General features: G+C 52.5%; 5 protein-coding genes across 13 annotated transcripts; 1 reads left to right on the plus strand and 4 right to left on the minus strand.

Moving 5' to 3' along the window:
• Window positions 1-2701: 2701 nt before the first annotated feature.
• On the minus strand, window positions 2702-11904 carry GPAT4 (glycerol-3-phosphate acyltransferase 4). 4 transcript variants are annotated; one of them, XM_058859155.1, is made up of 13 exons: window positions 11767-11904; window positions 9421-10399; window positions 6899-6968; window positions 6277-6574; window positions 6119-6193; window positions 5585-5674; window positions 5377-5470; window positions 4811-4926; window positions 4528-4583; window positions 4118-4203; window positions 3786-3914; window positions 3629-3708; window positions 2702-3085 (listed from the first exon to the last, which is right to left on the minus strand). In XM_058859155.1, exons 2-13 carry the CDS (start codon window positions 9583-9585, stop codon window positions 2977-2979), a joined length of 1368 nt encoding a protein of 455 aa, XP_058715138.1. In that variant the 5' UTR covers window positions 9586-10399; window positions 11767-11904; the 3' UTR covers window positions 2702-2976. The 4 variants fall into 4 exon arrangements, with proteins under 4 accessions (XP_058715138.1, XP_058715135.1, XP_058715136.1 ...); XM_058859152.1 differs by having other exon boundaries at window positions 4787-4926; XM_058859153.1 differs by having other exon boundaries at window positions 4787-4926; window positions 9421-10586; window positions 11767-11834.
• Window positions 11905-11968: 64 nt separating this feature from the next.
• LOC131589559 (protein phosphatase 1 regulatory subunit 3C-B-like) lies at window positions 11969-13501 on the minus strand. Its single transcript, XM_058859156.1, has 2 exons — window positions 13426-13501; window positions 11969-13347 (listed from the first exon to the last, which is right to left on the minus strand). Exons 1-2 carry the CDS (start codon window positions 13437-13439, stop codon window positions 12438-12440), a joined length of 924 nt encoding a protein of 307 aa, XP_058715139.1. The 5' UTR covers window positions 13440-13501; the 3' UTR covers window positions 11969-12437.
• GINS4 (GINS complex subunit 4) lies at window positions 13210-18606 on the minus strand. Of its 4 annotated transcripts, none has more exons than XM_058859158.1 (8): window positions 18456-18606; window positions 18194-18280; window positions 17780-17893; window positions 17248-17345; window positions 16836-16924; window positions 16396-16486; window positions 16202-16306; window positions 13210-13347 (listed from the first exon to the last, which is right to left on the minus strand). In XM_058859158.1, the coding sequence occupies exons 1-7, from the start codon at window positions 18582-18584 to the stop codon at window positions 16210-16212; spliced, it is 705 nt and encodes a 234-aa protein (XP_058715141.1). In that variant the 5' UTR covers window positions 18585-18606; the 3' UTR covers window positions 13210-13347; window positions 16202-16209. The 4 variants fall into 4 exon arrangements, with proteins under 4 accessions (XP_058715141.1, XP_058715142.1, XP_058715144.1 ...); XM_058859159.1 differs by lacking the exon at window positions 13210-13347 and adding an exon at window positions 14293-14669; XM_058859161.1 differs by lacking the exon at window positions 13210-13347 and adding an exon at window positions 14702-14954.
• Window positions 18607-19677: 1071 nt separating this feature from the next.
• GOLGA7 (golgin A7) lies at window positions 19678-26066 on the minus strand. Of its 3 annotated transcripts, XM_058859370.1 has the most exons (6): window positions 24404-24947; window positions 23646-23723; window positions 23366-23518; window positions 22995-23096; window positions 21836-21899; window positions 19678-20925 (listed from the first exon to the last, which is right to left on the minus strand). In XM_058859370.1, exons 1-5 carry the CDS (start codon window positions 24512-24514, stop codon window positions 21852-21854), a joined length of 492 nt encoding a protein of 163 aa, XP_058715353.1. In that variant the 5' UTR covers window positions 24515-24947; the 3' UTR covers window positions 19678-20925; window positions 21836-21851. The 3 variants fall into 3 exon arrangements, 2 of the variants coding, with proteins under 2 accessions (XP_058715353.1, XP_058715355.1); XM_058859372.1 differs by lacking the exon at window positions 23646-23723 and having other exon boundaries at window positions 24404-24899; XR_009279818.1 differs by lacking the exons at window positions 19678-20925; window positions 21836-21899; window positions 22995-23096 and having other exon boundaries at window positions 23501-23518; window positions 23646-23746; window positions 24737-26066.
• An 8758-nt stretch (window positions 26067-34824) lies between these two features.
• Window positions 34825-48701, plus strand: SFRP1 (secreted frizzled related protein 1). The gene is made up of 3 exons (XM_058859403.1): window positions 34825-35559; window positions 40559-40636; window positions 46570-48701. Exons 1-3 carry the CDS (start codon window positions 35028-35030, stop codon window positions 46890-46892), a joined length of 933 nt encoding a protein of 310 aa, XP_058715386.1. The 5' UTR covers window positions 34825-35027; the 3' UTR covers window positions 46893-48701.
• Window positions 48702-54085: the final 5384 nt, after the last annotated feature.

Genomic DNA, 54085 nt, shown 5'->3' on the forward strand with positions numbered 1-54085 from the left:
TCCAGCCCCTGTAGTGAGCATGGGGCTTGTAATACTCCCTCCTCAGCCATGCAACCCTTCCACTGCCTCCATGGGACAGATGCTGGGCCAGGACAGAGCTAATGGACCCTTTGCAAGGATGTGGGATGGCAGATCCCATGGGAGCAGGGTGCTCAGGGCTGGTGGCAGGGCTGGAGGAGACATCACTGTCTGTGGACAGAGCCAGTGCTCAGCAGGAGCAGGTTCCACATGGTGGGAGAAGTGAGGGGCTGTTGGTGGGATATTTTTTTAACATTTTCTAAGCTGCCCAGCTTGGCTGACAATTTTTAATGTACTAACTGCCTGGTCCAGTGAGCTGATTAATTGGTGCTGTGGAGATCAATACAAAACAGAAAATTAAAACAATTTTAAAGTGATTAAGTAGTTTAACACCTGTCTGATGCCACGTCAGGGCTGGGAGACAAATAAAGCAGGTGGCAAAGGGCCTGCTGTAGCCAGGGATAGTGACAAATGGCTGCTGCAGCCTGGCTGCCCCATGCATCCCCACATTGAGACAGGGCCCCAGACAGTGCTGATCCATGCAGGGCCCCGGCCCCGCAGCCAGGACTGACCCCCACTCCTGCTGATGCTGCCCACTGTAGCTCCCACTTTCCCACTTGCTGATGCATGGAAGTGGTGCCCTGTCAGTGCTGGGGGTCTCAACAGGAGCACAAGCTCTGCCCACCCTGTGCCTGGTGCCAGGCAGGCTCAGGCTGTGTGGGCAGAGGCAGGAGCCAGCTGTGCCGGGGGTGTGAGCACAGGCAGGCCAGCCTGGCAGGCAGATGGATAGCAGCTCTGCTTCAATTCTGCATCCCTTTTCTCCCAGACAAACCCTGTCGGATTTTCATAAATCAAAGCGCCACACTGTTTAATAAAAATTTATTGACTTACAAGTGATTATTTATCAAAAGGCCATTAATAGCAGCTCCGGGAATGATGTGCTACTGGGTGGTGCGTGGAGACTAATAGCAAATCAATGCCAGCATTCAGGCAGAATGCATATGAGGGCTCCTGGCCCCAGTGGGGTGCATGGCTGCTGCAGCCAGAGCCAGCAGCCCCTACCCCGTGGGCCGCCCAGTGCTCCCCCCCTGGTTATTTATCGCTTACAAATGAAATGATCGATACTTTTAATCTAGAGCTAAATTTATTAACTTTCTCATCGGAGAGAGACATATTGACTGGGGGCATGGAGTGGGAGAGCCAAGGAAAGATGGATGCGTGCCTCCTAACCTGTCCAGCCAGCTCCTTGCCTGCTGTGGGGTGTCCTGAACGCTGCTGGGGATGGTCCCCAAGCACAGCAGGGCAGCTGCATGTCCCGCAGAGCTGATGAGGGTTCAGCACATCACCATGGCATCAGGGACAGGGGAGCCAGCTGCAGGCAGGAGACTTGTGGGCACCTGCAGCTGGGTCCAAGCACCTGAGGACATGGCAAGGGGGTGGGAGAGGCCTGTGGCCTTCAGCAGTGCCTGAAGGAAATGTGTGTGCCAGCCCTAGAGAGGAGAGCTCTGGGGGCACAGCCCCTGATGGTGCAGGAGTGGCTGCTGAACAGGAGAAGTGAAGGAGAGCCTGGAGACCCAGGGATTGGCAGTCAGCGATGTCCATGTCTACTAGTTGTGTCCCCAGCTGCAGCTCTGCACAGGGGGAAGGGCCATCCACAGTACCCAGCGAGCATGGCACTGCCTCGGCAGCCCATGGCTCACTGTGGCTCCCTCCAGGGCTTGCCAGACCACAGTACAGTGCAGGGGTCTTCATCCAAATGGCCCCTGAGCTTGCAGCCAGAGCAGCAAAGTTCCATCAGGGAAATAAAAAGTGCAGGAAAATTCAGATTTAAGGCCACTTACACAGCACAGCTGTCCTCACATGGCATAGCAGATGTCCTCCCCAACAAATACTTGAGGTACAAAGGAGGCATTTAGGTAACTGGCTTCTCCAGAGTGCTAGAAAATGCAAGCAGACTTCAGCAGGCAGCAGTGAAACAGCTCTTGCTTGTAAGAGCAGAGAACCCAGTGTAAGTGCTCAAGTTTGTAGGCATGTAAGGAAAACGGGAAAGGTCATGGGACAAATGCTCAAATGCAAGTTGTTTTGCTGAGTAATTTACTTGCAGAGCAGAAAGGGGCACCACCTCCAGCACCAGATTTGTTTTCTTGCAACAAGTTGATACTATCCGTGTGTGCATGACAAGGTCAAATGCCACTGTTTCCCTCAGGAAACATTTGAAAAGGGATTTGCTGCCCTAGCCATGAAGTCTTGGGCTCTCCTACAAACCCTAGGCTCCCACTATAGCACAGATTCCTCAGGAACCCCACCTGCCACCCCAGTGACACCTGGCACCCTGCAGCCCCAGGGGACAGGAGGTTTCCAGGGACTATGATCCTTACTGCATCAGCAGCAGCAAAGAGGCTATGCACTGTAGAAGCAATAGTCTGGGTCAAGCTGACAGGAAGATGGCAAAAGAGAAAGATTTGTTCTGGAAGTGGATCTGGAAATGGCCTGAGGCCACATTCTGCTCCTAAGGGGTTTATGCCTCACACACAAGGGGCACAGGCTCATGAGGATTCCCTTGGTTGTCAAAGCTGGCAGTTTCAGCACAGCTCACCGTCTTCTGTGCTGCTTTTGTGACTGACACATATGCACATCACACCTGTCCTTCCCTGGGGCTGGACACACCAGTTGGAAGCACATGACACCATAAGAGTTTCATTTAATACTGCCCCTGCAAGGAGCTTCACTGTAACAGTAACAAGAAGGCATCTTTGCCAAAGCTGCCAAAGGCCTAAAGACTCCAGGCAGCAATAGTGCCTCTGGGAAAAAACAGCCAGAGAATCAAAGAGCGAGTCCTAGCAGCTCTGGAGTAGCCCAAGTCCAAAGATTCAGAGTTGCTCCAGACAAGTCCTGGTTGGTGCTGGAGGCAGGGGGCTTTGGCTTTGGCCAGCCCCAGTTGGTGCTGGAGGCAGCAACTCAGGAGCGGCTCCGGTCTTCATGGCTGCCTACAATCATTTTGCTGTAGAGTTTCTGTTGCTCCTCCTTGAACGCGTCTTTCACCTTCTCCCTTTTCAGTCCTCCGTCCCTGGGGAAAGAGTCATATCAGAGAGGCTGCAGGCAGGCACCATCTTCATCTGGGACTGTTCAGGGCAAGTCAGAATTCCAGAGTGCTGACAGCTGCCCCTCTACCACGTGCTGCAAGGGCACACTGCAGACCACCTGTCCCCAGAGGGCACCACTTTCTTACCTGGTTCTGCCAGGAGCTGCCCCATGACCCCGCACTGTGCTCAAAATAGCAACTCTGCCAGAAACATGAGCTACTCTAGTACCACTACAGGAGACTGACTGCTCTGAGACCTCAGTGCCTTGGAAAGCAAGTTCCCGAGCTGAACACACCTTGCTGAGTCTAACCCAGGGCATCCCAATGAAACCTACACTCACAGAATGAAGCCCTGATACCCAACATACAGACGAAGCAAAGACTTTGGTTCTTATAGAAGAACATTCCTCCAGAGGCCTGCTATACCCTAAGCAAGAAACAAATGGATCTCTACAGCCCATGAGCAGATGCCAGGACCCAGAAAAAGGAACTCTGTCACCCCGAAGAGAAAAGCCTGCTTGGACTCACCAGAGCAGATCCACAAGGCCCCCCTGCCTGGCAATGGCTGACTTCACTCGATTGGCAAACTGCACTGCATCCTCTTCAGGCTGTGGCAAAATAAGACTGTTCAGCAGGAGCAAAGGGCCAACCAGGAAAGTGATCAGATAGGTGGGGTTCACCTCACCTGCCTGGTCATTGGGGGCAAGTACCAGACACTGCAGACAATGGCCCAGCTGGTCATCATTCTGAGGAGGTAGGTCACCATGCCATACTTGCTGCTGTTCCAAAAAGCGTCTCCAAACTGTGGGTCATACTACAAAGGCAGAAGAGTTCATGGAAGTCAGGCAGTGGCTCCAACTTCCACCCCCAAACTAAGCTACAGGTCAGCTCTCCCAGTGCACTACATGGAGCGACCTCAGCTTTCCTGTGCTCTCAGACCAGACTAGACTGGGCTGCCAAGACAGAGATACAGAGGGACAGACAGACTTGTGCCCTAAGAACGTTGCCTTGTCATACCTTGATGGCTACAGGGTAAACTGTGGCTCCAATTTCAAAGCTCCCCTTTTTGAACATCATCACAGATGTGTTGTTGATGCATGTTCCTGTAAGAGGCAAGCACAATCTTGACTTTCCTCTGGAAGTCAGTTCAGAAGTCTAAGCTACAGGCTTAAGGGCAGGGCCACAGGAACCCAGCAACTCCCCGCTCTCAGTCCAAGCCCTGTTCTCTGTGTGCACAGAATGGGTCACTGGGACATCATGTGTGACTCCTGCATTCTGGGCTCACTCAGCTCTAAAGAGCTTTTGTCCCTTTTGTCTCAGGGGAGGGTCTCAAGCCCTTGGCTGTGTAAGAAGGAAAGGAACAGAGATGTGGTGCTATCTCAAGGCGCCTTCTCCACCTGGTGCTTTTCTGGCCTTGTTGCACTCACCTTCTGGAAAAATAAGAATGGGCAGTTTGCTTTTGTCCTGGACATGTTCTGTGAGCCTAAACAGAAGAATGTCAAAAATTAGAAGGGACGGATGCTCTCAGTAGCAATCCACACAGCATACAGTCCTTAGCCTGCAGTCACCAGGGAGCATCAGGCTGCCAACAACAGGGGCACAATCTCCCAGCCCTTATGAGGCCATGCAGTGTCCTCATCCAAGGGAGATGAGCAGGCCTCTACCTCCCCCAACCTTCAGACCCACCCCTGCAGCCAGCGACTGTCACACCTTCTGGCGACGAGATGACGATCTTTGACTTCAGAACGTTCAAACCAGACATGGGGACAAGCTTTCACCATGGCTCTCTGTATCACACCCATGAGCCCTCCATGGATCTGACCCACCTGATCAGGGCAAGAAGACACAAGTTACAAGACCTGGACACACATGAAAGTCAAGTTCCCAGTTTCACAGCCAAACTGAGGTTCATCTTCCTCCCCCTACCCTAGAAAGGCTAAGAGGAAGAGTCCCAGGTGCTGACTTGAAAGACACATACAGCAAACCCCAAGTGCTTTCCCCATGGCAGGAGGTCCAGCTGGGGAAGTGCTTTGCTTTTCCAGCAACAGCAAAGCCTAGAGCTCTTCTTGCAAAGCTGCACCCACTCAAAACTGGTGCTTTGAGTTCCAGGCCGAGTTTGCACAAATGCCACACACGACAGAATCTGACAGTGCCCTGCCATGTCATGCAGGGAAAAGTAGTTCTATGGGCTCAAAGGACTCTTGCTGCCCCAAAACAAGCTTGCTGCTCCCTCCCTGCAGGTGGCCAGGCCTGGGCAGACAGAGCCAGTACCTTACCATTGCATAGTAGCCATCACTGGCCAGGACGATCACATCAATGGGGGAGGTGTGATTGGCCACACAGATGCCTCCATTCCGAGGTCTGTTTTCTCTACATGCAAAACAAAGGTAGAGGTGAAGACAGAGGAAGGAAGCATGAGACCTGCATAACGCCCAGTGTTGAGCACCTCCTGGGCAGGGACAGACTGGAGCAGACAGGCCTTACCGGTCATGGTAGGTGATGATGGCTGTGAGGGCACGCACGCAGATCCGGTAACACATCAGGTGGACGTGTTTGCTCAGGAAATCTTTACACCTGCAGCCCAGGACAGAGACCATCACTCCCCAGTCCTACAATATCCCCTGTAACAGTGCCACTCAGCCCAGCTATCCCAGGCTGTGAAATCCAGCCAAGCCTTCACATCTCTGCTACAGAAACACAGCATGTTCTGAGCTTTGCCATCAGCTTATGATCTTATGATTCTTAACTCATGAGAATAAAATTTTGGTCTTTCCTCTTTTCTGTTATTTCTCCTTTCAGAGGTCAGGGCTGAGTGCTCTGTCACCACCTCAGTGCTTACATCTAGGCCCTTTGTTGAAAATTACCGGGTGTCCATTCCTGAGAGACCACAGCTGCCAGGACCACCTGCTGTGTCTGCAGGTGGTAGAACAGAAAGCTTTGCAGGGAAATTTCCCGAGTATCAGGTCTCATGCTACATGGAGTGCTCCCCATCTGCTCCTCCCTCGAAGATGAACTCACCTTCCATTTGGCAAATATCCCACCACTGTGGTACCAGTCACCAACAAGCTGATGCCAGTAAATGCCAGGGCTATCCTGCAGAAAGAGGGAAACTACATGCTAGCAAAAGCAGGCCAGCAGTACCTCCTTGGCAGGTAGGTCCCTGCACCAGCATTCACCTGAGGGGCAGAAGGAAGCAGTAGCGGATGAGCACACCAAGTCCCCAGAGCACAGTGAGGCGCAGGCTGATATACTGGAAGTTGTAGTTGGTCCTGCTGAGCAAATTCCAGGACTCCAGCTCTTCAGCTGAGAACCTCTTGGTCACTTCATCATCCATGATGGTCTCGATGCCTTTGCGGCAGAAATAGAAGATATCTGAGAGCTCAAACTCAGGGGTGTCCAGGGCTTTGCCACTGCCACTCCGGCGGATCTCCTTGATCTCCTCCTCCAGTGATGTTGGCTCCTTTGCAATGATACCTGCAACACACCATAGGCAGCTCTGGGCAAAGTGTGACTTGCCTGCTCAAAGAGAGACAAAAGCTGAGGCCCTTCCTCGCCACCTTCCTCATGGTCCCCTTCCTTTCTCCAGTCCAGACAGGCATAAACCAGTCCTCCCCACTATCTAGAAATTAAGCACTCCTGGGTGCTTCCCTGCCCCTCTTCATGAAACAGAGCTCTCTAGAACTCCCTCCTACATGAACAGACTTCCCAGCAGACCTCAGCTGCTCAGAGGCACCACATTTACCCCACCTCCCCAAAAGAATTTTGAATTCCGTGTACCCATGCAGGGCAGGATCTCACCATTGACGTAGGGTTTGTACAACAGATGGTTCTTCTCCTTGGCACCACGCTCTATTCTCAGTGTTGCCCACTGCAAGACAGACAGGACAACCAAGATTTGCAAGGCCTATAGCGCCACACTACTGCCCATTTTAGAGCTGACTTTCAGGAAGGACCACAGTTCAGGGGAGAAGATGGGGCTAAAGCAGAAGGCTTTACAGAACTGAAAGAGTGAGTGATGAACCCAACTGAACTGAGGTGGAGGCAGAGACTGGCCTGAGAAACAGGGAGTGCCAGAGGGAAGAAGAGTGCTCAGCAGTGAGATTGCACAGCAAGGTTTTCTGCAGTTTCTGTGACCTCTCAGCTCTGCTGCCCCTTGCACGTGGTTGCCACTGTACAGTTTCTGCCTGAGCTGTGCATCCTGCTGGGGTGTCTGCACTACAGTGTAGGAAGCTGGTCAGGACCAGTGCTATTTTTCAACCCTTGTTTCTTCCAAATTCAAAGTGGAAACTGTGTTTTCAGGTTGCTGCTGAAAACACCAGGCTGATGATGGGATGGGATCCTTTCCCCTCTGATTCAGCTAATGGCTGCTGCAGCTTCTCAGCTCAGCAATCTGCCCAAAACAGCAGCAGCAAGCACCCTCAGACAGCTGGTTGCCAAATCCTGTGCCAGGACTACTTGTTCTCTCAGCTAATTTTCAAGGACACCAGCACAAACTGCACGCTGTATTTCTGTGCAGTTTTCCTGCCCGCCCTCCAAATAACCTTCACAGCCTGTAATTCATATAGGTCTGGAAGGACAAACTTCTGAAGGAGCAGGACTTAGGCACAACATGCTTATCTGTGAAGAGGGGAAGTTGCTGGGAACTCTGACATCTCAGTCTCAGCCCATACCAGCAGCAGATCAGGAGGCAGCAATGAAGGAATGCTAATTGCATATGAAGTGTCCCGCTCACCTTGCAGCTCTGCCAGCAGCTAGAACTCCAGGATTGCAGAAGATTGCCTAGATACAGCTATCTCAGAGGCAGGAGAGGAACTCTGACCTTGCAGGAACTAAGCAGCCTATGGAGAAGGCACTGCTGGCAAGCCCAGCACATCTCCATCCTGACCTACCAACACGGGTGTGCCGCTGCCAGCCAGGCCTCGCAGCTCGGGCTGTGTCCCACAAGCTTCCACACTGCCATACTCACACAGGCTGCCCTTTGGGTTCCCAACATCACCCTCGAGCACTGGGAAAATATTCTGAGTGAGTAATAGCCCTCCAGCATACAGTTCTGAATGACCAAACTTAATGAGTGAATTTTCCACCAAATCAGTGACCAGCTGTGCATGAGTACTCCTCTATCCCACCACTAAGATTCTTTAATAAAAGCTGAAATAGACTTCTCAGTCTTTTCAGAAAAAATAGTTTCAAACGCCAATATAGGTGTTGAGAGTAAATGATCCTGAATTGAAGGAAGTGGGAAAAAAAAGAAAACATTGTGAAAAGTTCCATTTAAAACCCTTTTTTCTGCCCAATTCAGTCAGTAAATTTGTAGTCAAGTCTTCGGGTATCTGTGTTAATGAAGGCCCTCACAAAGCCCAGGGTCTTCCCACTAATACCTCAGGCTTTTGGGAGGACTCAAGAGTTTAAAGAGCTGAACACTGTGAGCTCCACGGCTGTCTTCCCAACCCAGCCAGTAGAGGGATACTCTGGGGAAAAGTCAGCTCTGTTCAAACAGCAGTAGCTATACTGTACATCCTTTAGCAGCATGAACTCCATATTTAAGAGCTTAAAACCTCTCTAGCAAACACTTTGCCTTTCACCTGGGCTGCCAGGGTAGGGTGGTATAGGCTTTACCTACTACTCTTAGTAAATAAAAAATTCTGGCCTGGAAGTTGCTTCAAGAGGTGCTGGCTCAGAGACAGCCCATAAAATTAGTCCACCAAAGGCAGGCAAGGGAACAGCATGACAACAAGCTGGAAAATTCCACTTGGCCTCTGTGCCAAGAGGGTCGGTGAGGGCTGCTGGGTGTCGTCCAAGGTGGCAGGTCCAGACACAGCTCAGTAGGAGCTCCAGGACAGAAGTATGTTGTTCTGGCCACAGACCACTCAGGGCTTGCAGCACAAAAAAAGATCTGCCTTACCTCCTCTGCTTTTCCTTTGTGCAAATATGTCCTGGAGAGGAGCAACCAACTGGATGCAGCCTAGTCCCACCACACCTGACATCAAGCTGTAGCAGCACTCTGCCTTGCCTGGGACACGAACCCCTCCAAGCTACCCCTCAGATCCTGCTACACCCTGCCAACTGCCAAGCCTTGCTTTACTTGAAGCCTTGCTAGATTAATTACAGGAAAAAAACAGCCCACAGACAGAGGTCCTGTAAACTGCATTTGAGTGAGATGAGCCAAAGAAGTCAATTTGCAACAGTGTGACAGCCACAGCCTAACCTTCCACTCCAGTCACCCACAATGCCCTCCTGAGCAAAAGCCTCACTTCCTATCATGACCATCCTTGGACAAACCTCTGCAAACACTCAGAGAACATTCTGAAAACATGACTTACCTGAAATATCTTTAATAAAGTTTTCATGTAAACCTTGCGGATGCCAAAGGAGACTCCAAAAATTGCTGGTACAATGATGAAAACCAGAAGAAGAGTGAAGAGGACAGTTATGGAAATCCCCAAAAGATTAACCACTAGGCTGTCAAAGGGGAGCAGGATGAACATGGTGAAGGGCCCAGGCAAGGCTGGTGCCCTGCAGCCAGACAGAAGGGCTGCTCGCAGCAATGAATCAGTCCTCCTGTTACTCAGCAACAGTCTCACACATGCACTGAGTCTGCAGCGTGCTCAGAGACCCCATTCCAAAGTTCACATCCTTCTGGGACTGAGAAGGAATGCCACAGGATCAGCGAGAGCACTTGGGAAAACAACCCAACAGTCCGCCAGGAGCCCAGGTGAGTTGGGACAGTGCAGGCCAAAGAGCTCAGAGCAGACGGTGCACACACGCTGGTTTGTCCACAGGCAGGTGCTGGGCACAGCAACAACACGACTGCAGGAACGGATCTCCTCCCAGGCTGCCACTAAGCAAGTCCTGCCGTGGGGCAGCTTGTGGAGAATCTGGCAGCAGAATCCCCTCCTGGCTGCTGAGAGCATGCAGAGTCTCTTCAGAGGGACAAGGTGGAGTCCATCCCTGAGCCTGCATTGGAGGAGATCGAGGGAGTTGGCACTCAAAGGAGCCTACCGTATGTGGAGCTATTATTGTTCTCCCCACGAGGACATGCGCACCAGTACGGGTCCTCGCATGACGCCTGGAACAAGTTTAATTCTGGAGGCCCCTGGCATGCACTCACGCTGAAGGGTCATTACAGACACGAATGAAGCTTGTGTCCTGGAAAACTTTCAAACAGCAAGTTGGCTTCTTGGCAGATGTGGCACCCACATGCCACCAGCAGCAGTGGAGGAGAGCAACTGAAGTCAGCAGATTGGAGAGGTGTCAACGCAGAGAGCGTGGCAGGAGGCCAGAGACAGTGCACTCTGAAACCTGGAAGGCAGGACTTGGGCTGAGGTCACACTATTCACAGCAGCTCCCGAGACACAGCAAGACTGAGACTGACATTCTAGATATTGCCTGTCACTGTCACGACTTGAGAATCACCTCCTGCTGCCATTCATCCTGTATTTTCATACCATGCACGCCTCAGATGGAGGAGACTCATCCAGAACCACACCTAGGGCACAGGATGCTGCAATCAGGTCTCAAGTACAGGAAAGGAGTGACAGAAAACCCTTCCTCGTGACAAAGATCTTATCATGTCTCTCATTTCAGGGGCACCCAAGAGCACTTGAGGAAGGCAGGTACCCAATTCCTGGGTAGGCATCACTTCCTCTGCTCCTGTACATCTCATCCCCAGTGACACAGCAGGGAAGATTTACAAACAGTTCAGGACAGGAAGTGAGCCTAAGGGAAGAATTACTGCTGATGATTAGTCAAAGAGGAATTTGCCTGGGCACAGGGACGTCAAAGGTCACACACCCACAGGGCCATCTGTAGCTTGTGATAAAAAATGAGTCTGCTCAGGGGAGACTCCCCTCTGGACATCACCTTCACCAGGCTACAGTCTCAACCCGAGGCTGGATTTAACAGATACCTGGCAAGCACACAGGGCAAAGGAGTCTGTAAAGATCCTCTTGCTCCCCTGTACTCCGTGTTCCAGCTGCTGTACTAATAATCTTGAGAACTGTTAGTGCTTCAAAGGCATATGCACAGACCGTGTCCAGGGAGAGGCAGCTGGTCAGCCACACGTGCAGCTGCCCATTATGCCAGCCTGTCACTCATCAGGACCAGGAGCCGTGAACTGGTCAGACCGGCCCCCGGGGCCGCGAGGGGCTCGGCTGTGACTCTGCACCGTGTCACCGCTCACACCAGAGCCCACATGTGCCGCGCTCCTGCCCCGGGCTCCCGGCGGGTCGGGGCCGGGGCCCAGCCGGGCGGGTCCGGCAGGCGCGGAGACCAGAGCCCACAGCGCTGCTCGGGGCTGCAGCGACCGAACACCGCCCGCCCGGTCTGCAGGCCGGCATAACGGCCCGGCCGAGGCCCGGCCGGCTGCGGCGAGACCGGGGGTCGCTCTCAGCTCTGTTCCCCGGGAGCATGGCGGATCACAGCAGGGCCGGGGCCCGGCCCTCCCGACGACCTTCGTCCTCGGTGTGCGCGGGGCGGGGGCGCGCGGGGGCGACAAGGGGGTCACTGCGGCGCGGCCGCACCGCCATAGGGAGGCCGCGGTCGCCGGGATAACGGTGTGCCGACGGGCCGGGCCCAGTCCAGGCGCCGCGGCCTCGCCGCGCGGGGCGGCGGTAGCGGGGCTGTGCGGGCGGGAAGGGGCGCGGAGGCCGCTCCGGGCCGTCACTCACCTGCTGCCGCCGCCGCCGCCGCCACCGGGCCCCGCTCCGCCCCGCCACGTGCCGTGCGCGCCCCCGTGCCGCGCGCGTGACGTCAGCGCGCCGCCCACGGGGCCGCGCCCGCACGACTGCGACGTTTCCCGCCGCCGGCTGAGGGCGCCCGCCCGCCCCGCCCGTGGGGCCCCACCCCGGGACGCGGACAAGGAGGCAGGAGTCGCCAAGCGCTGTCACTTTATTCACTTCCCCGCTACAGCACCAACGACCACAGGCACGCCGCTGCTCCGGGCCCAGTAACCCCAGTAACCCGCGGCGAGCCCTTCTCGGGACCGCGGTTCGGAGAGCGCCTGCAGCGGGAGGCGCCGGCAGGGGCAGGATCACGGCCCCTCCACACAAGGCACTTGGGCAGCACCGGCCCCCGCGCTGGCTCACACGGGGCCGCGGGGCCCAGCCCACAGCCCCTCCCTTGTCTCGTGTTGCCCTGAGAACCTACAAGCAGGAGTTACTTCAGGCAGCAGCTTCCAGCCTCTGTAGCAGCAGCAAGAAGGGAAGAAGCTTCTGCAGAGACTGGCAACTGCTCATAGAGCTACCAAAACCGTGAGCAGCATCTTCTGCAGCTGACCCCTCCCCAAAAACCCTTGTACCAGTCAGGAGAGGGAGGGGACATCTCTCCCCCCACTGCCTTCCTACCAATACGGAGCTTGGGTCTCTGAATGTCGCCAGGGCTGCAGGCGAGAAAGGACTAGAGCAGCAGCCCTAGAGGTGCCAAGATGCTCCCAGGCCCTGCTGGCACTCTTCACAGCACAGGAGGCAGGGCGGATCATGCCCACATGGCAGATCTTGTAGTTCTTCCCATGGTTGTTGTCCCAGTGGGTCTTTTGTCCACACTGGAAGGAGATGCAGAACTCTGTGCCCCTATGGGAGATGGATGGCTTGGGCAGGGTAAGCTCAAAAGAGAAGATGTCTGTGTCAGTAGAGCCATATGTGCTGTGCATGTACTGGCAAGAGATATCCTGGAAGCTCTTCCAACCATCAAAGGTGATGCGGACCACCACTTTCTTCTCATACTCGATGTTTCTAACCTTCACTGTCCCTGACAGAGAACGGTCCTGGATCAGACAGCTCTCCAGGCAGACCAAGTTGCTGTGCAGGCTGTTGCGGAAAGCCACATAGTTTGCAGACGGCTGTGGGAAGTCCAGCACATACCTGCACGCTTCCGGGCGTAAGTCCCACAGCCTAGGTCGGAAACAGGCAAGGTCTGACAGAGCATGCTGCAAATCACAGAGGTCCTCCTCGATCTTCGAGAAGAAGCGGACAGCCGTCAGTGAGAGCCCCTTCATATCAGCAAACACCACCTGCTTCTTCTTCTGGCTCTTGGAGCTCTTGGTACTGTCTCGCCGCTCTGGCTCAGCTTCTGCACTCAGCTTCTGGTTGAGGCAGGATCGGAGGGGCTTGCGGCCTCGGTTGCTCCGCAGCTCCTCGTAGGAGTTCAGCAGCTTGCGGATGGGGGGCGAATGGCTCAGGCAGAGCCGCACGGCCAGGTCCACGGGCACGGCTGGGGGGGCGGCAGCCCGCCCGCTGCACACCTGGAAAAGCCTAGAGGCGAAGAGGGGGTCAGGCGGCGCGGCCCCAGCCGTCGGTCCCCCCGCCCCACCCGCGCCCGGCCCCGCTCACTCGCCGCAGCTCATGGCGTCCCGCCCGCTCCGCTCCGCTCCCGCCGCCGCGGCCCCGCGCCAATGGGGCCGGGGGAGCGCGCGCGGCCGGGACACCGCGCAACAGCCAATCAGCGCCGGCGCCGCGCCCGCGGGCGGCCAATGGGGCCCGGCTGCTCCGGCACGCCCCGCCCCCCCCCCCCACCCGGGCAGAGCGCGGGGCGAACGGGAACAGCACGGAAATGCGTGCCACAAAAACACCTTTTTGTGCTTTTGGAGGACCAGCATTTGTGCAACTATCAACACCGGGTAGCTCTGGGAGAAAGAAGAGCACGCTCCTCTTACCTAGCCTTTAATGGGGGAGGTCTGAACTGGTTTAATACATCCCTTTTCAGATGCTTCTCCAAAGACAGCTATTTCCAGGGTGTCTCAGCAGAGAAAAAAACCACAGACCCTAGGCTCATCCTCTACCAACTCAGAAGCTTCCTATCCTAGATGTGTGCACTGAGAAGGAAATTTGCTCACACCCAAGCACCACAGGGATGTGGGGTCCCTAACATCTATATTTGAAATCATCCTCACTGTTCAGCTCACATGTGACTCCTTGACAGTAAAGACTGTCGCCCCAATCAGATCACCCCTGCCTTGTATTCCTTGCTAATCTCCCCAGAGCTGTCTAGCCATTTATGTTAAGCAGCCCTGATTGTTCCTGCTGATAGCACAGATTTTCATCAGCTCATGACACACCTGACTGACCTATCAATGTTTCTACATACCTCTCCATCCCCACCATGTCTGAATGTCTGCAGCACAGTGCAAGACCTCTCCCACAGGATGGCCAAACTGAGCTTGAACCCAGTGCCCAGATGGCAAAAACAGGATCCGAAAACATCCTTTAAACACATTGTTTCAGACTGACAGTGCAAACCCCCCCAATTCAGCCACTGGGAGTAGCCGATACAAACGTGAGTCTTAGCAATGAAACCAGCCCACCTTTCTCTGGCCCCCACAAGAGCAGTTCCAGCTCAGGCAGGGAAATTGCAGCTCACCTCAGTGCCCTCTCTGTGACCTCTTCCACCATCCATCTACTTTGCGTTCAGAGCTAATCACTAAATAAACCCAAGCTATTTCCACCCGGGGAGGAGCAGAGAACAAGGAATTTATTTGACCCCAAGTTTAACAGCAACATCCATGGACACTGGAAAAGCTACCCATTCTCTCCCAGCAGCACAGATGAAGGTGGATCCACTGCTGTGTCTTCCCTGTCTAAAAGTACAAGCCAAAACCATTATTTTCTCAATAAAGTTGTAGACACCTCTTCCCCCAGCACAGACAGAACAGGCGCAGTGTTAGCAGTTCCACAGATGTCCTGGTTTTCAGTCACGGAAGGACACAAAAGCAGGTAGCATTTCTAGGTGTGCCACAACTGACTGTCACTTGGAGCCTACCTGATCTCAGCCTACTAGCCATCTCCACTCTCCTGCCTAGCCTGTGAAGACACGGCCATGCGCCAGCTGCCGAGCTCCAGAGATGAGCTGCACCAAAGGCACTCTGGAAACCATCACAGTAATTAAAATTCAGCCACTAGAAGAGGACAGATGCCCCTCATGCTCACACTGCTGCAGCCATGTGACATGCAGCTGTGTGGCAAGCACAAGCTGCCTGGACAAGCATTCAAACTGAATAAGGCCAAGGAGAAAGCCTGCAGACGTGCCACCTACACACTCCTCAGGCAGATCCTCTGGAGCACGTTTCCACAGCAGCAGATTAACAAGGATTTTGTCTGGAAGCTTCAGTCACCTCTGTGAAGCTGTCTGGCTGTAAATACCAGTAGGGCACAATTCACAATCCCTTCCTGGGGGGCTGTCCAGAGGAACATGCTACTGATTCCTAAGGATTAAACCCAGCCCCCTCTTAATGTCTATACTTGAAAGAATCTTCTTTACCTAAATGGATTAATTAGGAAGACTATAAACCACACATGCAAAGCCACTCACACTACAAGATGTCCTGTGTCAGCCCCAGCGCTGTAGAGGAAGATGCTCCCCAAACACCTCATGCAGACCATGCAGGGAAGAGAGACTGCCCTGATGAACACAAGCCCCTGTCTGCCCACACACTTGACACGTTCTGAGTTGAAGTACCACAGAACACCCTGGGCTTCCCCAGGCCATGCCCCCCTGCGTGGGGCAGCAGGACCAGAGGAGCTTTTGCTTTGTGTTACCAGCAAAAATGGACTGCATGTCCCACTAGCAAGTGGCTTCTGCAGAAGGGGATCTGACAGTGTCTAGTCTCACAAATGCAACCTGAAGCTGTACCAGAACCCCTCACCTTCAGCAGGGAGGATATTCAGATGACACACAGCAGAAACTACTTTTTCCTGAGTCCATGACCACAGCTGTTCCATTTTAGTGATGCTGTCTGCCACAGCTCTTACACAAGGCATCCCAGCAGCTACACATTGAAGCTTTCCAGACACTACCCTGTGACACAGCCTGCCCTCACCCAGGAATGCCACAGTAAGGACTGTATGGCTGTATGCTGGGCATGTCACAAGCAATCAGGAGCTTGATGAACTGTGGGGATAATGAACACCTCTGCAATACAACACCGTGGTACTCAGCCCCAGTGCCACTGTGCTCTGCCTGCCATGTCAGTGGGGACCTGGCCCCAGGAGGGCACCCAGCCCCAGAGGAGACCTGGCCCAGGCAGCCCCACAGGGAGCTCCTGCCAGCCCCACTATGGTGGGGTGGGCAGGGGAGATGATGCAGTAGCTGCTCCTCCCACCACACACTTACCTCTCCCCTCAGATGAGCTGCACGGCTCCTGAGGCCACCAGAGGGGCCACGGTTCTGTAGCGCATCAGGTGCTGTGATCCCTCCTCCAGGTTGATGGCATATTCCCTGCAGAGACAGGCGGGATGTGAGCTGCAGCCCACGGCCACCTGTGACACTGACTGGTACCTATGCCACATGCAGAAATGCCCACCTACCTCTGCTCATCTGTCTCTGGCTCCACTAGGATGTTCTCCTGCCGCTCCAGCACCCTCAGAAACACAAAGGAGTCCAGGTTGGGCTTTGGAACTGCAGACAACAGATTGAGAGCACAAGCTCAGCCCTCATTTATGCTCCTCTGCAGAACACTGAGGGGTCTGATGGGTAGCAAGCTTATAGCCAGCAAAGGGAACACCAGAGGCTTCTAACGGGATGCGTGTGCTCAGCCCCAGTGTAAGACAAGACTTGACACTAGAGGCCAGCATGATCCCCTGGCAGCAGCATGGAACCATGTTACAACATTATCATCACATCGCCTTTGCTTCAACTCAGCAGTAAGTGGAAGAACAGCCCTTACATTTGGGGCTCCCTGGAACTTTCCCTATACTTCCCCTTGCTTCTACAATTTTTAGATTACTCTGGAGTCTGAATGACTCACCTGACTTTAGGAGAGACACTTTCTGCAGGTTAGGTGGCATGTGTTTTAGGGCCACATTTTTCAGGTAAGCCTCTGTGTTTGCCATATACCTGAAACAAACCATTGAAGTATCAACTTGGTTAATCAAATACAAATCTGCAGGGAGAGTATTGACTCAAAACAAGAGTACGCAACAGCTCCTCATCCCACAGGCACAACCATAGACAAGCCCTTGGCCTACCCTGGTAACTGACTCAAAGCCACCAGTTATTTTTAGTTCCTTTCTTGCCCATAAGGAAACCTCCTGGTAAGACACACTGATTCTTACTTCAAATAAGTCTAAGGCTCATGGTCTCAAGAACTTCAGAAAAACACACAGGTAAATTTATTTAATCAATAAAAGAGGAGGAAGATACACTGAAAACCTACTCACTCTTTAGCAAAAGCAAACTCCTCTGGTGATAAAATGGAGGGCTCCCCTTCAGCTCGAGACTTCTCCTTCTCCAGGATGTGGGGAAAAAACTTCTCTATCTAATATTGGAACACAATCCAAAAAGAATAATACAGATCTCTCCCAAGACTTCAGTGCTTAAACCCCCACTCTCCACTGGATTCCCCACAAGCTGTAGGAGCAGCCACAGGCCTGTCCAAATCCCTGCTCCTGAACTAACTGTGACATCACATGGGATCACCAAGCTATACAACCATGCATGCACACAGCAGGACTCAGGCAGAATGGGACAGCATTCAGCACTCTCAATGTTTTGATTAACACTGCTGTGATCTTCCTGCATTAAAATACAAAAGTGCGTCCAAGAAACTAATTCCTTTGAGTTACATTTCAGAGAACAGAGCGAGAACATGCTTTAATTAAATGCTGTGCTGAGGCAGGAAGCTCTGTGTAGGTAAAAAATCCCTCCTGAAATTACCCTTTTTCACCCCCTGGGCTACACAGCAAGCATTACCTTCACCAACCGACACCGCAGGTAGCTGCTGAGCACGTAGCGGATCCTTTCAATCTCCATGTGGTGAACACTGACCCTCAGGTCTCCTCTCTTTGCCCGTTTCAGGTTTGCTTCCTGAAGGAAAAAGCAGTGAGAAACTAAATAGTTGAAACGTCAAACAACAAGAAACAAGGAAAAGATAACTTTCATATACAGAACCCACAAAACCAGACTACGGCTGCTTTGGACAACCCAAAGCACGCTGCTTCTTTGTACTTCAGCCCCTCTCCCACGCAAGCTCGAAGAAGCAGCTCGGAGAAGCTGTCTCAGAGACAGGGAAGCAGACAGGCCCGGGACTCTCAAAGAGGCTCAGGCACGGATCTGCCGGAGCAGGAAACCAGGGCTTGAGGCAACCCCCGAGCCAGAAGAACCCACCATATGGTCCAGCTGCTCCACCACACACTCGATGACTTCAGGTTTACTCTCTAGCAGTTCTGGAGCAAATTTCTCATTCAGCCAGGCCTGAAAGAAGGCATGCCGTCAGTGAAGTGGAGGAAGACCTCAGATACACACCGCCACCGGCGAGAGGGGAAAAAGCACGGCCACGGCCCCGCACCTCGGCCTCTGCTCCAGCGCGCCCAACGCTCAGCAACCCCCGCTTCCCCCTGCCCAAGGCCGTCGCTGTAGCCCACGGCACCTGCTCTAGGCTGTGGATCAGCTGCGCTGGGGTGAGCACCAGCTCCTCGCTATCGCCGTCCGAGTCCCCGCCGGCCGCGGCCGCCATCGCCCCCGCCAAACCACCCGCCCGGCCCGCGCGACTGCGCATGCGCGGCAGCCCCGGAACATGGCCGGGGAGCCCCGCCCAGCCAGCCGGGAAACGGACTGAGCCCCGCCAGCCTTCCACCAATCAGGAGGCGGGGTGAAAAAGCCACCGTTTTCGGCCAATCAGAATGCAGATTGAAGCGCTGTGTTTGCTGCCAACCAGGAGGCGGATTGAAATGAGGAAATTGGAAATTTCCGACCAATCACGGGGAGGCTCTTGGCTGCAGCTTTTTCAACCAATTAGGAAGTAGGTTGAAGCTGGCCAATCAGGAGGCGGATAGGAAATGCAGCTCTTTAGGAAATCGGGCTGCAGCCGTCTCGACCAATCAGGGAGCAGCATTAGGCTGCAAGGTCTGGGCCAATCAGGAAGGGGAGTGGAGCTGCAGCTGTTTCAGCCAATCAGGGCTCAGCAGATTTGACACCCACAGACACAGCGACACAACCACCCACAGACAGACACACAGACAGACAGACAGACACACCCACACACAGACAGACACACCCACAGACACACCCACAGACAGACAGACACACCCACAGACACACCCACAGACAGACAGACACACCCACAGACACACCCACAGACACACCCCCACAGACACACCCACAGACACACCCACAGACACACCCACCCACAGACACACCCACCCACAGACACACCCACCCACAGACACACCCACAGACAGACAGACACACCCACAGACAGACAGACACACCCACAGACACACCCACACAGACACAGACACACCCACCCACAGACACACTGACACATCCACCCACACACCCACAGACACACCCACAGATGCACCCACAGACACAGCGACACAACCAGACACACCCACAGATGCACACACAGAGATGCACCGGCACACCCAGACACGCACCCACCCCCCACCTCCTTGTGTCCCCCGGCCCCTGGCCCAAAGCGGCTTCTGGCCCAAAGCCGCCCCTGGCCCAGAGCGGCCCCTGGCCCTGCTGCAGTCAGAGCCACGCACCGTGGGACAGCCCCGTGTGCATCCCGTGCCAAGCCCTGACACACAGCGCTCCAGAGTCACCCTGTGCCCCACAGCATGGCGCTGACAGAACAGACCTGGACACAGTTTAAGAAAAGGTTTACTGATCCATCAGTATTTCTGCCAATATTGCAACAGCTGTGAAAGGCAAACACTGTTACAGTTTAGAAAAAAACAAATTTTGTACAATGAAAATATTAATCAAATCTCAAACCCCCAGTGGCTGAGGAATGAGCCTGGAGTTCCACATCCAGTATTAGCACCTGCAGCACCACCACCAACCAATGTGGCCCTCCACCCCTGCCAAGCGTCTCTTCTGAACTCCTGAGTTCCTTCCACAACTGGACACTGACACTATACCAGAACACCTGGGCTGTGACATGGGAAAAGGATGTTAGAGAAAGGATTCAGCCAGCTTGGGTTGTGGGGAACTTCACTCATGCAGGTACTGCTGAGCAATGCATGGGGACGCTAAGGAATGCACAGCTCAACTCCTCAGTGTGTGCCAGCAGACAGAATTAAGAAATCCATCTTACACAGTATCTTACAGTTTGTCAAATCAGTGTTTTCCTATAAATTATACATAAGAAATCCATAAAGAAACAGTTTTACACTTCATATATTAATCAGAAAAGGATGGGAATCATTATTTTTATTGGCTCAGCATCCACTTTACCATGCTCACTGTTCCATGACTGACCAGGCCTCTCTTGGTGAGCACTGACGGGGCCAACAACAGCAGACACAGGGGCAGAAAAACCACCAGGGTTTAAGTCTGGCTGTACCCCTCCCTTCCAGGGATAATCAAGACTTAACGCAAGGAACACTTTGCCTTTAGGCTTTCCACAAGGATCAGCACAAGAGACATTGTCTTGAGTCACTCCTCACTGGGAAGAGGCACTGTGTATCTCTGCACTCTAACACTGAACTGGAGGGAAATTCCTAACTTTGAGCTGGAGCTTTCCAAAGCCCAGCTGACACAGAAGGGTTTAAGAAGCAGGGAGGAACAGCACTGCACTTACAAGACTAAAATTAAACCTCTGTCAGGCTGAGGGCCCCATTTCTTTCAGGAGAGAACACAGCTTTACCACTTTTGCCTTTTCTTGAGAAAAAAAAACAACAAATCAAACAAAAATTAAAAAGTGATCCTGTTGCTTCCAAATCTACTGCAAAGTGGATGCTGACCAGCTAGGTCACCCCCTGGGGAGCAGTTTGAGGAAGTTAGTCCTTGTAGTAGATGGCACTGTGGATCTGGCAGCAGAGAAAGGAATGATGCTCTAAAGTAGGAGGTAGGGGAACCTTGGTACAGCAAATCCACCGGTGAGCTATCATCTAGAAAAGAATGTCATATAGTTAGAAACTCTTCCTAAATCAAACCAAAAGCTCCCCTACACAAACTTTTCCACAGCTGCAAGAAGAGTGTGGCAGCAGGAGCAAGTTACAATGTGTTACGGTGAGCAGCATGAGCAGAACCCAGAACTCTTGATTTCATTTGTCTAAAAAAACCCGAAATACCTTTATTGTTTGTTTCTTTTTGCATAAATTTTCCCCACTCTTTTCTGTATACACTGCCAACAGTGTATACAGAAAATCTGTACTTAGCACTCCCATCTCAGGACCTGCAGGACCTAACACAAGGGAGCCAGTCCCAATGAGAGCTTTCCAAAAGCAAAGCCATGGATAGTAACTTTGGTGGCCTATATTGGATACAATTAGCATGAGCCCAAGTCCTGTGAACACTCCTCACTTTGTGACTTGTCCCACAGCCTCAAGAAAACTGGAAGCCTCTCAGGAGAGCTTTACAAGGCTGCTGGCCCCTCTTACCCGAAAGCATCACAAGAAAGACATCAGAATGATAACTAGAACAGCAACCAACTGAGAAACTGCAATAAAAAGGCTCTGTATGCTAGAACACACCCAGGGACAGCATTCATTTTCTTACCAAACTGAGAAAACATTATATTGGACATAATATAGCACAATATACCATATTATATTTGACATAACACAGCACAAATTAGCATATTTACACAATCAAAACACAAATTTCTCCAAGGTGATGTTCAGCAACATCATGCCCAGTACTGATATTTTTACTTCCAAGAAAAGCTGGTCCACACAGGATTTATGTGAACAGTCTTTGATTACATACAAGGGTAAGATAAACTCTCAGCATGACAGCACCCAATCCTCTGAGCACAGAAAGATGGTGAGACTGATCTGAAGTAAGGGTAACATGTACCTGAGACTCCACAGTTCTATCTTCCACTGGTCAAACCTCTGTCTTCATAAATGGTAATTTCAATCTGCACAGAAGAGCTGTTAGGGAAATACATTATAAAGAAACTATGAAAACATACCCAGAAAAAAGCAGAAAAATGTTAAGATGATGGGACTTTTGCTATCTTAGCTGTTTCAAGGCAGGTCCCAGAGCTCCGAAGCAAAGGGAATAGTCCATGTGAGATGCCTCCTCAGGTAAGAGCACTGGCTCCCAGCCCAGGGCTTGCACAGGAACTTGGTGCTGTGTACAGAGGGTTTGAGCCTCGCTCCCTTTCTGCTAAATTTTGGGGAAGGCTGTGCACCAAGCAAGAGAGTTAATACTGCTAATAAGTCACTTGCCAAGCTTGAAAATGCTTTTACTCAAGTTGAATGTTGTTTTGTTTTTTTTTTTCTCCAGAAGGTGTATGCACAGCAGAAAACAGACTGAGAAAAAAGGAGTCATGTAGGTGACAGCTCTGAGCTCCTGGGACAAGGACACAGAAAACCCAACTGCAATTAGCCTTATCATACATTCAGTTGGCACTGGGTTCCAAGTTGCTGTGGTTTCAATATTTTCAAAGAAAGATGTGAGAAAAATGAAAGATTCAACTCACTATACTCCCCCATGTGCTATTAGAGGTCTTTACAACTTCAGGCAATAATCACATAAAATGTCTGCAGTGTGGCTTAACAGCGGAAGAAAAAGGTTTGAAATAAGCCACACTGCAAGCAAGAACAAGTGCTGGGCTTGTAGTGATGCTGTATGTCAAAATCATCACCAGAACCTGAGCTGAGGGCTGCAAATTAACTAACAGCCAGCTCTTGTTCTCACAACATCATTACCAACATGGTCACTTCTTTTCCCAGTCGGAAAAACAGCATCTCTGGAGGTCACTGGAATAGAGGAAGGATCTTGAGTGCTCTTTCCAGGCAGTCACAAAGGTCAGGTTCCACATTTTCATGGGCCTTCCATGCACCAAACCTTAACATACTAAAACCTGACTGGAGACCAGGACACAACAAAGTGCAACGAGACTAATCACTGATTCCATATCACAGATCAAGCATGAGCAGAGGTCCCTCACTGAGACAAATGAGGAGCACAAGGCAAGAAGACAATGTCAGAAGCCACAGAAGGATACAACTCTTAATCCTCTTTCAATGGGGTCTGTCAGCAGAAGGCCCTGAGGAGCGTAGATCTTCTCATTCTGCTCCTGAATGAACTTAGCGATTTTCTTTAGAACCTGGTAATGAAACAGCACAGGAGTCACAAGTGTTTCCTTTCCAATGATATCACAGATATGGCAACACCAGCACTAACACACAACTGATCTGATGGCTCCACAGTGCAGGCACTTGCCACAGGATTCAGGGTGACCCCCATGGGACCCAAACTGACCAGTACCACCATGTCTGAGCTACATCCCTACAGAATCTGTACCAAAAACCAGTCACAGGAAAGTCACCAAGAACCAAGCACTTGCTGCAGGCTGAAAGGGAAACAAGCACATACCTTTTCATAGTGCGTCTCCATGCACAGGAAGATGGTGTAGGCAGTCAGGCAGGCGAGACAACCCTCAAGGTAAGACTGGCCCCCAAGTTTCTCAGCCTCTGCATACAGGTTGTTCAGTGTCCGGACTGTCTCCTCGAACTGCTGCCTATCAATCTGCGAGAAAAGCAAGTGGGGCTGTCAGCTGCACACCTCAGAACTCACCAGTACCCCGATACGTCCACTTCCACTCGTGGATCATCACTGTGTTCAGAGCCCCAGCCTGAAACACAGAGTTACAGACCTGCAGCACCTGTCCTGTACTCAGGCTGAGTCTGAATCCAAACACAACGTGGACAGAAAACCATTCAGAGCAACACACCTAAGCAAATGTGCAATTAAACCCTGAAAAAAGTGGAATTCACACACAGGGATTTTCTGGGTTAAAATGAACAGTGGATGGATACTCCACACCCGCAGTGCCTTGGTGCTGCTGCAGTGCTGACCAAAAACGCCCTCAACAAAACACAGCAAAGGAACAAGGAAGAGAAAAGAGCCAAGTGAGAGAAAGAAAACGGGGTAGGAAGTTTGTGTTTGTTTGACCGTCAGCTTGAGATCCCACATCTGATAGCACCGACCAAAGCGAAAGTACTTGAGACAGAATTTGTGAGGCGTCTAAGCAGGTTCGGCAGGAAGGGCAGGATTCCAAAGGAGAGCACGATGTTAACACCTGCGAGCACAGAGACGGCTCTGTTCTCACAGACACGAGCACATTCTGCTCTGCTGCTGCAGACTGACCGCTCTCCGGGACACGGGGGAGGAACCACGTCCGTTCCTGCCCCTGAACGGCCTCGGTTACAGATCCGAGCAGGAGACGGTGCCCCAGCCCCGGGGAACTCGCGGAACCGGCTCCGAGCCGGGCAGGGCACCTGCGAACGCCGCCGGGGCGCCGGCCCGCGAGGCGAGGCCCTGCCCTGCCCTGCCCGGCCCTGCCCGGTGTGCAGGCTCCGTGCACCGCGCTCGCCGCCAGCCCCGGGCCGGCCCCAGCCCGCCCCGCCTCACCCTGTTCTCCAGCTCGGCCGGGAACTTGCTCTGGAACTGGCAGCGCGTCCCGCCGCTGTAGTCGCGCTGGATGAACACCTTGCCCGACACAGGCGCCTGCTGCGGCCTCATCGCGCCGCCGCCGCCGCCCCCGGCCCGTCCGGTGCCTCCGCTCCGCCGGCCACCCCGCGCACTTACGGCTGTCGCAAAACCGCCGAGGCGACGCCGGGCTCCGGGTGAGGGCGGAAGTACCGCACGGCACCACGAGGCGCGGCAGTGCGCAGGCGCCGCCGAGCGGCGGGAACGCGCATGCGCAGAATCGCGCGTCCGTTCGGGGCCGTGGCTCCCGCTCACCTGAGGCGCGCTCAGCGCCCCCCGCCGTCCGCACCTGGTACCGCCCTGGCCTGCGGCAGCGGCGCCGGGCCGAGCCCGAGCCCGGGCTGGGATCGTGGTGGCTGCTCTGAGGAACCGGAGCCTCTGCGAGCAGAGCCCCTCCCGCAGCTTTACCCTCGCTGCTCCTGCTGACGCACACGGGATCCGTTCGGCCCATTAACCTTTGCCCGAGAGCTCAGCAGGGGTACGGGTCACTCGGGTGAAGGAAAACCGGGAAACGGCCGTGGCGCAGCCCGGGCAAGCAGCAGAGAGCTCAGGGACACCCTCACACCACAACTCCGTGTCCTGGGGCCGCAGGACGGGGTGGGAGAAGCAGTGCCCCGCTGCTGTCCCTGTGCCCCATTGCTGTCCCTGTGCCCCATTGCTGTCCCTGTGCCCCACTGCTGTCCCTGTGCCCCATTGCTGTCCCTGTGCCCCACTGCTGTCCCTGTGCCCCATTGCTGAACCTGTGCCCCATTGCTGTCCCTGTGCCCCACTGCTGTCCCTGTGCCCCTCTGCTGTCCCTGTGCCCCACTGCTGTCCCTGTGCCCCATTGCTGAACCTGTGCCCCATTGCTGTCCCTGTGCCCCACTGCTGTCCCTGTGCTCCTCTGCTGTCCCTGTGCCCCACTGCTGTCCCTGTGCCCCATTGCTGTCCCTGTGCCCCATTGCTGTCCCTGTGCCCCACTGCTGTCCCTGTGCCCCACTGATGTCCCTGTACCCCGCTGCTGTCCCTGTGCCCCACTGATGTCCCTGTACCCCGCTGCTGTCCCTGTACCCCGCTGCTGTCCCTGTGCCCCACTGATGTCCCTGTGCCCCATTGCTGTCCCTGTGCCCCTCTGCTGTCCCTGTGCTCCATTGCTGTCCCTGTACCCCGCTGCTGTCCCTGTGCCCCACTGATGTCCCTGTGCCCCACTGCTGTCCCTGTGCCCTGTTCATGTCCCTGTGCCCCACTGATGTCCCTGTGCCCCATTGCTGTCCCTGTGCCCTGTTCATGTCCCTGTGCCCCACTGATGTCCCTGTGCCCCACTGATGTCCCTGTGCTCCATTGCTGTCCCTGTGCCCCGCTGATGTCTGTGCCCCATTGCTGTCCCTGTGCCCCATTGCTGTCCCTGTGCCCCACTGTTGTCCCTGTGCCCCATTGCTGTCCCTGTGCCCCACTGCTATCCCTGTGCCCCACTGCTGTGTCTGTGCCCCATGGCCACAGTCCCAGTCCCTGCTGGTCAAGCAGCCTCTGTGGGGACACCAGTCAGAAGCCTGTTTATGTAAATGGTTGATAAAACACATCATTTGGTCAATAAAGAGCAAACGGACAAAAGCATTTGGGGTTTCAGTTTCATTATTTGCTGCTGCAGCTGCTCGTCAATCAGACAGAGCTTCCACTCAGGAGATGATAAACACGAGAGGGCTTCCCAGGCATCCCAAGGGGGAACAAACTCCTGTACAGGCAGGCTGGCTTGTGCTGACTGGACGTGCGAATCGGGAAACCAGCATCTTCCTCCTAGGCTGTCTGGAATCCTGACAGCCTTCCTCCAACACCAGGAGCCACCGAGACTCACAAGCCCGTGGGCTCTGCAATGCATTTTGTGCTCTGCAAGCCAAAGGCAGCAAGAAGACCTTGGCAGCACTGAGTTAGTTAATGGTTGGACTCAGTGATCCTAGAAGTCTTTTCCAACCTTAGTGATTGTGTGATTCTAATACTATTTCGGCAGAGGGATAAGCCCCTGGCTCCCACTGCTGAGCTCAGCTGCCAGAAAAGTTCCCCGGGAAGTAGCACAATCTTTGTTTGGTCATTAAAGCAGAAATAGAGAGAGGGAATCTTAGGAAATGCTTGAAACGATTAGGTGATCTTAACTCTAAGGAGCTAAACAAATGCAAAGCAATTCCCCCCTCAGCCCCTCGTGCTGCTGTAGAATGTAATCTCATTTCTAAACACACAATTACAGAAAATAAAAAGAAAAGAAAAGAATAATTAATTTCTGCTTCCTCATGCAAATCCTCTGACCAATCATTTAGGGATCAGGAGCAATTCAGCTTCTTGTGCAAATTCCAAACTGAAGGCCTGAAAAAAACAAGTGAATGGATTTACTTTTCTAAGAACCAGAATTAACAAAGGTTCCATTTTCCATGGTTATGTGTCTGGCCAGACAGCCCTTGCTGACAAGCTCTCAAAAAACATGTGTTGGCCTGTTGAAAAGACCCCAGTGTTGACTGACAGACAATTGAAGTGACAAATTGTTTCATTGTACTTGGCAGGGAGAGCGCTGTATTAGATAATTATGGTGAGGAGGGAAGCGACAGGTCACAGGTCAGAAGACACGTCTGACCCTGTTTTCTGAAAGCCCTGAAAGGAGCCCATGCCCGGGAGAGCAGCGAGATGCTGCGAGCGGTTTCTCCTTCCGTTGTGGTGATTAAGAGCTGATGGTGATTAAGAAGATGGAGTGGGGATGAGCTGGCTCCATTGTCCCCAGCCCTGGCTCCTGGGACGTGGGTGTGTGGCTCCCCAGCAGCACCCAGCACCCCTCGCTGGCTCCAGCCGTGCTCAGAGCGTTGTCGGCTGCCTTCAGCAGAACCTTGGGACACTTGGGACACCACCTTCCGAGCAGCACCGGTCCCCTGTGAGCACCTTGGCCGTCCATGTTCTGAGCTGGCAGGAAAAAGCACCATGTCTGGCCACGAGTCCTGTCCCAGGCCCCTGGGCACAGACACCTTCCTTTGCAAGCCTGCAAACACCAGCAGGACCAACCCCTCCCCGCTGGGGCCTGGTTTCTTTTCCTGGCTACAACAGAGTACAGCTAATAGCTATTGAAGCTTCTCTCCTGCCATAGAAATAAAATATGGCATGGAATCACAGCACAGCTACTCCATTGAGAGCCATGCTACACTGAGTAATACCAATAATTCAAAACAGATGAGCCAAAGGCTCAAGCACTATGGGCTCAGTATCCCAGTCTGCCCTGACCCCTGGAACTCGCTGAAAGTTACCTTGAGACTCACCAGAACTCTTTTGTAATTTCTGTGAGGGTTATTTATTGCAAAGTCATAAATATTTGCTATGGATTTTCTCCATCAATCTACAAAATGAATTAGGTTAGAAAAAATGTATGTACTTGGATTTTGGGCATGTGTTTTCCAGGCACAGGAGAAAGCGTTGGATCTCCATTGTGCGGAAGACGGGCTGCTGCAGAACTTTAGGCTCTGCTGAGTGCGCTAATTAATTCCCTTCCACAAACAGTTTAAAATGCACAGTACAGTTGAGAAAGGGGAAAGGGAGGGAAGATATTATTCTTTAAATCTATTTTAAAAACTTTCATAAAATTATTTAGGGGGAAAGGAAAATCCTTTTTCCCTTTCCTCCTTCCCAGACACCCTGCCAGTCCATTAAAACCCTGAAAATGAGAGGCAGCATGTTGTGCCCCAGGGGATCAGCCTTAAGTCAATATCTTGCAGTCTACCTCAGAAGCCAGGCTGGCACCAACTGGGTGTGGAGATGGAAGGGTGCCCAGGGTCCTCTCCTTCCATCCCAAGGCAAAGCTGCCTTGGGGCACCCCATTTTCTCACTGTTAAAAAGAGGAGGGAAGAGCAGGACTGGCCCTGCCTTGCAGGCATTTCTCTTAAGTTTTTGTTCAGGAAAGTGCTTAAGGGAGACCTTAACTTTGAAGATACTAGAGTAGGATTTGAGCAGAGATGGATGTTGTACCTGGTGGTGAGGGGGTGACAATGAGAAGTGAGGCAAGTTCTTCCCCCAGAGGGTGATCAGGCACTGAACAGGCTCCCCAGAGCAGTGGTCATAGCCCCAAGCCTGCCAGAGCTCAAATGTTTGGACAACACTCTCAGGCACAGGGTGAGATCCTCAGGCACATGAGCAGGGACAGGAGCTGAACTTCGATGGTCCTTAAGGATAATTAAGCCTCCAGGACCCTGCACCTTTTCAACCACTGCCAAGTGACTGCATGGGACCTGGCATGCTGTGTGTCCCGACAGCAATTCACACACAGGCAGTGAGTCCTGCACTCCTATCGCTCATCATCCTGCCACTAAAAGCTCCTTAAAAGGTTTGCATGAATGAGCTGATCTAGCTTTGTTTCTGCTCCCATGGTTTGCCCTTTACCCTTTGGCCTTTGCCTAGGTCTGTGGCCACAAGAGCGAGGGTCTAGCAACAGATGACTGCACAGCTGGCCAGATGCTTTTTGGGTATGGCACAATGAGCAATGGTGGGGGCCTGCAGCTCCTGCTGCTCCTCAGCCCCAGCCACTGCCATGCTTGGTAAAACACCAAACTCGGCATTTTCTTCCTGCTGCAAGGAAGGCTGCAGTGCAGTCTGTTGTGTGGGCTGTGTGCAGTGTTTCCTGGTTTCCTGGGAAAAGAGATACCCTTTTCCCTTTCCTGGGAAAAGGGAAGTTGTTTCCCATGTACTTGGAGCTGTGCCTTGTTTCCATCCTGCTTTTCTTCCACTGTACCTGTGCAGCAAACCCAAGTCCTGCCAGCCCTGGCTCTCTCTGCTTGGTAAGAGCCCTTGGTGCTGGAGAGACCCAGCCCACAGGCAACCAGGGATCTGGTCAGTGCTGAGGAGCTGCATGTGGCCCATGCCAGCCAGCTGGGCCACTGCAAGGCAGCTGACAGCTTGGCAAAGGCTCCTGACATCCTTCTCTCATGAGTGTCCCAGGAGGCAACAGCTGCCTCTCTTGTTCATTGTATACCCACCTGGGACTCTGCCCTGTGCAGGTGATTGGTCTGGCTGGGTTTAAAAGTAATGTGACCAAGAGCACTAAGGGATCTGAATACATGCTAGCAAGAATGCCAGCAAGAACACCTTTCACTGTATGTAGGTAAGGTCAGATCCGCTGACCTTCATGCTGAGGATCTGCATGGGGCTCTTAGTGTAGGTCTGTGTCCATCTAGATGTCAGTGAGAAGCCAGGCTCCATGTGCAGGTGTGGGTACCTGTGTCTGCCTGCTTGGGCACCACATGCACACCTCTGGGCTGGGTACCAGAGTAGTAGTAGGAAAAGTTGAGAGAGCGAGCATGACAGGAGGAAGTATTTGTTCAGTCAATGATTTACCAGATGTGTACACTGTACTAAAGACTTGTAAACATACTTTAATGGCCAGCTGTAAATCCAGGCAGTAGCAGTGCCAGCTTCTTCTCCATCAGATGTGTCTTAAGAACAGCCGAGGAAGGGCTTTGAATCACTTTGTTACAGGCTCTGTCAACTCTGCAATTATGCATGTAAATCAAAGAACCAATGTCCTCAGGTCAAAATTATTTGAGGGTCAGAAACGGTTTCATGACCAGCAGCTTCTCCTTTGCTGTTCCTTGTCTTCCCTACAGTTCCTTTGCAGTTCCTTGTCTTCCACAGAGGGCATCTCCAGAATGTTGGGTTTCTGTCCCAGTGCCCCAAGTGCGTGGCTGTGTTTTCACTGACTATGCTGGAAGTCTCTTTTGTTAATCACTGAAGCACAGCATCATTAGTGAGAAGTGCAGAGTGTACACAAAGAGGAACTTGCCAAATTACTAATAAGCAGAAACTCCATCCATCTTAATGAGACAGGGTTAAGAAAATAGCAACCTAGAATATACACAATGGAGCCTTTCCAATCTGCTTATTTACTCCTGTTAGAAAGTACCTCTGAACTCCATCTCTGGTCCAGCTTGGAGATTATCACATGGTTTCCAAACCACAGGCATCTTATGCTCTTGCAAATAATTTAGCATGAGAAGGATAGATAAATAAGTGGACAGATGGCTCAAAAATTTTTAGAGGGAAGAGGGCAGATAGGATTGCTGAAGAGCAAGAAGCATGAGATATCTCCTCATGGTGGGCTGGTCTCCTGCTCCCTTCCTTTGGGGTCCTCACAAAAGCAGCTGAGGTTCCCACATTCTCAGGCAGCATGGGGCCACTCTTGGGCCAAGACTTCCACCACGCCAGCCCAGCAGTGTGATTTAAACCTCCCCAGTGACTTGCAGCACTTCCCCAGGTTACTCTGGCAACCCAGAAGGGGTTTGCACCCACACCAATGTGCCTGCACACCTGCGCTTCCCAGCCACATTTTTCTTTTGTTGGGTAAGGAATGACTTGCCTTTCACACATGCAGCTTGGCTGCTGCTGTTTTATTGAACACCAGCACTTGCTGTATGTTATTCAGGCAAACTTTATATATGCCACAGACCCTCTCAGCAGCCTGCACCTGGTCCAGGGCAAAGCTGAGCCTTGTGGAGAAGAATGTGCTGTAAAGCAACAGGTTATTACAGGATAAATATTTATAAGCCCCTGTAAACATTTGCCATTGGTTCCCTCCTGGGACTAAGGGCAGACAGTCAAGAGTTTCAGCAGTCCTGATGACATTAGCTCTTGTAGTCCTTTATGTGTTAGCCTGTAAACCTGTTGTTGGTCATGTATAGTTATAGCATTTATTGGTGCTAATTTCACACAAACAGGAGACATTGGCTGGAATTGTTGTGTGCCTTGATCCTGGCCCTGCTGCCGGCCAGCTTTTGGTGAAGGTGTCTCCTGCAGCCCCAGGAGCACTGAGCACCTGACTGAGGCATCGGACCAGGTCCCCAGAGCTGCAAAACCCCCCTGTGCAGATTCCCTTATCATGGGGCAAGGGAGTGTTCCTGGCTGCATCAGTGTTATTGGAGTATTGGAACAATCTGCTAAGAAAACCAGAAAACAAACATGGCAAAACCAACATCCTCCTCGTGCTATGACCCTCGGGCAGGGGCTATCAGCTCTCAGTGGGCTGAGGGGGGTCTAACCTAAAGCAAATATTCTCTTGGAGCGTCCAGGAGCTGTCCTGCTGCAGGGGTGGCATGGTGGGCTCTCCATGTAGGGCCATGGTAGGTGGGCTGCCTCTGCTGGTGCATCCCATCTGCCCCCAGAGAGGGGGCATGGGCACCAAGGGACAGTGTGACTCCTGGGACAGGGACTGTAGGGACCCGTGGCCAGCTTGTCTCATCTCCCCCGTCACTGCTGCTTCTGCTGGGGCTGAGACAGGGCTAATGTAGTGGTGGGAAACTGGAAAAGAAATGCCAGGGCAGGCAAGGCCGTGACTCCTCCATGCCCTCAAGTGCAGGAGTAAAACAATGAGCCCTGGGCAATAGCGCTTGTTGCATGGGAGTATTTGGGGGCTCCACTTTGCTGCTCATGCACGAAAGCCAGTCATTTGGCAAAAATCAGCTCAGTTAGCAGGCTTTGTTCATAAAGAGCCAGGGCCTGAATGGATTCAGGGCTAATATATTCTATTATCCCATGCCTGCCTGTTTCCCCAGTGCAGCATGCAGGGAAAGGCGCATTCCAGCACCAGGTGGCCAGGGCAGAGTGTGCCCAGTGTGGGCAGGGAGCATGGGACAGGTGGGAGAACATTGCTGCCAGCAGCATGGTGACATGTCACCTGCCACCTGCCCAGTCACCACTGAGCAGCCACCAGAGGTGGACATGGAGCAGAGTGGGATGCTGAGCTGCAGATGAGGGCAGTGCCTGGTCCTGCAGGCTGCTGGGATGAACAATGGAGCCAGGAATAGCCATGGTTAATTGGACTGGGCTTTTCACAGGGCAGGAGAGGTCTTGGGACAACCAGAATGGTGTATGGTGCAAAGCATCTCATTATCCAATAAGAAAATGTCAGCCCCTGTGGGAAATGCAACAATAAATGGCTATGACATTAGAGACAAGGCAGAGATTTAAGAAGCAGTGGGTAACATAATTATGAAGGGAAATGGCTGTGCAGGCTTCACTCAGAAAAGTACATCTGCAGTCTGGAAGAGGTCTGTTGGAAGAGCAGCCCTTCTTGGGGAGCTGCTTTCTAAGAGGTCTTACATCGTGTATTAAACAATTTAGTGGCCCTAGAGCAGAGTCCACATTTTCACTTGGTTTGGGTTTTTTCCTCCTTCTCCCTGGTTTTTTATATTTTTTAAATAAAAAATGTTTTGCCAGCAATTGTATTTGCTGGTCAATTATATTTCAGTTTACAATTTACTCTTGGATTCCCATTCAGGTGCTGTTGGCATGAATGTGGATATCAGCCACAGAAGAGAGAAGGGAGCCAGCAAAGACCTTCCCTGGGCCAAGCTCAGGAACTGTACAGACCATGCATGTGTACAGACCAAGATTAGCAGCCAAGGCATGCTGAATTGTAGCTTTCCTGCTTGGATCGAGAGCCATGAACTGTGGCAGGCTCAGCAGCTACTATTCAGTGTGTCAGGGCTGCAGTGAAACCCACTAATCAGTGTGGGATGCTCCAGGGCACATATCCCTGGGGTGACCACGACAGAACATTTACCTGGTACTACTGGTAGGTATTTGCTGACCTGCAGATAGCTGGAACCCTGACTGTTGTTTTATTGCAGTTTTATTGCTGTTGCCTTTGGAGAGATCTCCAGGTTTTGAAAAAGAGTTTCCCAAGTCCTCACCTTGCCTGCCTACCTATAATATTCCTATGGCATGCCTCAGCCTGGAACAGAAGGATCATAGCACTGCCAAAGTCAAATGCACCCATTGCTGCTCTCCAAATAGAGAGGCTCTGAGACTTTCCTGTGATCTTGCCACAGAGAATGGAGAGGCACTGGCACAGTTTGGTTCCCAAACAGAGACTTGTGCCCATGGATGTAACACCTGGGTGCAAATCAGGATGCCTGAATAAATCTTTGAGCAGATCAGTGCCCTGTTCCACATTACAGCTGTTTCCTGGGACACAGCACTATTTTCTAAATTCTCAAAATGAGATGTTCCAGTGTTTCTAGTTTCGGCAAAAGCAGATTCCATACTGTCAGAATTTCTCAAGGAATGAGAAGTCAATTTTGCAGCTGTTTCTTGGTACAAACAGTGATCACTGCTTTGCCACGACTTCCTGAGCCCAAGTAGCAGGAGAGGGCCTGCTCCATGCAACTGCCTCTTTCCCAGGTCCCCTATTTACTGCTAAATTGTTCACTTCATTAGTGGTGCTAACTGGCTGTTCTCTTCTGATGACCCTCAGCTCAAAGTGGCTCTTTCAGGCTTCCCGGCTGCAGAGCCTCTTCCATTTACCTCTCAATGAGGTGTAGTTCCTGTTTTAAGTAGTACAAGTTGTTTGAGCAGAAGGCAGCAGGAAGAAGGGGAGCTTTGGAGGATTCTAGAGGCGGGAGCCCAGGAGAGCTCCCTAGGACAGGGACCTGTAGACACACAAGGGTCTGTAGAGCTGCTTAATGGCCAGATGTTGTGCACAAGGACCAAGGCAACTTCTTCTGCCTGGCCTGCAGCAAGGGGCACCCGGCTTGGCAGCTCCACACGTCTGTGCTGGCTCCTGGGCAGCCCCAGGGCCTCTGTCCTGCACAAACACAGCTCCTGGCCTTGGAGCGCAGCGAGGCCTGAGGAGCAGAGCAGAGTGAGGGTGGCGAGGGCCTGGTGCTGCTGGAGGAACAGGGAATGCAGCTCCTGCTCCTCCAGTGCATCTGGAACAGGGTACCCAAATGCGATACCACTTTACCGAACAGACCCCCTTTCCCTCTCCTGCATTTTGTTTGGTTGCTATTGTTTTTCTTTCTTTCAATGTCATGGTTTCTGTTGGAACTTGTCAACTGGGAAATGAGCTCTGCACGGTCCAGTCCAGGCTCACAGAAATATCTGCAACCTTTGAACGGCCGCTCAGGAGCGCCGGGACCTCCCGGAGCCGCCCCGGCTTCAGAGACCGGGAGCGGCTCCGGGGGATTCGGGCCGCCCACCGGGGATGCAGCCGAGCGGGGCTACGAGGCGAGCTCAGGCGCCCCGCCCGGGGGAGGTCTCTCGGTACCCCGCGCTCCCCCGGCCGCACTCCATGGGGCCAGGCCCCGCGGGCCCTCACCGGGGCGGGTGACGCCTGGCCCCGCGGGCCCTCAGCGCCGCCGGGCCGGGCCCCGCGGGCCCTCACCGGGGCAGGTGACGCCGGGCCGGGCCGGGCTGCGGGGCCGTCGGGGCCGCGCTGGGCGGGGCGGGGCGGGGCGGGATTGGCTCCTGCGCCACTGATTGACAGCGGCGGGCGGGCGCGCGGCGGGCGGCGGCGCGCTGATTGGCTGCCGCGGGCTCACAAACCCGCGGCGCGGCCGGAGCGCGGCTAGAGCGGGGCCGGGGCCGGGGCCGGGGCGGCGGGAGCGCGGCGGGAGCGCGGCGTCCTCCGGGGCTCTGAGGGGAGCGGGTAGGGGCAGCGGAGGGGCCGTCGGTGGGGGTGCGAGGAGGGTCCCCGGGGGCGGCCGCCGGCAGCGGGCGCCCGGCGAGTCGCGGCGTGAGGTGCTGTCGAGGCCACCGTCGGCGGGTCGCGGCGATGGGCAGCGTGGGGGGGCCCGGTGGAGCCCTGCGGGCGCTGGTGTCGGTGGCCGCCGGACTGCTGGCCTGCGGCGTGGCCAGCGAGTACGACTATGTCAGCTACCAGTCAGACCTGGGCCCTTACCCTGGCGGGCGCTTCTACGCCAAACCCCACCAGTGCGTGGCCATCCCTGCCGACCTGCGGCTTTGCCACAGCGTGGGCTACGACAAGATGGTGCTGCCCAACCTGCTGGACCACGAGACCATGGCCGAAGTGAAGCACCAGGCAAGCAGCTGGGTGCCACTGCTCAACAAGAATTGCCACATGGGCACGCAGGTCTTCCTCTGCTCCCTCTTTGCCCCCGTGTGCCTGGACCGGCCGGTCTACCCCTGCCGCTGGCTCTGCGAGGCCGTGCGTGACTCCTGTGAGCCTGTCATGCAGTTCTTTGGCTTCTTCTGGCCAGACATGCTCAAGTGTGACCAGTTTCCCCAGGATGACGTCTGCATTGCTATGACAGCTCCCAATGCCACCGAGGTCTCCAGGCCCAAAGGTAAGGCATGGCTTGTGCTGCAGCCCTGCTCCTGGCACTCCTCTCTGAGCTGACAGGCTAGGTGTTAGCCCAGAAGGCGCCGCATGGGACTGAAGGGGCTCTTGTGGCAGGAGGAGGCTCATATGAACTCTTGTTGGGAGCAGCCCTTCTCTAGCCTCTGAGCACTCACTCTCTGTGCCCTCCTGTCCTAAGGTAGGTGGGATGCCTTGCCAGCTCCTCATCCCCATCCCAGAGCCTTGGGACAGGCTGTTTGGGACATGTGGGGTTGTGCCTGTTCTGATACCTGCACGGGCTCCAGCCCTGATGGACCAAAGTGTGACCCTCTGTGCTCAGATACTGCACTGTCCTGGTTCTGCTCCCGAGCCAGACTCCTGCAGGGCTGCCCTGCGCAGCAGGAGGATGTATGCCATGGCAGAAAGTGCTGGTTGATTGAAGCCAACTGTGACCGTAGTCCTGGCAGGATCCCCCACGTCCAGTGCAGTCCTAGGGTGAGAGGCTGGGCAGCTGGTGGCTGGGTGTGCAGTGGAGATCCAGCTCTGCCCTCGGGTGAAGGAGCAAGAAACCTGCCCAGAAGCGACTAGGGAAAGTGAGCGTGGTTCGTGTTTGTTTCCATTGCATGTGGCACGTTTCTGTGGTGCCAGAATGGTTTGTTCAAGTTGCAGTGACTCTGGCTTGTTGCTGGAAACTTGAAAATAAATAAATATCCTGGTGTCACTTCAGTGTTTGCTATTGGAGCACTGTGAAAGGCTGGCAGGAGGAATGCTTGTAGAGGGAGATGGCAGGGGGCTCTAGGAGATTGCAGTGCTTTTTGGCCAGCAGAGCCTCATCGGAAGGAATTGTCACTCCTGATTGCACGGGGGCATAGTGCCGGCTCTCGGGAGGAGCTCGGGGCCAGGGGCTGAGTGGTTTCTGTGGCTTCTGCGCTGTGTCAGAGCTCGTCTGCAGGGACTTGTACAGACAAAGGCTGTATGTGGTGCTCGACTGGGAGAAGTAACCCAGCCGACGGGGACTGAGCAATGTCATCCTGCCCATCTTGAAAGGACTCGTACTTCAGGGAGCCCTTCTGATAGAGGACAGGAACAACGGCGTGCATCCTGCCGCAGAGGGGTGACAGCCTGAGGAGTCTCTAGGAGCTGTGCTGGGTGTGTGGAGAGCAGTGGCACAGTGACTGTGACACGGTGGGCAGAGGAGCACCCCTGAGCTCCGTACCCAGAGGAGCTGTACATGAGGGCCCATGGCACATCTTGGAAATGACATCCAGAGGCAGGTGGAATGTGAAGCTCATGCCGGTGGGGTGTCAGGGGGCTGAGCTTTGGCTGATCTCATTGCCAGGGATCCAGCCTCTCCCCACAGTGATGGCAGCACAGACGTACTGGCTTCCTTGTCATGGCTTGCCCTTACTGATGTGACTGCTGGAGAAACATCGTTGTTTTCCAGGAATGCTCTAAATTAATATGTCTTATGTGAACCTGGACCCTTGGTCAAGACCGCAGCCATGTTCTGTGTTGCAGGTACAAAGGTTGCTTCTCCCCAGGGACTTTCAGCCAAGCATGCTCCTGGGACAGCTGGATCTGAGCTGGCCCTTCCAGGGTCTGAAATAGTCTGGGCTGTGTGCAGGTAATTCATTTTACAGACATTAATGAGCCAAGACCTGGGAACAGGCTTCTGAATGAGCAGCACCTGCCAGGTTTTCCGTTGAGTAGTTTAGCAACTTTACCTTTCGGACCTGTCTTGAAGGCAGCACTGGGGTTGGGACACTACTGCTTCCTTGTGATGCCTCAGTTTGGAGTGGAAGAAGCAAAGTTAATTGCAACCATTGCTGTGATGTGAACCAGCACTGCAGAATCTCTTGTGTGCCACAGAGTATCTGTTTATGGCCCCTGAGGCACCCATTGCTTCAGCTCTGGTACTACCACTTCCTGCAGATGTCGAGTCATCCTAGGTGACCTGCAGCTCAGTCCTTGTGCCTGTGCTGGCTGGTACTTTCATCTGCCTGGGTTCTACTATGTGCACCCTGTCCATGGTTTGTCTGTGTTTTCTGTCAACATCAGCTCCTGGAGCCCCTTTGCTCTTGGGCACAGAGGTGTTTTCTGTTGATTCAAAGAGGGTCAGAACCAAGCAGTGTCCCCACTTTTCTCTTGGTACTAATAAGAACAAACTCTTTCAGTATTTTTTCCCCATTAACACCTTGAAATTGGAATTTGTTTCTGCCTCTCTAAGAGCTGACCTGCTGAATTCCTTTCTCCTTAAGCACAGGCAGTAAAGCCTGCAGGCCCACAGGATGCATCAGGGGAGTTGCAGATTAATACAGCATTACACATTCCTTCTCTTGCCCCTGGAGTAAGCTGGCTCTGCAGCCAGGCATTGGAAAATGGTCAGCAGGGAACAAGTGAGCTGGAGGCAGGCTGAGATTGTGCTTGGAGCTGAGCTGTCAGCTGCATCAGATGGGCCCCAGCCAACCTGCACTGGGCCCAGAGGGTGGGCTGGAGATGTCTGCTGTAGTGCCTCAGGACAGATGGGAGGGCTTGCAGTTTTGGGGTAGCTGTGGCTCCACAGAACAGCAGCTTTCCTGAGGCACAGAACTGTGCAGGAGCTGGCTGGGGCCCCAGCATTTGTGTTCCTGACTGTAGTGTGATGTGGTAACTCAGAGCAGAGGACAATTTTCCTTCCCATTGTCAGGAGACAGTGTCTCCTGCAGTCCTGTTGTGCTGTAAAAGAGCTGCAGGAGGCAGAACTGGAGGATGGGCTGATTTGGGTTGGATATAAAGCAGAAGTTTTTTGCAGTGGGGGTTGTAAAACACTGGCACAGGTTACCTAGAAACATGGTGGATGCCCTGTCCTTGCAAACATTCATGGTCAGGTTTGGTGGGACTCTGAGCAACCTGCTCAAGTTAGGGAAGGGGGATTGTGCACAAGTGAAGCTGCTGTCTGTGGAAGGGACTACCCAGGGGCTGCTGGGTCCAGCCCACAGATGGCTGCTGCCTCTGGGCCCTGGTGCAGCAAGGCAGGGGTCTCTGCCACCTTGGGTGTGTTACAGCCTGTTGAGGGGCTGCTGGAGCACAGCTAGAACAAAGCCTGTATTTGCAACAGGGAACAATGACTCTTATTTTCCATTTTTGTTTGGTTGTTTTTTTTTTTTTTTCCTATTTTAATTGGTTGCCTGGAAAGCTCATAGAGTGGATGCAGCAGTGGCTTTCACATTTGTCTGGCTGGTGTAGGCTTGGCTGCCCTCCTCATGTGCATTTCGGCTGCTGAGGCAGATCGAAGTACTTGGCATGGCAGGTACCCCCTGCTTATTCCTGACAGTGGTCCCCAGCACAGTGAGGAACTCCTGGCTCTGCAGCAGATGGACAGCTGGGCCTGTGTCACCTTCCTATGAGCACCCTCTCTCCCTTGTCATGAGCTCGTTAAATGTGCAGCCTGGAAACAAAAATTCTGACTGCTGATTTTAAAAATACAGTGTTAAGAGATGTCATCATATCTCCAAAGGTTGGCTTCTGAGTGAGGTGGTGATAGTGGCAGTTGCATGTTAGGGTTCTGGAAGAGGTTACCTGGGTGATGGACAGCTCTCAGGGAAACAGAGAATGTGGGACTGGGGAGGTGGATGTTGGTGCTGTGAAGGCTGACTTGTGACTTGCACATCAGAGGAGCGGAAGGCCAGTTGCTCTGCATGTGTGATTAATAAAGTCATGGTGCATGTCCCCAGGAATTAGCATTTGGCACAGAAGAGATTTGGGGGTGGTGACAGGGAAAGAACAAGCCACAGAAAACGAATGTCTGGCCTGAATCCCTGTGGGGCATCTGTGGCCAAGGAGACATGACACGATGGTCGTGGCTGTGCCTCTCTTGCCAGCAGTTCTGGCTCTGCACCTCTCTTCTGGGACACCTCTCTATTTTTTTGGTTCAGCAACGCTGTGGATTTGCTTGCCTGGCTGAGGGCTGGAAGGCCATGAGTGCTCTGTTTACATGCAGGGGCTGGCAGATGTTTTGCTGCAGTGTTGTCCCTGAGAATGACTCCCTTGTGTGGGAAGAGCCCTCCATCTTGCTGGACCAGCAACAAGCATCTCCCAGCTCAATAAATTAATCTGCCAGTAGCTCAAGTCTACATCTCTGCTGCTGGGTGGTCTGTTCCAACTGCAGACAGGAACCTGAAACAGATTCTTACTCTCTGGGTGAAGTGAGCTTTGCTCCCAGATCCCAGTGAAATCCCCATTGCTGGCATTTCCCGAGAGGCAGATGTTGGCTACTGCCAGTGACTGACAAGCAGAGATGGCTCTGCTCTGCTGGAGCCATGAGGCTGCCCTGGACTCAAAAGAGCATGACCACCATTGGTGGTGGCAGCATCCACAAGAGCTGTGCTGGTCCATCTCCAGCCAGTGCAGCTCTGGGACAGGGCAGGAGGGAGGGTGGTCAGGGGCTTCCTGAGCACTGCCTGGGCTGTGGGATGGTCCCCAGTGCTGAGGGGAACGCGGTACACTGAGCTGGGCTGTCCCTGTCCTGAACCCCCTTGCCTGGCACCAGGGTAGCACCTTGGCACTTGAGCTATCTCTGGGCAGCATCCTCCTGCTGTGCTGGGGTTCAGGCATTGTATGCCTGCCTTGGCATGCCATGGGGGGGGAATGTCAGCAGGCTATGGGCCATGCCCCTTGTCAGGCGGCTCCCCTCAGTTGAATGCCTGGCTCTGAAAGCTCCTCTCTTTGCCAGTGCTGTCCTTTTCCTTTTAGCAGCTGCCTGTGTCTGGCCTTGGGGCCACTGACAGCATTGGAGTGGGGCTGGCAGAAGGTTGCCTGTGGCCAGTGCTGCCCTGTAAGCTGGTGGATGGTTCCTTACACCTAGTAGGGTGTTGTTGTATGGGACCCGGGAGCCCGTGGCAGGGTGCGTGGGCACGGATCCCCCTTGAGGGTGGTGGTCTGACAGCATGGGCAGTCTGGCTCTGCGATCCTTCTTGTGCTGGCTTCTTGCCAGCTCTCAATTGTCTTCGCTTCTTTTCTCTTGCCAGGAACGACTGTGTGTCCCCCTTGTGACAATGAGATGAAGTCAGAGGCCATTGTGGAGCACCTGTGTGCCAGCGAGTTTGGTAAGAAGGAGCACTCTGGGCGCAGGGAGGCTCTCCTCACAGGGAGGAGTTGGGCACGGGGCAGCATGACTCCTGTGTGGGCTAGAATGGGACTGCCATGTTTCCCTGCCCGTGCTGGTGCTGCTGTGTCCTGCCATCTGTCCCCAAGGCCAGGCACATGTGCCTCTAGATGTCAGTGTGGGTATGCGGAGGTGGGTGTTAAAAAATACAAAGCTACTTGAAAGCTTTGTCCTAAATGAGTGAGTGAGCAGACAATCAGAGGTAAACTGAACTTCATTTAAAAAAAAGAAAAGATTATCACAAGGAAATATATTAGCTTTCTCAGATCAAACCCAGAATTAAGTGGTTTTGACATCCTTGCTGGTGTATGTAACTTTCCCGGAAGATTATTAAAGGCATATTGAACAAGGTGTGCATTCCTGGGGGATTAGCACTTGAATGTGCCTTGTACTGGAGCGTGCTTATGCAAACCCAAACCTGCTCTGCATGCTGGTGTGTTACCCTTTCTGCTGGAAATGAATTCTCAACTCTCCTGCAGATTTGGTATGCCAGAAGTCCTAAGTTCAGCACAGGCTTTTTCTAACAGGGAAAAGCATCAACGGGAACACCCCTGTAACCTCAGGAATGTGCATACTTCTGGCTCGCTTGGGGAATGGAAGCAGACATTCAGTGCATGGCCTGGCGGGGCAGTGGGAGGTGCTGAGTGCTCCAAGTTGGGGTGCTCAGAGCTCTGTTCTGGGCAGGCCGTGGGAGCTGAATCAGAGCTGCCCCTGCCTTACTGCACACACAGGGAGAGATGGCAGGGAGGGAGGGAGAAGCACACCTGCTTTGGATAAGAGCTCCCTTCCTGGGCTTGCAGTGATGCAGAGGCATTGCCCCAGTCTGGGGGCTGGGGGACCTTCATCCCAGAGAAGGAGCGAGGTGGGTCCAGTGCTGGTGGGTCACTGCAATACCTGTCCCCTTGCCAGAGGTATGCGAGGAGTGATCCGAGAAGAGAAGGGAAATACAAACTTAACTGCATGCTTGTCATCAGCTTCTGCTGCTAAGTATCCTCTCATGCTCCTCCCATGCTCCCATGGACAGTTATACAACGGGGAGCAGAGGCAAACCAGAAGAATTCCCTGCCTCGGCAGAGCAGCCTGGGACAGTGACTTGCCCACAGTGTAAGTTGTTATTGGGAAAGACAGTGGTGACTGTGTCCAAAGGATGGAATTATTTCTGGGCAGATGTTGCCTGTCTATAGCCAGCTGGGGAGCAGGAGCACGGGATTCAGTGCTGGTCCTACCTGTGCCCTGTGAGGGAAGGCAGTGTAGGGGTGAGAAGGACGTCTCAGCAGAGGGAGTGGCTAGTGGAGGAAACATTGGCTTCAGGCAGTTTTCCCAAAGCAGAGTGCATGCCCTTTGGATCTTTGTTTAGTCTTGGGAGGTTACTATCATGGGGCGATTTCTCAAGGAAAGCTGTTTATCTGACACTATTATAAACTTCCAAATCTTCAGACTGAGGTTTCTCATGCACGTCCACCAAGGTAAACACTGGCAACTGACAGGTTACAGATCCTCATCAAAGCCAGACATGTACAATAAATGTTTAAACTAACATGTGCTGCATGGGGCAGCTGTTGGTAGGTCTTGCACTGATTCCTGCTGTGTCATTACTGCAGGTTTCTCTTACATCCAAGCAGCTTGTTACAGAAAAGAGGTGAGGAGCACTTTGCCCACCACAGATGTGTGGCTGTGCCGGTGTAGGAAGTGGCTGTGTAGCAGCCCTGGTGTTGGTCTAGAGTACAGTGCAGGAAGAGAGCTGCAGTGAGCTGTGAACACAAACTGTAAAGACAAGGCAGGAGAATATCTTGGACAAGATGCTGGGGGTCAGAGGGGTGCCAGGAGACTGCCAGCCTCATGGTCCAACAGAACTTTGGGTTTGCCTTTGTTTGAGCAAGAATGAATGTAGACTCTAGCATGCTGCTTTGATGCAGTTTGGCTGCTCCTCTGAGAGTAAGACAGCTTTGGGGTGGCTGTGAGTGAGGGGTGCCAGAACCCTGGCCTGAGCACAGAGCAGCATGGGGGGCAGGATCAGGTATGTGGGGGTAACTGCAGTGTAGGTTTTAGTGTAGTGCTGGTGTGCTGAGATGGCAATGGATGCAAGAGGAAGCATGAGATCGGCCTCCAGTGCCCCCACAGCCACCTCCCCCAGCTGCCCTGGGCTGCAGCCAGCACTTGTTTCTTACTCCAGGAGTTCATTCCACGCTCTGTTTCTCTTAGTGATTTTATTTATTGTTTCTGCCCTTTCTCTGGGGTCTGAGGGGATCCTGCTGAACAGGCTCTGTGGCACTGGGGACTGCAGAACAATCAATACATGCTGTTTATTTTTTCACTGTGACTGACAGGTCCTTGCCTGCAGCCTTCTCCTGTTACAGCCCTAATGTGTCTTCTGGCAGGTTTCTTCCTTCTCAGTGATTTCTAAAGGAAAGAAAAATGAGGCTGAAGGAACAGTGGAGCTTTCCCTTCTCTCACATTCCCTTTCCTGCACATGAGGTGCTGGAGTGGGGCCCCTGCCCGTGCAGGCAGGAGAACAGCAGAAACAGTAACCTAGTCCCTGGCTGTCCTGTGCTGAAAAAGAGAGGTGGAGGTGCCAGTGGGAACGGGAACGGTGCGTGGTAGTGGGTTGTGAACAGAGCACGGGCACTCCTGCTCTCAGCGGGTGACTACCCTGATACAGCACCGTCCTCGGAAAAGCTTGTGCTGGAACATGTGGGTGTCCCATGAAAGTAAATGGTAAGAAAGTGGGTGGCATGTTGATCCTGCAGCCCCTTGGGCCACTGTAACATGCGGAGTGGCAGGGGCCGGTGCTGCTACCAGTGCCACAGCTATGCTGAGGTAGCCTGTGGTCACAATGCAGCTGCTGGACTGCAAAGGTGGCACATGCTCCTGCTGTGGATAACTCTCCTGGGGCCAGCTCCTGCCTAGCAGCCACAGCTGAATATTTAGTCTGTCTGAGCAAGCATGTCCTGGCATCTCAGAGGCAATTCTGGCCCTTCTCCCACTTGGTGCTGAGACAGATTTGGTGCAGCATGGGGGGAGTGGAAAGGCCAAGGTTCCCAGTGAGGAAGCTGTTTGCTTTGGCAGCTCATCTGCATCCTGGAGCCAAGACTCAAAGCATCCCACTCAAGCCTTTTGCCTGCTGCGGCAGCATTCCCAGGGCTGGGGAGACGCCAGGCTGGCTCCTGCAGCCCCGTGGTCCCCCCTTCCAAATGTCATGCTCTAGGAAAGTCAGAAGTTGGAGGCTGCCTCCCACTGCGTGGTGTTGAGCTCTTAGAGTGGGGTGCACACCGGAATGAATGAATGTTCCCTCAGGCACCACTTTCCTGGTGCACCGTGCAAAAGCTGTGTGTCTGGCCTGTCACTATGGAACACTTTCATACCTGGGAACCTTACCTGGAATGTGGGTTGTAACTTAGGGAATGTGGCCCAGTTAAGTGAACAAGGGGAATTTGGGGAGCAAGGTCACTGCAGAGGAATGAGGGCTGAGCAGAGATCATCATGCTTGTGTGACTGCTCAGCCTGCAGCACCAAAGGCTTGGTGATCCCTGAGCAAGGCTGTGTTTACCTGGGCAGCGCTGCAGCCTCTTGCTGGTTATGAGGACACTGCTGCTGGGAAGAACAGAGCCTGACACAAACTGTTTGCACCCTTGGTCAGCCTCTTCCTTCATCCCCCTTGGCATTATCCCATCTTGGCTCTGTGTGCTGCTCTGCACGAGCAAGGTTTGGATGAGGTTTTGGTTTACATCTGGATGTATGGTTCCCCTGGGCAGCTTCCATGAACCTGCATCGCTGGCTCACAAACTGCTGTGTGCAGGGAAGGGAGCAGCTGTGAGCTCCCACAGCACGGGATTACCAGGCCTTCTTTGTCTTCCATGGTGTATGATACTTGGAGTAGATCAGCACCTCCACTAGCTGGCAGATCCTTTTCTTCCTCTAGCAAAAAGGATCAAACTTTGCAGTGATCTCAGCAAAGCAGTTTGCAAACAAGCCATTTTGCAGAAGTCTCTTATTGAGCTGTTGTAATGGTGTTTTGTCGCTAAAGGACACAAAATGATTCACACAAACACTTTCTAATGTTAGAACAGGAAAGAACTAACCTTTATTCTCTGACTCCAGTATTTATAGATTCTCAACAATGACCAGGGATTGGATAATTAAGTTACCACCTTCCCAAGCACACTGGTCGTGTGAAATGTCCATCAAAAGACATTTCTTAGAAGGAATGTGATAAGCAACTGATGTTTATAGAACTTGTATGGGAAAGTAACTAAAACTATGAAAACATTATCAGAAGGCTTTAGTTTTCAGGGTGACAGTGTTTTACCATCCTTCCTGCCCTGGCCATCTCTGTGCTTAGTGCAAGGGCTCCAGTCAGCATGAGTAAAGAAAGCGAGGCTGACATTGAGGAGTGTTGCTGCTACTGCTGCCCAGTTGATGTCATGGAGCTTAGAGCTGCTTGAAGACTACTTACTTCATTTTCCAGATTTGTTGCAAACTGATCTGGTTCAGCATCTTTAGCTCCTTAAAGCTGGAGTCTCTTTAGCTCCTGAATTTGAAAAACAGATGGAATGAAGATTTCACTTGGGTTTCCAGACCTAGATTACTTTCTTATACAGTAACAGTGTAACATGACATGGCCCTTGGCAAACCTGGGGAGTATTTTTGGCACAGGAGCAGGCAAACACCATTGCTCCCGTTGCCACGGCAGTGGCTGGGAGCACAGAAGGGGGATCCTGAGTCTCTGCTGCCTACTTGGGATTGTCATCATGCTGTCCTGCTGCCTTCTGCATCTGGACCATGCAGTGCTCCCATCCAGGTAGCAACATGTGTTCACCGTGACATGTTCCAGCAGAGCAGGATTTCAAGGAATGATGCTGTGGGGGACCCATCTCCCTGCCAGAACCAGAGGTTTTTGTGGACTGCCTGCAACTGGCCTGAGACTCTAATGAGAAGGGGCAGCAGCCAACAGATCACCTCTCTGAGCATTAGTTATCTGCAGCACTGAAGTAAGCTCCCAAATGATGAAAATATGTTAGCGATTTTTGGCCATATGTGCTTTTCCCCAAAAACGAGGCAGAGCCAAATGGCACAGAAATGATGTTTTAATGTACAACACATTTTCATCATTTTTCCCATGTATGCAAAATTCCTTTTCATGGTCATGGCAAAAACCCTTTTTTTTTCTTTTTTTTGGGGGGTGGGAGGTATTGCAATTAACTTGGGAAAATGCTGAACCCAAAGAGGGGAGATTATTTTCCGTGGAAATGTATCAGACCAACTTCCCTTCTCCTGGGGAAGGTGCAGACACATGACTGCATGCTGGGGTTTCCACAGCCCTGATGCAGAGACATCCAGTGCTTGGAATCTTGTTTCACAGGCACCTGAGGGCCGGTGTGACTGCAAACAGATGATTGAGAAGCAAAATTTACCTTCTAAATGATCCTTTCAAGAATCCCTCCATGCCTTTAAAGCAGGGAAGTCACCTAATTTACTCAGCTAACATTTGTGCTTGGCAGCTGAACAAGTCCCCTCTCAAATGGAAATTGCTGGCTGGTTTTCTGGAGGAAGGGGAACAAAGATGTCAGTGTTTTACCTTGGTGCTCTCCTGGGCATGGGGCAGCTCCACCTCAGGTGCAAGGGTGTGAGTGTCACAGTGGGCCAGGTCATGGCCAGGATGATGCCATGGAGCAGGAGGATTCAGGAGCAGAGTAGGGAGAAGGGGACTGCAGGAATGGAGCATGGCACTGTATGTCTGCAGCGGGACAGGACATTGCTGCCGTCCTCGGGCACTGCTGCCCCCTCAGCCTCACTTAGCAGAGGTGTTGTGCTGCTGAGGAGCTGTGAAAGCTGCTTAGGAGTTTTGTTTTTCCCCTCACCCATCTTGTTTTGCAGCTCTTAAGATGACCATAAAGGAAGTGAAGAAGGAGAATGGGGACAAGATGATCATTCCACGGAAGAGGAAGGCACTGAAGCTGGGGCCCATCCGGAAGAAGAACCTGAAGAAGCTGGTGCTGTTCCTGAAAAATGGGGCAGACTGTCCCTGCCATCAGCTGGACAACCTCAGCCACTACTTCCTCATCATGGGCCGCCAGGTGAAGACTCAGTACCTGCTGACAGCCATCTACAAGTGGGACAAGAAGAACAAAGAGTTCAAGAAGTTTATGAAGAAGATGAAATCACCCGACTGCCCGACGTTTCCGTCTGTTTTCAAGTGATATGTTGGGTGGTGGCAGAGCCACTGTCTGGACCTGCACAGTTGGGTACGGCGGCTTGGTCTCGCTACTCTGCAGCAGGAATGCTGGAGCCAAGCCCTCCTGCTCCTCCATCCTGCTCCTCAGAGCTCCCTCACTGATCTCAGCCCTCCCACATCCCCGCTGCTGGCATTGGCCTGGTCCCCTGGGCATGCGATGCGTGTGCACCAAACAGTCGCTGAGGTCACACACAATTTATATCTGCATTGTCTAAAGACCTGTTACTGTACAGATCTGTACAACCGTTGAAATAGCAGCTGCCAGGTAAAGAGGGAAAGCAGAGGGGTATGCGGTGATCTTAAGAGCTTGCATGCTTACAGAAAGGACCCTCGTGACCATGTCACTCCTGTCTCCATGGCTGCAGGTTTGCCCTGAATTCCTGTATGAACCAGAGCTGGCTGATTAGACAGAGATCCCATCTTCATGATCAAAGTTAATAAATGAATAGTGGAGAACCCGTTACAACCTCTGATAAGAATTCCTAATAGCTAATTGCCCTCACTGTAAAAATATCCCATTATAGTCTTAACCTGCTTAGTTTAAGCCTTAACCATGGTTCCTTGTGGTGCCTTGATGGGCTGGAGCCCTCCCTCACCAGCATCTCTTGTAATGTCTCCCTGGGTGCCTGCCTTGGCATCTGCTGTGCCAGCTGAGCCCCTTTTGCCCAGTACTGTGCTGCACCCAGGTAGCCTTTGAGTGTCCACCCTGTGCCCAGTGTGCTGGTGCAGGGGGACATGGGCAGAGGGGACTCTCTGCCTACACCGGTGCCTTTGGCCTCGTGCAGGCCCCTGTCCACAGCAGTGGCCAGCTGAATGCTCTACCCTCGGCCTGCTGTGGCAGTTCCTGTGTGCAGGTGGCCTGAGCTGCTCGTGCCCAGACCTGTCTTTCCATTTCAGGCCTGTGCAAAGGTTCAGTTGCTGGCCTGCCCAGGGCTTTGGCTGGGGGGAGCTCATGGCCAGCTCCTCCAGCTTGTGTCACTCCTTCATTTTACCAGTGATGCTTTTATAGTTCCTTTAGGCTGCTGGCAAAGTACCAGAGTGCAAAAAGCCAAGGACTTGTCCCTGCGGAACGCCACAGGGAATGTATCGTCTCTGTCTTTCCCTCTTTGCTGTGGGACCCATCAGTCTGGGGTTTTGTCTATTTGATCTGTGACAGCTTGGCTCTCTATCATTATGTCTTTTTTGCCCTAATCGAAATGTCATGTTTGTATGATTTCAAATAGTTTATGAAAGACGAATATCTTACCCAAATGATTACATTTATCAACCAAGCTGAAATTCATTATTCTGTGAATTGGACTAGTTCTCTTTTTCATAGGCCCATACCACTCCATATTCATAATCCTTCTTCCATTTAGTATTCTCATCCGTCAACAGTACTCTAAGAGAGTGAATATCTGACATCTGAGATAATCCTGTTGTATCACAGTTAAGTGAAATAACAAATCCTAATTTTTGAGGTTTGAACCAAACCCCCTCAAAACTAGTAAATTAATTATTCCTTAGCTTGGGAGTGGTGCTTATTCCCCACGTGGGAACAGAGCCACGGACTTGGTTGTAGAAGAATTGTGTTAACAAGCCAAGTACTCTGAGGAATGATGTTTCACAGCTAACAGAGAGATGGGTTTAGGATGTGAACTTTGTAGACTCTCCCTAGGTTGTCTTAGACCACCATTTGTAGTAGTGTTGTTTCTTTATTGCAAAATTAATCATTGTAGATAATGTGCTTTATTAGTGAAGTAAAGAAATAAATAAACCATGGGCTTTAACATCACAGATTGATGAGGTGAAATGATGGAGGGGGCTGTCAAATCCAGCTGTGTGGGGAATGGAGTTAGGACGTGATGAACTGAAAGTCTGGTTATCTGTGAGTGCCCAAAGTGCCCCTAAAAGCCCCACTGGGACGGGGCAGGGACCCTCTGTCCCTGTTGCCTGGCCTTCCTGAGCACAGCACAGCAGAGGGTGGGCTGTGGCAGAGAGACTGCTGCTGCTAAACTTGCCATGGACCGGCCTAGAGGCTGTCCATGGTTCCAGGGCATTGCAACAGGCTGTCCAGGGAAGTCCAGGTGGAGTCACGATCCCTGGAGTGCTTCAGGGAATGACTAGATGTGGCACGTTGGTTTAGGTGACCCCAGCCAAGGGGTGGACTCAATGACCTTGGAGGTCTTTTCCAGCCTTACTGATTGCATGATGCCATGGTTGCATGCCCACTGGCATGTAGCAGGTTGCAGGGAGAGCAAGTGCCCTTCCTGGGAAGCTCCTGCTGCTTCAGCCAGCCCTGGCTGCAGCTTGCAGGTGGTTTTAATCAAAGTGATTTTTTTACCCACCTGTGGGGTGAGGCACTGCTGAGAATGTGTTGCAGCCCCAGCTGGTCCTGAGTGCAGGGGAAGGTTTAAGAGCTCAGGGAAAGCAGCAAGTTCTTCCTGCAATGCATTTGGCCCGAGACATTGCCGGCAGCAGTGTTGTCACCACGAGACCAGGTAAGGTCAGTGCTGTGGGGTTGCTGCTTGGGGTCTCCTTTTCCCAGCTCAGAGCTGGTGCCTGGGGCAGTTCAGGGCCTGGGGTGAATCTGCTTTATGTGTCCCTGCGTTTCACTGCTGGTTCATCTGTGGTCATTCAACAAAGTGAGAGCATTAGGTCAGTTTGAAGAGATGCAGGAAGCCAGGCAGTCTGTTTGCTGAAAATTTACAGAATTAATTCCTTTACTGACTTCTTGTAACTGGCTGCTCCTGAAGTATTTTTTGGTAATGTAAAAAGTGAGACTTGCAGTCAAAGTGCTGCATGTGATTGCCTTTGCCGTCTTTAAATTTCCTATACTGCTCTCCAACAAGAACAGTCTACTAAAACCTGAAATGGCCTAACTGTAAGCTGTGGAGAAAGTAGCCGAGATCCTGGGTTGTGCTTGTGTGGAGTCATGTAGAACAAATAGGTGTTTACTGTAATGAGAAAGCACACAAGTCTCCTTAAATCAGGCACCATGTGTCTGGTGTAGTGCTCCCAGAACACTGCACTGTTTGTGCAGTTCGAGGATGCACTTTACATTTTAAAATGTCAGATGCTGATTGTTATAATGGGTTCTGGTTTAAGTTACAAGCATATGTATAAATGCTCAGTCTAAGACATGTTTTATCCTGGGAGACAACCTCAGTTTGGCCCTGCTGAGGGCTCTGCGGTGTCTGTGGCACAGGGATGCGCCACCTCTGGGACACTCAGGCTTGCTACAGCCTGAGCTTGTCTGAAGTATGAACCTTAAATCCTAAAATAAAATATCATCCTTTTGTGACTCAGTTTATCCTCCCAATAATGTTTATCTTCTTTGCTCCAGCCTTTGAGTTCCAGCTGTCTAGCCTCCAGTTTGTAGTTCAGTTACAAACTAAATACAGTTTTCTTTCATGCTATACAAAAAATCACCTTCCATCCCTCAGTTAATTTTTTTTAATTGCTGGCAGTCTGTGTTTTGCTTTGACCATTGCTGGGAAATATAAGGCTGGGAAGAACAGCTGGGGAGGATTTGTTCTGGAGAAGAGAGGACACCAGCCTGGTGTGTCTGGTGTGGAACTCTGTGAGTGCTGTGCAGGACGAGGGGGTGATGCACAGGAGCTATGCCAGGCTGAAGCTGGCTCATCACTGGCTCGCAGGCAGCAGGTCTGGGGTCAGCAGGCAAACATCTGCCATCCAGAGCTGCCATCCTGCTTTAATCAGCTGTTCCATGAACAGGCAACCCAGGTGTGCAGTGAGCATAGCACAAATAACTGAAAAATAACAGAGTAAAAATGGAAATAGCAAGCTCCTTCCCTTTGTGGGCAGATGGAGCTGCCTTGGCTGTGACTGCTGCTCTGCGTGGTGCCAGGGGAAGCCAGTGGACAGAGCCCCGTGCTCACTGTGGCTATAGATGGGCCCAGCAGTGAGGGGTTGCTGGGTGCACATGAAAGCTCAAAGGTCTCAGCTGAAACGTTCTCTAAAGCCACACTGAAACTCCCCTTTCCCTGCCCCAACACTAGAAACCTTGCAGAGAAAATGCTCCACTGTGTTTCAGAGGCTGCTCCTGCTTTCTCACTGCATCGTGCTGGATGACCCTTATAAAGGACACACACACACACGTAATTAATGCCACCCTCCACCCCAGGGCCAGAGCTGTGTTTGGAAACTGCTGTTCCCTGGCGCAGAGGCTCTTTTTTCCATCCCAGCCAGGCTCCGCATGCTGCAGTGGCACCGCCAAGGAGAAAGAGCTCTCTCAGACCTAGTGAGGGAAAATGTATCTTCCAGTATCTTTAGCAAGTGCTTTTAAAATCCCTGTTTTGTAAAGGAACAGACATTTTTTTATTACTGTTTCTTCTCCAGTGATCCCACCCGAGCCCCTGAGCATGCAGCCTGTTGGACCCAGTTTCTCCCTTTGGGCAGCCTGTGGGTATCCAAGCCATGCTTGAACGTCGTCCTTGGAAGGGGAGTGGAGTGAGCTGGCGGCTCCTCTGCTCTTGGGAGCTTCTCACTGCAGACAGACCCACATGGGGGGCTTGGAGCTTTGCAGCACGTGGCTTCCAAAAGCAAAGCTCCATCCTGGAGAGCCTCGAGGGAGCGAGTACAGGTCAACCTGCCAGGGTGGCCTCACAGCCTTGAAACAAATGAGGGCTTTGTTTCAAGAGCTCCCCATCAGAGGCTGAAATCCCCTCTGAGGCAGCAGTCTGCCACGAGGATGTTGCCTGCGTGGCAGGAGCGGGGTCTGCCAGTGCCCGCCAGCACCAAGGGAGCCCTGGCTCTGTCTCCGGCCGGCACATTGGAGTGATGAATCTGTCTCCACTTGCCAGTGTGGGGCACGGGCATGCTGCAGCACAGCGGGCTCCTCTCACAGCCTGCCAAGATCCCAAGAGCCACGAGCAGTTGGCAAACAGTCCCTCTTTTCTGAAGAAGTATGCTATGATGGGGAATTCACTGCTGTCTGAAATATTTTTCCTTTAGAGACAACCAGGAGGTATTTGCCAAGCCATTCTGTGGAGAGGAGGAGGAGGGAAGGCAGGACATGGCTGGAAGGAGCCACACCTGAGGCAGTTAGCACAGCATTCTTTGGGATCCAGCTCTCTGCTCTTGTTCTGAGGTGTGGGTGAGCTCCATGAGGCTGCTACCAAAAGCATTTCTTCTTAACTCAGGCTGGGCCCTGTTGTGCTGTTGGCAACCTATGCTGGCACTTCACTCCTCAATCTGACTTTCTCCAAAGTCCTGAGTTATTGATGTGGCAGAGAGGCTACTCTGTTGGGAGGTGTGGCATTGTATATGAATAAATTATGGCTCCAGGAGGACAATGGAGTGTGAGCATCTCTGCTGTTACTTGGAAAGAAATGAGGAGATCGAGGCATTTGCCCTGGGCAGGCTGATGAGCAGGTGTGCAGCCTCTCCTGTATGGTGTTCAGAACTACATTAAACCCTGAAAATAACAAACTGCAGCCCCTTGAGACAAATGTGACATCTTTAGATTGGTCATCCTCAAGTGGGGGTGACACAGCCAGCCCAGACATCCTCCCCACTTACTGTACAGCAAGGCAAGATATGGATTTGGAAAAGGTTGAGCTAATTGTGGAAGCTCTGAGGTAGTTTAATGTATGTGAGGCCATGTGTCCTCTTGCAGGGCTTGTGGAACAGTGATGGTGGCATTGGCCTGGCCAAACTGATGGTGCTGCTGGCATGTTCAAATTTGTATGTTAAATGGTATTTAATAAAATGTTAATATCAGGCTAAATTTTTATCAAAGTCCCGTTCCTAGATTAACACTTGCCAAGAGCTGAGGCATGACTATGTGTGACACTATGTAAATGATTAAACCCTGTCCTGCCCAGCTGAATCTGTGCAGCCCCAGCTGCCTGCTCCAGAGTGTTTGCGATTTCTTCACCATTTCATAGTCTTTCATTTGTCCTAAATGTTTGTTTAATAATCCTGGAAGACCTTTTAAGCTTCCTGGGTTTAATGTTTGCTAAACACCCTGTCAGTTCCTCTTGTATTGGTAATTGCAGCCCCTGTGCTCTGTGCTAACACAGATCTCAGAAGGCAGCGCTGCCCAGGCAGGGTCGCTGGGAGCTGGGGCTCGTCAGCTGGATCATCTCGCCCTTGCACTACCTCAGGCCCTGTGTTCTCCATGGGCCCTGGCAGTATTAGTTTCACAAATTGATTTTCCTGCACAAAAGCTTTTGGTTACTTTGGGATTAGGGACTCTTTAGAGTTCATTGTTTTCCCGAGCTGCCTTGTTTTGCTGTAATGCTGAGACGCCTGGGCTGCAGGAACCTAATCCCCCTCCTCCTCCAGCAGCCCTGCTCTGTGAAAATCTGTTCTCTGCTTAAGTGCAAATTGTTGATGGGAGATAGCAGCGGGTCTTTCTGCTTCCATTTAACATGTCAGCAGAGAAAGACATCTGCTTGCAATTATGGGCATGGCCTTGCTGAAGGATTGGCCTGGTAGATTTTATAAGGTAATAGGAAATCTTTATCAAATCTTTATAATTCTTGGTGTCAAAGAAAGGAATATGTGTCATTTAAAATTTTCATCTTTTATTTTACAAAATCATAGGGTAAAACATGAGATAGATATCAAGGGAAGAATCCATGTGCTCTCTGTGAAGGGTGAGTCCCATGCAGAAGGCTCTGAGCAGGTGAGGGTCAGTCTTGGGAGTGACTGGGCTGTGCTGTTGGTCCTTCACTGCCCTCAGCGATGTGCCCACAGAGGCAAATAGTTTTTGAAATGATTTGCTGTTGGCTTTGCAGCATGATCTGAAACAGGAGAATTGTCCCCAGCGCAGTGTCCAAAGCACTGGAGTCTCTTGGATGGGGCAAGTGGCTGCAGAAGAGCTGCTGTGTGCTGGCACATCCTGAGCTAGTGGGGAGTCCCTATGGCTGCAGAAATAGCATGTCCAGCACATTCCCAGTGGCTGTGGGAATACCCCTGGGTCCAAACCCCTCTGTCCTCACTTTCTCCCACCCCAGAATAACCAGTGCTGTTGGCAGTGCCTGGACCAGAGGCACAGAGCAATGGAGGTGCTCCCACCCTGCCTGTGCGTGCCCAGGGAGCACAGCCTGGGGGCCTGGGGAAACACTGGGACAGGTCTGTGGTCACAGGAAGGGCTGCCCAGGGGGCTGGAGGAGGTTCCCCCTGCACCCTGCTCCTTCCAGCTGGGTG

Source organism: Poecile atricapillus, chromosome 29, assembly GCF_030490865.1.
Source record: "Poecile atricapillus isolate bPoeAtr1 chromosome 29, bPoeAtr1.hap1, whole genome shotgun sequence".
NCBI lineage: Eukaryota > Metazoa > Chordata > Aves > Passeriformes > Paridae > Poecile > Poecile atricapillus.

Coding starts and splice junctions, on each gene's coding strand:
- GPAT4 (XM_058859152.1), bottom strand. CDS start 9,585: ATGTTCATCCTGCTCCCCTTTGACAGCCTAGTGGTTAATCTTTTGGGG. Junction 5,471..5,584: donor ATCATCACCTACCATGACCG/GTAAGGCCTGTC, acceptor TTTTGCATGTAG/AGAAAACAGACCTCGGAATG. Junction 4,927..5,376: donor GTGATGGCTACTATGCAATG/GTAAGGTACTGG, acceptor TGCCCTGATCAG/GTGGGTCAGATCCATGGAGG.
- GINS4 (XM_058859158.1), bottom strand. CDS start 18,584: ATGCGCAGTCGCGCGGGCCGGGCGGGTGGTTTGGCGGGGGCGATGGCG. Junction 16,925..17,247: donor GAGTTTGCTTTTGCTAAAGA/GTGAGTAGGTTT, acceptor GGTTTGTTTCAG/GTATATGGCAAACACAGAGG. Junction 16,487..16,835: donor AGTGTCTCTCCTAAAGTCAG/GTGAGTCATTCA, acceptor TGTTGTCTGCAG/TTCCAAAGCCCAACCTGGAC.
- GOLGA7 (XM_058859370.1), bottom strand. CDS start 24,514: ATGAGGCCGCAGCAGGCGCCTGTGTCGGGCAAGGTGTTCATCCAGCGC. Junction 23,724..24,403: donor CGGCCGAGCTGGAGAACAGG/GTGAGGCGGGGC, acceptor ACATTTGCTTAG/GTGTGTTGCTCTGAATGGTT. Junction 23,097..23,365: donor TGGAGACGCACTATGAAAAG/GTATGTGCTTGT, acceptor TTTCATTACCAG/GTTCTAAAGAAAATCGCTAA.
- SFRP1 (XM_058859403.1), top strand. CDS start 35,028: ATGGGCAGCGTGGGGGGGCCCGGTGGAGCCCTGCGGGCGCTGGTGTCG. Junction 35,560..40,558: donor CGAGGTCTCCAGGCCCAAAG/GTAAGGCATGGC, acceptor TTCTCTTGCCAG/GAACGACTGTGTGTCCCCCT. Junction 40,637..46,569: donor CCTGTGTGCCAGCGAGTTTG/GTAAGAAGGAGC, acceptor CTTGTTTTGCAG/CTCTTAAGATGACCATAAAG.